At 38.8% G+C, this 72,089-nt stretch overlaps 1 long non-coding RNA gene across 1 annotated transcript; it reads left to right on the forward strand.

The window, feature by feature from the left end:
* Nucleotides 1-4,503: 4,503 nt before the first annotated feature.
* On the forward strand, nucleotides 4,504-37,813 carry LOC129643257 (uncharacterized). The gene is made up of 3 exons (XR_008710198.1): nucleotides 4,504-4,640; nucleotides 33,433-33,540; nucleotides 36,949-37,813. It is a non-coding gene; the product is annotated as an uncharacterized LOC129643257 (long non-coding RNA).
* The last annotated feature ends 34,276 nt before the right edge of the window (nucleotides 37,814-72,089 follow it).

Consider the following 72,089-nt stretch of genomic DNA (forward strand, 5'->3'; position numbering starts at 1 on the left):
ACAGACAGACAAGGTTTCCCAGACCTTCATACTTCTATGAGTTGCCTCTATCATTACCAGGATAGATGCTAAGACCTTTCATTTGCTGGCTGGGATCCTCATGGGTAGGCAACTGCAAGGATGTGTCTATATGCACTGTCTCCTGGGGAACACAGGAAATCCTGTGAAGAGACTTCCAGGGACAAACCCTGATCCATCACACACTAAAAAGGCAGGCCATCTAAGGGGAAGTTAGTATTTCTACATCCATGATTTGCTTAGCAAATCACATTTATTTTTTATTGAGTTGTCAAGGGGATTTTTTTTTCTTTGCCAATTTATAACTCTTCAGCCCATAGCTTTAGTGCTTCTGGAGCACCTATATAATTCTTCTCTGGGGATTTTAAGTCCTTAACAAGGTACGCAAAGGGGAAGCATTCTTCCTAAATGACACATTTTATAAACTTGAATTGGTAGGACAGTGAGGTCTCATTAAAGAAGTTCCAAGGAGCAGTAGCAGGTAGTAACTGATGGTAGAATTCCCTCAGGTGTCAGAATCTGCACTAACACAGAGGCCAGGGGTCACTGTTTTGATTCTGGCTTTCAGCTGGCCAGTCCTGCTTGACGGGCAGAGTGCCAGGAATGCAGTGGAAGTTCCTACGGGCACAAACAGCTCCTCCTGGGGGCAATGCTTCCTCAGTCTCCAGTTGACTGTCTGAAGCAAATACCGATAGGGCTTTGAAAATGTCAAGAAAATTGTTCTGCTTCCTTTAAGAAATAGATAAACAAAGGCTCTGGTGTCCAGTTAGCACTCATTGCAGACGAAACAGCAAATCCAGTGTAGACATTTCTAAGCTGTCAAAATGCAAATGGCATATTAAATACTCTGTGCTCTACTGAATTCTAAATGGGCCCCTGGTAAGTTTTCTGCTGAGCTCATAGTGAAAATAAGCCACCAGAAGTTGCATATATGTAACTTAAACTGCACATTCCCTTTAGCCTTTTATATCTGGTGAGGTTCCTCTCTGTCTAGAATTAAGTTGCTTCAGTACTTCTTGCAGAGTAGATGACAAAGCTGTATTGTCTTTTAGTTTTATTTGTTTAGCTAACACATCAGAAGAAGACATCTGAGTTAAAAGGATAGGTACTCTGCAGCCTATAGCATTTGCATCCGTGCGTTGCCTGGACCCCTGCGCCACTGGACTAGGAAGCTGGCTTTCTGGACCAGTGGTGGTAACTGATAGAATCAAACCAGTCCCATTGTGTGGTCAGGCCACTTTGGAAACCAGAAAAAGCCAATGTTTGAAACAAGGGAATTGGCTTGGATTTGCCATCTGGGGCACAGAAGAAAACTCTTGGTCCTGAAATAATTGGTCCTGAAAGAAATCAACCCCTTGAGCGTGCCTTCAGCTTGCACAGCCACTGGGCTTAGGGAACAACCTATGAGTATGAAAATCAGATAATCGTATTTAGGTATTTGCCTAAGTGCAAGGAAATAAGTCTCTTCTACAGTGGTGTTAAGATGACCTTAAATGTTCTTTGGCAAAATTAATCTGTCTATATGTAGGGTGGAATTTAGACCCCAGTACTCAAGTGGATAAATACCAGAATCAAAATCCCCATTATGGAAAAAAAGAATAAGAGAAAATTGTTTCACTGAACTGGTTAAAACTGACTAATTGTGACAACTTTATGGAAATAATGTACAGTGTATACTCTCCCCTCCCCCCACACATCAACCTCTTTGAAACACATTTTTTCTTTTCCTTTTTTTTTTTTTAACATTTTTGAATTTAGCTGCAATTTCCTTAAACCATATCTACCATGCCCTAGTTTGGGGGAAAGAAAGGGCCCTCAGCGCTGTAGGGAGGCTGCGGGTTTGTCTTTAGTCTTGGACACCTTTGTTCCAGGCTGAGGAGACGTCATCCATCCCATTGAACAAAACCTCCTTCTGCATATGTGGGAAGCCTTCTACTTAGGAATAACACTTCAACAAATAAACTTGATTTAGAATCCCTGTGACTTTAACCCACTCTGTGTATCTCTTGCCACATGTGTCTCTTGCTAAAACTTCTTTGATGAATGAAAAAGAAAACATGCAGGCATGGACAAGTATTAAAAATAACTAATGCTTCTCATGCATTTTGCAATTTATTGGTTGAAATCCTCCTGCTTTATCCTGCACTAGTTTTAGCTTTGGGAAAGCTATAAAAGGGATATTTCACTGTTGTCATTCTCTCCAAATATAAGTAGAATAAAAGAGATGCTTCCATCTTAATACTTATAATCTTAACGTGATTTTGCCCACATTGTCTGTAAAGCCAGAAGTGCTGAATGATGCTTTGTGATTTAAAAATTATCCTTGTTACTACCATGAGATCAAGGGAAACAGAGGCATGAAAGAATCAAGCTGGTATTGCTTCCCAGGTTTTCACCAGTGAGTTACTTTTAGGATATTGTTAAAACCTGAGACTTAAGTGGCATAAAACATTAGCTTGATTCTAAGCACCTTTATTCAGTTATTTTTGGGGTTGTATTTATTTTTGGAGGCCCTGCACCTTGGTAAGATCCAAGAAATCTCATATAACATGTTGATATTGTAAATGCAAATCCAAGGTAATGGATCTATTATCTGGGATTTATCATCATAATGGATGATAATGGAATTATCCAGATAACTTTAAGCCATGTGGATCTCAAAGGAAGCAGAGCAGCTTTTGAGGACATCAAGCATCTCTCCAGTGTATGTTTTGGGTACTAAACAGGTTCCCATTGTTATTGAAGATGTTGGCATTGTGGTCTTGATGTTGAGTTTTTGAATAATCTTTTGCAAAGTGTGTGGGCATACTGATCACCTGAGGTCTTCTTTAAATGCAAGTTTCAAGGCTTCTCCCCTCAAGTGATTCTCAATAGTAGTTCTGAGTGGTGTCAGAGATCTGTCTGTGCATCTATCTATCTATATATCTATCCCAACTTTCCTTTCCGTTAGAGGCCTCAAAACCTAATAACCTCTTCACAGAGTATTCATAGGCTAATTAGCCCACCCTGATTTCATATTGAAACTACATAATATGCTACATAATGAAACTGCAATTATTTCAGAAGATTTCTTCTTTATCTTTAGTGTCTCCATTATCAGAGTTCATCATTCTATGCTGTTTAATCCTTTTTTTTTTTTTTAATGATTTTACAACTAAGCTGAGATTCAAGTTCCTTGTCTGTAGTGTTTATATTATGGGATGACTTCAAGGGATTATTGTAGTCTTTCATATAAAAATACTGTGAGAATAAATTAGTTTACATTTTTTCCTTTTACTCTTTAGTATACTCTGATAAGGTTAGTGTTGTAGAAGAAGGAGCTAAGTGTTAGATTAAAATTGGAATTATTCAGGAAGTGTTCTCTAATGAATTAAAAACCTTTGAAATTAATTGTGAATTCTAAGCAGTTCTTTTCCAGATGCCTGGTGACTCTCTATGCCTTTCTTCACAGAAACTTACTTATGTTTCCTCTTGTTGTTAATAGGAAATGCCTTTATTAATCTTTTAAAAGTGAATAATTGTCAACGTGGAGTTTATATCATGCAGAATATGGGGTGGGCTCTCACCATTCCTGTTCCTATAAAATTCTGCACCCTTGACCTGCTTCTGGTCTTTAAAACCCCAGAACTCTCTGAGTGAATTTTCACTTCCTTTTTCTATCAGTAAATAGAAAATCAACATTAGAGACCTTTGACTTTTATGCAGATGGATAATCTTTAGAAATACAGAAAGTTAAACACAGCTCGTTCTGACGAACATGGGTTCTCCTGGGCTTAAGAATATTCACTTTTCTTTCAAAGAATGAACCACAGACTGTGTTCAAAGGCTGTCAATAGCTTCTGTCTCCCGTTTCAGACTTTTTGTGTGTGGTTAGGAAAGTGATGTACTTTGATGTGTAATACAGCTGTGGATAGTTAAGACTTGCAGGGTGTGATTGACACTTCATACATAATAGAGGAGGAACCCTGACAACATAAGAAGGGTCACATTTTTACAAGAAATTAACAAAATGGAGCAGATACTTCCCTTCCTACACTGGAAATGTAAATTTTTCTAGCATCAATCTTGCCTTTCTTGTTCTGTCTCATTCTTGTTCTCCTTTCTTTACAAAATATGATTATTGTGAACAACTTAAAACCAGCCATTAGAGTTTTCCTTTGTTTATGGCTCTAGAAATGAGGTTGCTGGGCATCTGCGGACTACCTGCTCAATATATATGCACTGTTTTATATGGAAACAATATAACATTTTCAAAATGTAAATCCTTATACTTTAAAAAATTGTGGAGATAATATCAAGGGAAAGTCAAGTGATAAAAATCATCTCAGTATTAGGTAGAATTATGTTTATTTATTATGCTTATTATAATTATGTTTATTTATATATTTAAGCATCTGGGAGGAGCTGCTATCATTGGAGGGAAATATATGCATGTGCTGTCAATCACTTCAGTCATGTCTAAATCTGCAACCCCATGAACTCCTTCCCAGGAGCATGCCAGACCCTTCTGTCTTTGGGATGTTCCAGGCAAGAATGCTAGAGTGGGTTTCCATGTCCTCCTGCAGGGGATCTTCTCGACCCAGGGATCGAACCCACATCTTTTACATCTCCTGCATTGGCAGGTGGGTTCTTTACCACTAGCAGCCCTGGGAAGCCCAGGTGGATGTATGTTTCTAGTCAGTTACCATACTTAGCAATGAAGTCCTGGGGCCAGAGAAGAGACTCGGGCTGTCTAGACTGTCAGTAGGATTATGGTCATCCTTCCGCTCACTTGAAGAGTTAGGGCAGGCGCCCACTCGAATCACTCAGTTCAGTGTCACTGGAGTTGACAAGTGCCTGGTGTTTACCTACCCTCTTGAACAAAGAAGACTTTGAATGAGTGATGCCCCTCATGAAGCTTACGCTCTTCAAAACAAAATGAAAACTGAAGCGATTTGACTTTGATGAGTGATTATACAAACTGTGTCAGAGATATTGAGGGTCATGCAGATGTGGGAGGGGGATTCCTGTGAGAGCTGGGATCTTCATACCACCTCGCAAGGAATGGAGGAGAGGGAACAGGGACAGAACGAGAGAGAAAGGTGCGTGAGGACTGGCCCGAGGACAGGCAGCAGGGTGCCGAGGACAAGGTGCAGATAAACCCATGCATACTGAGGCTTAGTAGACTCCTCCAAAATTCTTCTGTGGGTCCTGAGAGCCAGACAAGGCATGTACACTGCTGCTCTGAGACTGGTTCCTGAAATACAAAGATGCATGTCTATTTCAGGCCTCGCTCTTCTTTTCCTCACATGCCCAGTGGGTCAGACCTTACCTGACTTGGCCTGGGAATCTTACAGCCATCAGACTATCCTGCTGCTCCCGTGCACATTCACAGTTTCATCTGTGAATAACCACTGTTCTCCCATACCTGATTCTGTTTTGTGTGTGTGTGAGTCAAACTAATGTGTCAAAACTGTTCTGTGAAAAGACTCATAGGGGAGAGATGACCTGTGCAAGGTATCAGTCACGATTTTTTTCAGGTGAGTTTGAGTGAACTCCGAGAGTAGGTGATGGACAGGGAGGCCTGGCGTGCTGCAGTCCATGGGGTTGCAAAGAGTCCCACACGACTGAGTGACCGAACTGAACAGATGCATGATTTATTTATTCACATATCTAAGCTAGAACATGTCGGAATAATTAGCTTTGAAATCCTATACCCAGGTTATTACTTTGCCAAGCTTATTCGATTCATCCATGTTTCTTCCTCATAATTATTTCTCTTTGTATACAAAGTAAGGTATCTGGGATGTTTGTAATTTTTTCCTCTTCTAGTCATAATAATTTAATGATATTAGAGCGTGTTTAGATATGTCAACCTACAATTGTCATTTTGATCTTCATGGCTATTTTCTCTCTGCTTTTTAATTTGAAAGAATTTTATAAGAGGATTACAGAACAAAAAGGAAGTAATCAGTCTCTTTCTTTAACCACTGCAATTACACAATTACCTTCCCATTGTTCTCTAGTGGCAACAAAACATGTAGATGCAACAAGGCATCCAGGTGTTTAGAAAATAAGAGGTCTTCTGACCCAAAAGTACCAAAACTGTAGCCATGCCAAACTGGGAGGTATGGTTTATAGCTCCTGGCAAATGTGTTTTTTCTTTCAGTTTTATGGCGGATGGACAATAAGCAACCTTTTTTAAAAATATATATTTATTTCAATTGGAGGCTAATTACTTTACAATATGGTAGTGGTTTTTGCCATACATTGACATGAATAAGCGACCTTTTAAAAAAGAGTGGGTATAAAACTGTGAAGTGTTATGTGAAGTGATGGTGGGTTTTCTTACTTTTGTATGTAATACCAAAACTCTGTGAGAAGGGAAAAAGTTTCATAAATGAGAGATCTTGTGTCATTTATTGAAGTCTTAAAATCAGAAAAAAACATATTTGGGCCACATTTTTATGCCTTTTAGTGAGAGTTCATTCTTTGTCCAAGTTTAGGAGAGACTGAAGTCAAAGTTGAAGATGTTCATAGCAAGATCGCATCATGCAGTCCTCAGGCCCACACGTTTATCCAGTTCTGCACACCGCAGGGAGCAGTTAAGAGCCGGAGAGCTGTGTCATGAAGGGCAGCTGGAGGGGCGTCTTCCTCTCAACACTATCAGCTAGTTATTGCTGTTTAGCATTGCTACCACAAACTCAGCAGCTTGAACAGCACACAGGATTATGGTTTCTGTGGGTTGGGGTCTGTGCACAGTTTAGCTGGGTCACATGCCCTCTGCACATGGTCTGACAAGACTGAATCTAGGCGTTGCCCGGGTACTGTAGTCTCTTCTGAAGTTCAGCTTGGGAAGGACCCAGTCCGGAGACAACTTAGGCGCCTGGCAGAATTCTGTTACTTGGGATTGTAGGACTGAGAGCTTAATTTTACCACTAGCCATTGGCCAGACTATATTTTCAGTTCCTTGAGAGGCCACCCATGGCTCCTTCCCACCTGGGGCTTCCCAACATGGCTCAAAGCCAGGAAAGGAGAGAGACATCCTGGCAAGCAGGGTGCCATGGTGTTATACATTATTGGGTGATCATGGGCACACAGACATATGCAGCACATCACTGTTACATTATTCCATGGGTTAGAAATGAGACCTGGGTTCTGCCCACCTCAAGGGGCAGAGAACTATACAACACAAACACCAGAAGTCAGGGATTGTGGAGACACCCTGAGAGTCTCCCCACCATGGTGTCTAGAAATATGCCAGCATAGAAAGAGCAACATGCAGTCAATAAGTAAGTGGCCCAGGACTTGATTAAAAATGGGCAACAAATACAAATATTTTACAGAAAGAACAAGCATAAATAATAAATGTAGGAAGATGATCCCTACACTTACTATTGATCAATTCTTTTCCCCAATGCATTTGTAACACTATAACTGATATGTCACGTGTTAGCAAATGCATAGAGAAATCATTTCTTTACATTTTGGTTGAATATCTAGAAAAATTCAGGGAGGAGATACCTTGGCTCTACCAATCACAATTCTAAATTATCAGATATTTCACCCCAGAAATGTGATACATCCAGAAACAATAGATGCTTATTCATTTTAGCCTTCTCATAGTGAAAAATTAGAACTTAAACATCCATCATCTTAAAATACCTAAATAAATTGTTGTATAGGACACTGTTGCCTTTATGAAAGTGTGTCCATGATAAAAAGATTCCGTTGAAAATTCAAAATAATATGCGTTCTATCCCCATTTTCATGTAAAGGAAAAGTCAAGTTGCTTCTCTACACACGTAAAAATATTTGAAAAAATGCACACAGTATAGCATTGACATTTAAGTGCCCTTTGACTTTTTTTTGGTAACTGTGTCAAACTTCTCTAAATAAAATAAGAGTTCTTGAATTGAAAAAAAAAAAAAGCCTGGGAGAAAACAAGTAGCTTTTATCAGATCATGCTGATGAGCAGAGATAGATTATATGATTTTTGAACTTGAAGTAACCTTCAGGTTCATAAATCCACTCACTTTTCCTTGTGTCCAGAGGACTTGTAACTTACAAAATTCACAGCAAAAACTAAGTCAGAACTCAGCCTAAGCACACGTTCTTCCCATGGGAGCCCACATGCCTCTTGCTGACTGACTTTCCATCTCAGCCCAGAGGAGGTCTAACTGGCCATCTGCACCCACTTAGCTCCCTGTCCCCTGGGGTGAGAACAGTGACAGCACTGAGTGTAGTCTCCTGACATGGTCACCTGGGAAGACAGTATAGCTAGGAATATTCTAGGCTTAAATTAAAAACCTGCTATTATCCTGGCAGCTAGAGAAGCACATTCAAGTTTCATACTTGTGAGATGGTTCAGAACCACTGGGGGCGCTGTAGAACCCTCAGGATGGAAATGTGTTAAAAGATTTTGCTAGTTTGTTAAATGCTTGCTGCTGCTGCTGCTAAGTCGCTTCACTCTGTGCGACCGACCCCACAGACGGCAGCCCACCAGGCTCCCCCGTCCCTGGGATTCTCCAGGCAAGAACACTGGAGTGGGTTGCCATGTCCTTCTCCAATGCATGAAAGTGAAAAGTGAAAGTGAAGTTGCCCCGTCGTGTCAGACTCTTAGTGACCCCATGGACTGCCGCCTACCTACCAGGCTCCTCCATCCATGGGATTCTCTAGGCAAGAGTACTGGAGTGGGGTGCCATGCTTAACTGCTGATAATTTTTTAGGTCAATAAAAACAGCGCTGCAGTGTTACCTAGCTGTGCCTCCTTTGTGTTAATAACTAATATATTTTCTATCAATGCCCATTTGAAGGGCGTCTTTGCCATTGCAGGATATTCAATTCTGAAGAACTCAACACTTGAAGTTCTGCCCTGTGAAATGTTCTCCTTGTTGGGACTGCTCCAATTAGTAGAGTGAGACAGTTGCCTTTTTGCATTTCTTAGTGATCAAAAGCACTTGAATTATGAAATCACTCCATAAAAGTGAGAATCAGTTTATTTATTTATTTTTTTGATTGACCATGAGTTTCAGAGAATAGAGATACTTTCCTTAAGTTTTTGTGTCCTCAGGGACATTTTGGAGAGGATACATGGCAATGCTGTGCTTTATGTGTCTGACAGCATCCTCCAGGCTGCAAAACAGTCAAGTTTGGTTTCCATATCTACCTCCAGTAGCGTGTGCCTTAAAGGACATAAAACACTATCATACACTGTTTCCTCATTTTTCCAAAATAATATTGAAGTGAAAGTCGGTCAGCCGTGTCCGACTGATTGTGACCCCATGGACTATACAGTCTGTGGAAATCTCCAGGCCAGAAAACTGGAGTGGGTAGCCTATCCCTTCTCCAGAGGATCTTCCTGACCCAGGAATCGAACTAGGGTCTCCTGCATTGCAGGCAGATTCTTTACCAACTGAGCTATCAGGGAAGCACAAAAGAATATTAACTGGACTCAATATTCCATGAATTTCATAAATGAGCACAGGTAAAAAGGCTTAGAAAGGTGCCTGGCAGTTACTTATGTTAAGTAAATGTTACAACGGTTTTATTATGACAACTAAAATATTAGACTGTTAATTCTAGTTATGGCTACAGAAGTAACATTGGGGAAAGACTTGTTCTTCTGGAGAGAAATTATTTGTAAGTGGAGATTAATAATTTAATAATTGTATCTGGATGCAAATGAGTGTCTTGTATTTTAGAAGAATCATCCTGATACTAATTTCTTTAGTTCTTTGGGATGTTCAAAGAATTCTTTTTTTTTTTTTAATTTAATTTTATTTTTTTAACTTTACAATATTGTGTAGGTTTTGCCATATATCAACATGAAACCGCCCCAGGTATACATGTGTTCCCCATCATGAACCCTCCTCCCTCCTCCCTCAAAGTACTTTTACGTTCCCTACTTCATTGACAGATTTAAGAAAAAATATATAAATTTCTAAGTGAGGTCAAGTGATAACTGGATCCATGTCATGGTTTGGCCTCCTGCATTACATTTGTGTTACTGCTGCTGCTGCTAAATTGCTTCAGTCGTGTCTGACTCTGTGCAACCCCATAGACGGCAGCCCACTAGGCTCCCCCGTCCCTGGGATTCTCCAGGCAAGAACAGTGGAGTGGGATGCCATTCCCTTCTCCAATGCACGAAAGTGAAAAATGAAAGTGAACTTGCTCAGTCGTGTCTGACTCTCACCGACCCCATGGACTGCAGCCTACCAGGCTCCTCTGTCCATGGGATTTTCCAGGTGAGAGAACTGGAGTGGGGTGCCATCGCCTTCTCTGTACATTTGTGTTAAATAGCATTAAATGCTCAGTACAGTCACTCTGATGAGATGTGTTTTACGGTCATTTATGATCAGGAAGCCTTGAGCATATTAAGTGACCATTAGAGACACAATGCAGAGAAGGCAATGGCCCCACTCTGGTACTCTTGCCTGGAAAACCCCATGGATGGAGGAGCCTGGTGGGCTGCAGTCCATGGGGTCACAAAGAGTCAGACACAACTGAGCGACTTCACTTTCCCTTTTCCCTTTCATGCATTAGAGAAGGAAATGGCAACCCAACTCCAGTGTTCTTGCCTGGAGAATCCCAGGGACGGGGGAGCCTGGTGCACTGCTGTCTATGGGGTCGCACAGAGTTGGACACGACTGAAGCGACTTAGCAGCAGCAGCAGCAGCAGCAGCAGAGACACAATGAAAAGAGAAGAGTAGAAAACTTTCCCAAACAGGGTAGTCTGAAGGGTCATGGGCTGTGAGGATTCTTGACACTATGCCATTCTTTTGTGTTCTGAAAGAGTTTATGCATTTTTCTAACTGCTTAGCTTTTTCCTTCCCCCAAGTAAAGTATCTGAGGCTTGTTTTACAGAGAACATCTGAAATGGTGTGCCTTGCCAAGTGAGCCTTGTGCAGAGCCAGGGAGAAGAGGTCTTTGCCAGGTGGTGTCAGGAACCTTACCTTTCTGGACATGAAAAGCTGTCAGTGAAATCGGGCACTCTGGGTGACTGGAGTCTGTAAGAGGGTTAGGGCCCTATTCACTGACTTAGACTTGAAACCCCTCTCTAGAGATGGAGCCAGGCCATCAATAGTGCCAGGATGGTCAGGATGCCCTGGCCCTTTCCTTGTGGTCCAGACTTCCCAGTTTAGAGTCTCATCACTCAAGTACAGTTGACCATCAGATTAAAGGCTGCTCAGACCTCCTATTCCAGCTGTATGTCTGAATACTGGTGTTGGATGTTCAAAGGCAGAGTCTGTCAACAAAAATAATTAATAAGCAATCAATAATAAGAGTGAAAGTGAAAGTCACTCAGTCGTGTCCAGCTCTTTGCGACCTCATGGACTATATGTATCCTGCCAGGCTCCTCTGTCCATGGGATTCTCCAGGCCAGAATACTGGAGTGGGTTGCCATGCCCTCCTCCAGGGGATGTCCTCAAGCCAGGGTTTGAACCCAGGTCTCCTGCATTGGAGGAAGATTCTTTACTGTCTGAGCCATCAGGGAAGCAAGAATAGAAAAGAGTTTTATTGGAGCCAAACTGAGAACTATAGCTTAGAAGTCAACTTCCCAGAGCACTCTGAGAAACTGCCCGGGAGTAGCAGGGTGTTCAGCACAATTTCATGTCTTGTCAGAACAAAGACCATGAAACTAGTCAAGGATACATTCCTTCAAGGTTTCAAAAAAAAAAAAAAAAAAGGCAAGGATGAACACAGCAAGTCAGTGTGGCCTTGGCGCCTGGAAGAGAGTCTTATCATCAAAGGAGTCTCAGCATTGGTGTCCCAGAAAGAGGCATTTAATCTTTATTTTTAACATGGATGTTCTTTGCTTTTGGTCAGTGTGACCATTTCTTTAATAAATAAAGCAGGTGTACAATGTAGAGCTGATGGGCCACAAACAGGCCGTCCTAGTTAGCGTGAAATTCAAAGTAGCTCATCTCTAAGCCAGGATGACTTCCCCAGACCCCGACATCTGAGCACTTCCCTTGTGAAGTCGCATGTGTGGAAGCCCCAGTTAGCGTGACACAGATGCATCCTGCACGGTGGTCTGTCGAGGGTCACGTGATCAGACTTTCAGAGCCGGCTGCCCAGGACCCTCATGGCCATCAGCCAAACACAAACCCTTCAAAGTCAGGTGAGCCTACTTGGTCTTCCAAGGGAAAGTCTCTCTCTCCAGCACGGCCACATGCAGTCAGCACTGCCAACTCAGCCACTTAGCAGAGCCTGCAGAAGAGGAGGGAGACCTTGGGGCTGGGGAGTTGGTAAGCGTGGGCACAGCTGGCGGGTTAGCTCCTGGGTGGTGCTCAGCTCGGCCCACAGGCCAGCCCTGTGCCTGCAGCCAGGCTCCTGCCTCAGGGCCCCCGCGTCCATGCCCACTGCATCTTCTCCAATGAAAGCTGACCCAGCAGAGAATCTGTGGTTCTGTCACATAGTTTAGAGTCAGACCCTCATCAAGCGTGACCCCAGACCCAGGTCTGGCCTTCACACGGGACGATAGCCTTTTGAGGATGTCTGTCAGCAGAGTGAGCTCAGTGAGATCCACTGGACATGGTCTTAAATGAGGTGCTTGCTGTCTGGGGGGGTCTTCTGGGGACCTCTGGGAATTTCAGCATTCATGCCACTTTAATGGCCCAGACAAGGAAAGTCATTGTTCCCCAGTGTGTAGGAGACCAAGGTTACGTGCTCTCTGCTCACACACACTGGTCTCCTCTTGCTTTAAATCCTTTGGGCTCGGCCACAGGAATAGCTGCTAAGTGAGCTTATGCTGTGTGATGCTGTGGTGAAGCTTCTTGCCTTGTTTCAGAGTGGAGGTCTAAGGACCCATTTGACTTTTAAAGAATAACTCATATTCCATTTGGCTATTCCTGAAGGAGTGTCCCAGGTGGCTCCATGAGTAAAGAATCCGCCCACAAGGCAGGAGATGTGGGTTCGATTCCTGGGTCAGGAAGATCCCCTGGACAGGAGGGCATGGCAACCTGCTCCAGTATTCTTGCCTGGAAAACCCTGGCGGGCTCTAGTCTGTAAGATCCCAAAAAGTCAGACAAGACTGAAGTGACTGAGCACGCACGTGCAAAGGAGCTGTGTCATCAGTTAGCTTTTTCAGAGACAGAAGCAGTTAACAAAAGTATAAAACTAATGATCAACATTATATAGGAAGATTACGAACCAGTGGTGATGAACCCATAGTCCATCTAAAGAGCACCGACATGAGTGTTGGTGGTAAAGTTCGGATAAAAACGAGCACTTCGCAGGCACTCAGCATGGCCAGTTCTCGCGCGTTCGGGACACATCTGACAGGTTTCACTACCTGAAGCAAAGGCAACAGAAGAAGCCCCGATTCCACCGCTTCAGAAAACACTTGATTCCCCTCTAGGTTTTCTTTGCTAATCGCTGACGAGCGATGCATCTTGGCATTTCCTTAACACTGTTGCAGTAAAGTGGCACTTACTTTAATAAATATTTGATAAAGAAGGAGGCCCATGGAAGGAATAGATGTGTAATATACCTACCATATCCAGTTTGTTTCTAAAATGACACATTTCCAACAAGTCTGTGCTGGGCTGGGCATGGGGGTTAGGTTAATCAACAGATAGTTCTGAGGCAAAATACCGTCTTAGCTGGTGTAGGATGGAGGCAGCCAGTCATAGATCAATGTCAACACATGCTGCATTTATTTTAAAGCTCTTTTTGTTTGAAGTACAGTTGACTTACAATGCTGTGTTAATTTCTGCTGTGAAATTTGCAAGGCAAACTGATTGTTTTATATATGTTATATATATATATATATATATGTTATTTTTAAAGTATTCCTTTCCATTATGGTTTATCATAGGATAATGAATACAGTATTCTGTGTAAAGCTATTTTTAGATTATTGGATTCTTTTGGACAAGGTAAAAATATCAGTTAAAGAAATTTAGACATATTGAACTCTATATAGGCAAAGCTAAAAAACAAGGTGCCATACTAGAGGGGCAACATAAAAGCAGTCTGTGTATTTTTAATAAAATCACATTCAAGAACACATTGCTGTTTTCATTTTGTTAAGATGCCTTCACTAATTTAGTGCAGTAGGTAAGTAGAAGAATGCTTATTTTAAGACACTTGAAAGTATCAGTAAGACAAAGAATAACTGACTTTTGAAGTTATTACCCCATATGCTCGTATATAGATTGTTAGAGAAAAAACATGATTTGCAATAGCTCCATAATAATTATAAACCAATTATTGACCTTTATTTCTAGAATGCCATTACCTGCAGATGAACAGAAGCTCCATTCCAATCCAGAAAGGGCTACCTGTCCACTGTATAAGGCTTCTTTTTTCAATCAGATTTTCTCCTAATAAATAAAATTGCTTTATTTGGAGGTAGCAACCTAGGAAACAGTATTGATCCTTCCTGATCAGCTTATCCCACACCCTTATGGGCTATAGAAGCAGTGTCCATTTTTCTTTCTTCCCTTATTATTACTGCCAATAGTGTATACACAGTGGTAACTGTCCCACTTGTTGCGGCCTTTGCTTTTCCCAACACTCTGGTGTGGTCTGTGCGCACAGGACTTCAGGGGGCCTGAGGAGCTCATGGTGGGCAGATGACAAGTGATCCCTTCAGACCAATGCCTGTTTTCTTCAGAGGCTGTGTCTGTACCTGGCACATGCAGGATGGGGGCTCTGGTCCACGACCTCTTACATTCTAACTTGGGGACTTCCTGGGCTTCAGTTTCTTCATCCAGAAAACACGTAGGCTGGTCCTTTCCCTTTCTGCCCTGACATGCTTGACTTCTATTCCAAGTATAGTAGTAATCAATACATAATTAGAGGGCAAGAGCAGAGCCTACTACATTCAATAAGACCACTTGCTGCTAGGAGGTAGAAGGAATTCATGGTGTGTGTATGTGTGTGTGTGTTTGATTTTTACTTTTCCTTTCTTATGTCTAATGCATTGACCTGGGTCATCTGTGGTTCCCTCAAATGACATAGAGCAGATATTTCCTTTAATCAGTATAAGATAAAATTAATTACTCTCTGAGCCTATTTCTCCTGGTGTTTTCAGAACCCCTTTGAAAAATAGGAGTCACCTTGTTGTATTAAAAGCACCAGATCCTTGGTATCATTTTAATGCACTGGGAGCGCTAGGCCCACTGCTTATCTTTATCACGGGGATCTCACCCTTCTGGGAAGAAACTGTTTATTGCAGCTTTGGGGTAGAAGCTTCCTTTCCCAGATTTATCACCAACTGTGAATGCCTTCCAGTAGCGCTGAAGGAAAACACATCCATTTTCCCAAAGTGTTTGCCCTTTGTCAGTTTCGGAGTGAAATCTATTAATACTGTCTGATAACTTTCTCTTTTTCTAACCCATGTATCAGCATTAATGATCGGCTATTATTTATGTGGGTGCTTCTGTAGTTGCAAACTTCTTATAATACTTAATAGCTTACAGTATCTGCGGAAGACAGCTCAGTACTGTCCTTGATCACCTCCTATTTTGTGACAGGTTATCTGAGGCTGCTTCCAGTCACATGAGAAAGACCACAGACCTTCTACCTCCAATCTTTGTCCTAATCGTAGGTCTAACCATTGTTTCTCCTTACCTTCCAACAGCCCCATCCTGCTACCATATAAAGAGTGAAAGAAAATCTATGTTGCCATTTGTGATACTACGGAACTCTAAAATATTGACTAGGGTGTTTTCCTGAAGAATCATACCTAGCAGATTGCCTTTCTAGTGATTTTTCTTGAAATCACTCTCCTGTGGTGATCATTCTCCTTCAGCACCTAATCATGAAGACCCTGTATTTGTAAGATTCTGCTGAAGTTTTGTCAGACATTTTAAATGTGTCCAGAATCCAGATATGCAGATTGGCAATAATCAAGGGACCCCTTTTTGTACTCAGCCACATATTAATTGCTGATCACTGAGGCTCTGCTCTGGGAAATAAAACCCTGCCCAGACAGGACGATCTGGAATTTTCTCCTGGCAGCATACTACTTTATTTTAAATCACTTTCCTTTTGAAAATCTACTTTCTCTTTTATTTTTGGAAACAGGCAGACTTTGGAGGAAAGGGGTTTCAGCTGGGTTGATTGTGTTGGATTTTTTAAGGAAGGAGCATTATGGGGCAGGTACAGAAGTGATGTTATTTGTGGGTAGGGTGGACTTAATAGAATTTGAAGATCTGTGAAGATACAAAATTAGACTTTGTCAACCTTAAGGATTTTTCTTATTAAGTATAGTTGATTTACAAGGCTATGTTAGTTTCAGGTGTGCAGCGTAGGTTCAATATTTTTATAGATGATAGTCCATTTAAAGTTATTATACAATATTGGCTACACTCCATGTAGTGTATATCCTGGAGCATGTTGATTTTACACTTGGTCGTCTGTGCCCCCAGTGCTCTGTCCCTGCCCCACCTCTCCACGCTGCCCACTCCCCTCTGGCACCACTGCTTTGCTCTCTGTACCTGTGAGTCTGTTTCTATTCTGTTACATTCACTCATTTTGTAGATTCCACATGGAAGTGAAAGTATACAGTATTTGTCTTTGTCTGACTTTTTTCACTAACCATAATATCCTTTAGGTCCATGCACGTTGTTGCAAATGGCAAATTTTCGTTCTTTCTACAGCTGAGTAATATTCCATTGTATGTACCAAGCTGTCTTTATTCATTCATTGGTTGATGGACATATGTATTGCTTCCATATCTTGGCTCTTGTAAATAATGCTGCATTATTTACAAGTGAACATTGGAATCCATATATCTTTTTAACATTAGTATTTTGGATTTGTTCCTATATATGCAGGAGTGGAATTGCTGGATTTTATGGTGAGGAATTCTATTTTTAGTTCTTTTGAGGAAGCCTCATACTGTTTTCCGTAGTGCTTGCATTAATTCCTCTAAGGAAAAAGAAACAGAAGCACAAATAAACAAATGGGACATAATTAAATTTAAAAGCTTGTGCACAGTATAGGAAACCATCTGCAAAATAAGAAGATAATCTACTGAATGGGAGAATATATTTGCAAATGGTATGCTAGATAACTGATTACTATTTAAAATATATAAACAGCTCATAAAACTCAATGTTAAAAAAAAAACAAAACACAAAAGACCTGATTGAAAAATGAGCAGAAGACATAAATATGCATTTTTCCAAAGAAAACGTAGAGATGGGCAGTAGGCACAGAAAAGATACTCAACATCGCTACTCATCAGAAATCAAAACTAAAATGAGGTATCACCTCGTATCTGTCAGGACAGATATTATCAAAAAGATAGCATCTCGCAAATGTCAGTCTTATGTTTAATCACAGGGACTGTTTTCTCACTACACTGGGCAGGAATAAACTCTGCAGGGTTTAGAGGAAGTCAACAATGTTTCTGTTTTTATGTTGGTTTGTAAAGTTACACATTATCATTTAAGTGCTAAAGAAGTTCTGAAGACCACACTGGGAGAAGGCGTGCTTCAGTACAAGCAGATCTTATTTTCAGTGCAAGTAACTTTCACTTATATTATTGACATTGATGCAAATATTTATTCAATTAACTTTATTGAACACCCCTGCAAGACAAGTCCTGTGCTAGTTGCCATGGATCCAAGGTAAATGAAATGAAGTCCTTGCTCTAAAGCATTGTACATTCCAGTAAAGATGATTTTCCTTAATAATGTGATCAGGTTACTAAAAAAACAAAAGACACTACAAAATTATGAAACATGCTGCAAGATATTGGATCTTCAAAAAATGATCCATGCTTCTCAATATACTATTACATTTAATAAACATAATACAGTCTGAGTTTCTATTGATTACCCAAGAATTTTGAATCATTTAGATTTTATGTGCTGTTTTTCCTACTCTGTGATATCCTTAAAAGGATGAAACTTGTGAAATAATAGAATCAAATTCCACAGAAAGTCTAATGATGTTTTAAAAATCGATATAGTATTAGTGTACAATATTGTGTTAGTTTCATGTATATAGCAGTGTGATTCAGTTATACACAATTATCTATTCTTTGGCAGATTCTTTTTCCTTAAAAGTTGTTAGGAAATGCTACACAAAAGGTCCTTGTTAATTGTCTGTTTTATATATACTACTGTGTATATGTTAATACCAAATTAACGTAGCAGATTATTTTCAATTTGTAAAAAATGACAGCTGAACCACACAATATTTATAAAACTATTCTCCCAAAATAAGTGTCAGTCCTTTCACTCATCCAATGCAAACATTCTTGTGAGTTCATTTCGTTTCAGACATTAGGAAGAAAAATTCAGGAGGTAAAGTGATTACGAAGACAACATAAAACTCCTGACTTCCTGGTGCCTATAATTTAGACTTTGTAAATCTCAATTTTTTTTAATTGAGGTATAGTTGGTTTAAATATTATATTAGTTTCAGGTGTATAGCATAGTGATACTTTATAGATTATAGCCCATTTAAAGTTCTTATAAATATTGACTATATTCCCTTCCCTGGGCAGTATATCCTTATTGCTTTCAACTTATTTATCATCGCCAGAAAATGTGTTTGTACTCATGTAGTCTCAAGGATGAATTCCCTACTTAAACACAGAACTTCTTTCTTTGAGATCCTTGAAAAAAAGACAACGATTTCTCTTTGAGTATCATGTAACGTCCTATTCCAGAGCTGTATGATTCCCATAGCAGGAAAAATGTGTATCTCTATATACTGAACCCAAGTCTCCATTTCTATAACTTCTCCATGCGTAGTCTTATTTCTGCCTACCAGAGCAGCATGTAATAATCTCACTCCTTTTTTCACCAGACAGATCCAAAAATACAGGGAAACGGATTTTTATACTTCTTACCTTCCTCTCCTCAGTTTTGTTTTGTTTTTTTTTCTCCCTTACATTCCCCCCACCCCCTTTAAGTCCCTTGAGACTTCTGTTTTTGGCTGTTGCTTTTGAGATAAATACCAATCCATAATAACTATTTATTACACTTAAAATGTAAGATGTCTGTTCCCAGTGAATAGCTTTTATGGAAAATATCTTATAAATAATCAAGTACTATTAAATAGTGTGCCTGAGATAACAGAGATTGAAAGGCTTTTTCCCCTCTTAGAAATTATTTGGTCAAATCAATTTATCTTTGAATTCTGTGTTTTTCAGGTATTATAATGGAGTTTTATTCATTTTCAAAGACATGTAACTTGCAAAAGTTGATAACATTTGTACAAGGAAGGTGAGAATGGAAAATAATTTATTTCAAAAATACCTTTCTACTGTTTATGTGCAAAGAAATAAGAAAAAAAAACTATACATATTTGTGCATGCCTTTGCAATTAGAAATTACTAGTTTGAATGTGCAATAAGCATAGCCTACTGTTAAACACATCTCTGACTTTAAACTCTAGAAATTAGGTCAGATAAAAATAACTCTTCCTCATTTTCCTTCTTTACTTTCATAGTAATTATAACAAATAGCACCTGTGTTCCAGCTTTCACCCCCTCCAAAAAAAAAAAAAGACTAGAATTAAAGAAATTTGAATTATTATAATGTTAGAAGAATGTCTTCTAAATATCCCTTTACAAAATGGTATCTATTTTGCCATAGTGACTGTTATGTAGTATCAGAGTTAATTCATGTTTCAGGAATAGATGTGGAGGAAATTCATACTGAAATCATTTTTAAGAGTTTTTACATAAAAATTGGTTTTAAGCACGTTATCAACTTTTAATATAGATATTCGATAGCATTAAATCTCATTTTTCAAAGATGCCATCTTTATGTCACTTGGTTTTTGCTCTCAAAAACTAGAGATTATAAGAATTGGAAGAGACCTTAGGTTTCATTTTTTTCAGCCTTCATTTGGTGTGTGAAAGAAATACTATTCAGGTGGGAAAATATAGAAAGTGAAGAGTAAGTGAAGACTGAAGCCTAGATCTGTCACTTCTTACTGAGCGCAACCTGATGCTCCCCTCCTTGAAATCACAAAGTTTATGAAGTCTGTTCTGAACATACAGATGCCACAGGCGAACACAGGATTTAAAGGAAATCCAATCTTTGTTGCATAATCATGCATTTTGTCACTTTCCTTTTCAGTGAAATGTTGAAATAACTTTCTGAAATGTATCATACTTTTTTTTTTGGTGATTTAAACTGGGAAGTTATCTTGGTTTTTGAGCTTCCATAGATGGTAAATTCTTTTCTTTGGTTTTATAAAAAAACAAAGAGTGACATTTGTTTTATTACAAAGTCCAAGTTGTAAATTAAAATGGCATTTGCCAGGCTATTTATTCATAAGGTTTTATTTAAATCTTTTTATTATATATTTAAATGACACAGTCACAAACACTTTCTGTTATTTCAAGGAGTAGATATATTTCCAGTAACAAAATCAAAATGGTTAGTGTTTAGTCGTTTGTGTCTTATGGTGCCCAAAGTTATCAAGATGAATCTTAACATTTTAAAAATACCTTTTTTATTACATGAGAAGAGAATTATAGTGGAGGTCATAGATGACTTGCTACATTTTATCCAAATAGAGTATTTTTCAAGAATTTTGTAAAGTTGGTGAAGATAAAAGCCATGATAACACTAGCAAGAAGAACCGATATCACTTTTTGCATCTTTTGTTCTGGGTTCTTGAATACATAGTTCTTTGCATAGTTTGGTTATCCTCATCTTACAGACCAGGGCACTGAGGGTCAGAAAGAGAAGAAGAAGTTATTCTTTTCCCAAAGTGGCTCAGTGGCAGAATCAGGAATAAGTTTCAGATCTGAAGTCTATACTGCTTCAAATAATAAATCAGACATGTCCTTTTCAACTTTGACAGCATTTTTACAAGGGATTGCTTTCTATATTAGCTTTATGTGAAAATGAACAATAACTTATTTTATATTCTATTATTGAAAATTAACTTGATTTTAGATTTTTAGGTCTTGAAGGAGTAATTAATGTACAGACCATGTGAAACAATAAATATTTAAAACATGCAAATGTGCATTTCAATCCAGTTTTGAGCATAATATAGTTAAAATTAACCCTCAATTGAATGGCTGTTTCAGCCATCTCTCTTTTGGCTCATATGGAGTCTAACACAATGTCCTACTTATTTAAGAGAGATAAAAATTGACTACTATCTGAAAGCTATTTTTTAATTAGAGTACATTAAAACTTTAGACAGAAGCCTCACTTTCTTCTGCTCTACTCAGAAATTAAAGTAGTGCATTGTACATGTACATCATGTAAGAGAATGACCCACTGTAGACTGTAATCTCCCCCATGAGTCCCAGTGTTAGAGGCACTCCTATAGGTTCAGGTTAGAAAGTGTGACCAATAGTATAATCCTTTGAATAGTTTAATAAAGGCTAGCTTTTTGAGATGATAGTTGAACTGGGCTGTTGTGAGATAAAAAGAGCACCATTTTCTAGAGGTTTGCTTTCTCTCTGTCTGGGTACAGAGGTAGATAGATGGCTAGAGAGATATGTGATTGATAAATAGATAAATTAATACATAGGTAATTGGCAGAAGAGATTTGCTTTCCTTCTGCCTCACTGGAAGCATAGAGAGATAGATGGATACATAGGTGGATAAAACTCATTCTATGAGGCCACCATCACCCTAATACCAAAATCTGACAAAGATCCCACAGAAAAAGAAAACTACAGGCCAATATCACTGATGAACATAGATGCAAAAATCCTTAACAAAATTCTAGCAATCAGAATCCAACAACACATTAAAAAGATCATACACCATGACCAAGTGGGCTTTATCCCAGGGATGCAAGGATTCTTCAATATCTGCAAATCAATCAATGTAATACACCACATTAACAAATTGAAAAATAAAAACCATATGATTATCTCAATAGATGCAGAGAAAGCCTTTGACAAAATTCAACATCCATTTATGATCAAAACTCTCCAGAAAGCAGGAATAGAAGGAACATACCTCAACATAATAAAAGCTATATATGACAAACCCACAGCAAACATTATCCTCAATGGTGAAAAATTGAAAGCATTTCCTCTAAAGTCAGGAACAAGACAAGGGTGCCCACTTTCACCATTACTATTCAACATAGTTTTGGAAGTTTTGGCCACAGCAATCAGAGCAGAAAAAGAAATAAAAGGAATCCAAATTGGAAAAGAAGAAGTCAAGCTCTCACTATTTGCAGATGACATGATCCTCTACATAGAAAACCCTAAAGACTCCACCAGAAAATTACTAGAACTAATCAATGACTATAGTAAAGTTGCAGGATATAAAATCAACACACAGAAATCCCTTGCATTCCTATACACTAATAATGAGAAATCAGAAAGAGAAATTCAGGAAACAATTCCATTCACCATTGCAATGGAAAGAATAAAATACTTAGGAATATATCTACCTAAAGAAACTAAAGACCTATATATAGAAAACTATAAAACACTGGTGAAAGAAATCAAAGAGGACACTAATAGATGGAGAAATATACCATGTTCATGGATTGGAAGAATCAATACAGTGAAAATGAGTATACTACCCAAGGCAATTTATAGATTCAATGCAATCCCTATCAAGCTACCAACAGTATTCTTCACAGAGCTAGAACAAATAATTTCACAATTTGTATGGAAATACAAAAAACCTCGAATAGCCAAAGCGATCTTGAGAAAGAAGAATGGAACTGGAGGAATCAACCTACCTGACTTCAGGCTCTACTACAAAGCCACAGTTATCAAGACAGTATGGTACTGGCACAAAGACAGAAATATAGATCAATGGAACAAAATAGAAAGCCCAGAGATAAATCCACGCACATACGGACACCTTATCTTTGACAAAGGAGGCAAGAATATACAATGGATTAAAGACAATCTCTTTAACAAGTGGTGCTGGGAAATCTGGTCAACCACTTGTAAAAGAATGAAACTAGAACACTTTCTAACACCATACACAAAAATAAACTCAAAATGGATTAAAGATCTAAATGTAAGATCAGAAACTATAAAACTCCTAGAGGAGAACATAGGCAAAACACTCTCTGACATACATCACAGCAGAATCCTCTATGACCCACCTCCCAGAATATTGGAAATAAAAGCAAAAATAAACAAATGGGACCTAATTAACCTTAAAAGCTTCTGCACATCAAAGGAAACTATTAGCAAGGTGAAAAGACAGCCTTCAGAATGGGAGAAAATAATAGCAAATGAAGCAACTGGCAAACAACTAATCTCAAAAATATACAAGCAACTCCTACAGCTCAACTCCAGAAAAATAAATGACCCAATCAAAAAATGGGCCAAAGAACTAAATAGACATTTCTCCAAAGAAGACATCCAGATGGCTAACAAACACATGAAAAGATGCTCAACATCACTCATTATCAGAGAAATGCAAATCAAAACCACTATGAGGTACCATTTCACACCAGTCAGAATGGCTGTGATCCAAAAGTCTACAAATAATAAATGCTGGAGAGGGTGTGGAGAAAAGGGAGCCCTCTTACACTGTTGGTGGGAATGCAAACTAGTACAGCCACTATGGAGAACAGTGTGGAGATTCCTTAAAAAACTGGAAATAGAACTGCCTTATGATCCAGCAATCCCACTGCTGGGCATACACACTGAGGAAACCAGAAGGGAAAGAGACACGTGTACCCCAATGTTCATCGCAGCACTGTTTATAATAGCCAGGACATGGAAGCAACCTAGATGTCCATCAGCAGATGAATGGATAAGAAAGCTGTGGTACATATACACAATGGAGTATTACTCAGCCATTAAAAAGAATACATTTGAATCAGTTCTAATGAGGTGGATGAAACTGGAGCCTATTATACAGAGTGAAGTAAGCCAGAAAGAAAAACACCAATACAGTATACTAACACATATATATGGAATTTAGAAAGATGGTAACAATAACCCTGTGTACAAGATAGCAAAAGAGACACTGATGTATAGAACAGTCTTATGGACTCTGTGGGAGAGGGAGAGGGTGGGAAGATTTGGGAGAATGGCATTGAAACATGTGAAATATCATGTATGAAACGAGTTGCCAGTCCAGGTTCGATGCACGATACTGGATGCTTGGGGCTAGTGCACTGGGATAACCCAGAGGGATGGTATGGGGAGGGAGGAGGGAGGAGGGTTCAGGATGGGGAACACATGTATACCTGTGGCGGATTCATTTTGATATTTGGCAAAACTAATACAATTATGTAAAGTTTAAAAATAAAATAAAATTTAAAAAAAGTCAAAATTCCAAATATGCTGCTGCTAAGTCACTTCAGTCGTGTCCGACTCTGTGCGACCCCATAGACGGCAGCCCACCAGGCTCCCCCGTCCCTGGGATTCTCCAGGCAAGAACACTGGAGTTGGGTTGCCATTTCCTTCTCCAATGCATGAAAGTGAAAAGTGAAAGTGAAGTCACTCAGTCGTGTCTGACTCTTAGTGACCCCATGGACTGCAGCCTACTAGGCTCCTCCATCCATGGGATTTTCCAGGCAAGAGTACTGGGGTGGGGTGCCATTGCCTTCTCCAGCTTCCAAATATAGCATGTGCTAAACTACTCCCATTGGATCTGGTGTGGTCATCCCCAGTTTCATCTTATTTGGGGTACAGTGAAGAAGGAAGATGTTATATAAAGAACAATATTCTGATATTTAGTAATTCCTTATGTAAAATATTTCACTAGTGAATTGAAAATTCCTAAGTATCTTCTATAGAACAATAGCTTTCGATCATTATGTTTTTTTGCACAAGCCACTGGTATAGGTATGACATTAAAAGACCAACCGGAGAAGGCAATGGCACTCCACTCCAGTACACTTGCCTGGAAAATCCCATGGACAGAGGAGCCTGGTAGGCTGCAGTCCATGCGGTCGCTGAGGGTCAGACACGACTGAGCGACTTCACTTTCACTTTTCACTTTCATGCATTGGAGAAGGAAATGGCAACCCACTCCAGTGTTCTTGCCTGGAGAATCCCAGGGATGGGGGAGCCTGGTGGGCTGCCGTCTATGGGGTCGCACAGAGTCGGACACGACTGAAGTGACTCAGCAGCAGGAGCAGCAGAAAGACCAACACAAACACAAAATCACATAATGAAGGATATAATAGGGGATGGACAAGAAACCTTCGAATAGGAGCTAGAAGGTCACTGAGTTGAACTAAACTTTACATACATAGTGATATTAAGGATGAATTTTAAAGAATAAATAATGGTTTCCCAGGAGAAATGTTATCCTTGGTTTCAGGGGGAAAAAAACCAACACTTTGTAAAATGCCCAGAAGCACAAGGGTTCTTGGAGTGATGGGGATTCTGTCAAGGTGCTTGGACTGAGCGGGGGAGCAGGAGGTAGTTTTAAAACAGGCCCCCAAATACCTGCTGCACCAGCATTGGTGAGTGAGTGCAAGCCAAGCCGTCTAATGCCTTCTGCCCAATTGCTGAGAAAACGTTTGAAATCAACCTGGAGAGAGGTGGTGAAGTGAGTTTGATTAAGGAGGGGCAACGTGGGTTCAGGCAGAGGAGATTATGCTTCACTAGCCTTCAAAAATCTCTGCAACTATTTCTGGCATGATAGATAACAGAAATTCAGGTGATGTCGTTTACTCACAAGCTTTTGATAAGATACCACATCAAAGATTAATGGGCCGGGGAAAGACTTGTAGAGGCAAGAAAGAAAACGGACTTCTGGCGAAAATAAACAGTAAAGTTAATCGTTTATCCTTATTATAAAGAATTGGGTCAATTTGGACCACATTCATATTAATCATTTTATAGGAGTCCTTGTGAAAGTTAATTTTTGAATTTTGTAGTTCTCTGTCACATTCTATGCAATACAGAAATTTGCACTTATGTAATCTTATTTCAGAAGTATGACATTTGTATTTTCCTGCCTTATAAGAATCACTTTTCCTTTTTCATATGTGAATAGAAATTCATCATGAAACAAATTATATTTCTCAGCTAAGCTAGGAACTCTAATTTGGCTGGCTTGGTTTATTTGTCAGATTCAATTACAAAAAACTAAGCTATTTTGAAGCTCTGGTCATGTTTTAGCTCCCTATGATCTTTGTGTGAGAAAAAAATGCAACGTTTTCCATTATTTTGGAAAGTTGAGTGTTCCACTTTCACATCTGCAGTGAAGTGCTGAAGGCGTACGGTGTCTTCTGAGGTGTGCTATTGTTATTTCAGTAGCTAGATCTTCCTTTTATACTTTCAGCCTGGCTACTTTCTTACTTATTCTGACACTTCTTTAGCTATGTGAATCCTATAACAGAAGCCTCATTGTTCATGGAGTAATGAAATACCGACGACGGTATTAACATTTGAGTAAGAAAACCATCCAAGATTTGTACTCAGTGAAAACGGGAGAATAAAATAAGAGGTTTGTATATAGATCTGAAGTATAGATACTATAATATATTAGGCTCTGTCAAAATTAGAAATATTTAATAGAATTTTCAAAATTGCTATCGGAAAAAACATTGTCTTAAGATTTAGATATTGTGATGGAATCATAATTTCATGAGACTGTATATATAAAGTACCTAGTGTATTTCCTGGCATGATATAGGCATACATTTAGACATAAAATAATAAAATGTTAGTAGAATTTATTTGTCAATATGTGCTATAGCTGCAGCAGCTTTATCATGATTGGGATTATTATTTTGGTCTCAGAATAGTTGAATGAACTTATGAAAACTTGTTCAGTGGAGGAAAATTTAAAAATAATTGAAAAGGCTAAAGAAAACAGAATTGATATAAACTCAATCTAAGTATATTTTAGCCTTGATTTTTCCCCCTTCCTGCTGTGCAGTCTTGTTGCAAACAAATGAGAAAGAACAGCTCTTGGTCTTTAAAATTATTTCCTGAATACAAGGAGTCTGTTTCTTTGATTGACTTCTGGAATTTTTTTGAAGACAAGTTTATCTGCTCAATCATTTCCAATCAATGACTAATTGAACTAGCAATTACTCTCTGTAGAACACGGTGATGTCTGGTCAGCTTCTCTCCAGGTAATAACATCACAAGTGCAAAATGAATAAAATAAAACAGTGATTTGTAGAAGGCAACAATTCTCAAAGGAATTTGCAACATTAGATTGCCAATGCTGTCATTTGGGTTGGTATTTTTAACTGTGCTTGTGAATAAGGAAGAGGAAGATGCTTTTATATAATCAGCTTCAGTCATCTGAAGGGTATGTTGACAGTGTAACATAAATTCTTTGGATTTTTTGGAGTTTAAGTATATCTGAGTTATTTATAATCAAGGCGCATGTTAAATCCAATGCTTTAGCTCTGTTCAGCTTTGTTTCCCATATAGACCTCATTAGAAGGAAAATTTGTGGGATTTTAATAATAAATTTTTTGCTCAGAATATATTTGCTTTTCCACAGTTCATATGTTTCTGCAAGGTGAATATAAGATTACATTTTTTAATTGCAAATGTAATTAACACATCAAGTTGGCACCTACATATCACCTAGTCTAGGGTGGACAATGAGAGTTGGGGTCAGATGTCCCTAGTCCCCATGGGAGCCTTGGGGCAGGTCTCCTTGAGGTCTGGAAATGAGACATAAATGTCATTAGTTTAATAGTTGAACTTGGTCCAAATACCAGAAACATAGTTTGGAAGTCTTCAATCCTAATTTTTGTAAAAATCATCATTCTCCAGTAAAAAATATTTAAATTATCATGAAGGGTACTTTAGTCCTATTTGCATTCCAGATATAATGATCATGACAAGTTATATTCACTAGTGCTTAGGGATCATTGTCAAATTACATGTTGATCTGCTTCAAAATCCCTTGAGGAATCTACTGGGCTACAGTACTTAGGGTCGCACAGGGTTGGACACGATTGAAGTGACTTAAAATACACACATAAGCATATATATGTTTATTTCCTCTTTTAATGTTTTTGTCCTATAAATGAGATAATACCTATATTTTGTCCTAAATGTCCATGAAATTCCATAAACATACATGCAAATCCAGGCATTTTTTTTCTTTCCTAAAATGCATTATTATTTCACTATTAAAATTAAACAGTGAATTCACTTCTTGTGTATTGTTTGAGCACCCAAACAACCTTATGGGAGAATTTACGGTCTGTGTTTTCATTCCATTTGTACAGATACAGGATTGGAAATTTACTAAACTGGAGGGATTAAACCCAATTTTCTCATTTATAAAGGATAAACAAGCAAACAAAACAGTCTCTAGCAATTAAATGGTTGGGAAAGCCCATACATGTGAGCCCTGCTTTTTCCTTCAAACGGGTCATCTCTATGATTGCTGACATTAAATAATTGAGTGAATGACCAAAATGATGAGATAGGTGGGCCACATTTGAATATCTTTAGACAAGGAGATTTGTTTTGATGGAAGTAGTATGTGTAAAGCATTTGTAGCTTTGCCTGACATGTAAGTGCAGTAAATGTCAGCTAATTATTATCAATGGTGGCATCATTTAAGTTGAAGGAGTTTAGAAATCCTTAATTCATAGACCCTTTATATGTTTGGACATATGACTTATATGTCCTAAGTCACTTTCATAACTCATAATTTCCTATGTGTTATAGAAAAATTTGCTTGTACCTCAAGGCAGGGATATATATTTACATGATTATCTAGTTGCTTAAACACTTGATATTTTGGAGGCCATTGAAATATATTGGATTGCTTTCTATAAAGTGAAGAAAACTGCATATTGTGGGAGACAGTTTTTGAGTTCAAATATTCCAAAGCAAAGTGACTCAGTAGATAACAAATGGCATAGTGTAGAGAGGGACACAGATTATTTTGTCAAGGACTAATGTGCTGAAAATTCTTGGTTCCCAAATTCTATTCCATAACAATAATATACGGTTGGGGCTATCAAGTCAGACCACACTGGTGTTAAATTAAAGTTGGTGGTGTAAGGACATGATAAAGAACAATTTCATGCACTGAAAGCTTTCTTGTCTGATCAAAGGACAGAGACATTTTCATTTGTTTTAACCTTGGCTTAGGGACCACGATGGAATTTCTAGAACCCAGAGGATGAAGTATCTCTTAGAAGATTTTATTTTTTTTTTAATTTATTTTTTTTTTAGAAGATTTTAAAGCATCAGGAAGACCTGTTTCTGGAAAATCCTACAGACATTGGAGCAATTGATATTTGAATGCTGGTCCTCTGGGTTCTGCCATTTGCTCTGTTGATTGATTTTGTTCTGAATTTATTTTTCCCATTTCTTGAATCTGCACCTTGGCTCTCAACTCTTTGGAAGGAACGAGAAGACAGGAGAAGACTATTCCAATTGAGGAAGTGAAGAACAAAACTAAATAACAAACCCAGAAACCAAGAGATGGGTTGTCAGATACACCTAGATGTGCACGTAATAATCCCATGCTCTTCCTATATGCTGGGATTGGGTAACTAATAAATTATAAAACATTCAATGTGCACTCACTCATCCTTTTGTTCTAGAGTTTAGAGTATAAGCCACTTAGTAGGAATTTAAATGTTGAGATATATCTGTAGTCTTCTGATAGGTAGGTCTACTTGGTGACCACTCCTGTGATTAGTGGCAAATTCAGTCAGTAGATCACTTATCATTTGGTGATTGTCCTGCAAATCATGGTGTTTTTTGCTTAGCCAAAGAAGTTTAGATGGGGGCTAAAATTGTGTGGTCAAAGAATTGTTTTAGATACGACCACAAAAAGCAGTTTTAACACAAATACACAGTATGTCTGTTAATGCCTTCCCTATTCCCTTAAATTACAGTAAATAAATGTATAAACTCAGAAGGACAAATAGAATAGGTTAGATAAAACAGACAATAAGGAAAGTAGACATACTTCTGGGGGATGGTAAGTAAAGGAAGGGAATGCAGATGATTTAGGAAGACATGTACAGGGTGATGGAGCCCTGCAGGAGGGGACAGCAAGGGAACCAGCCTGAGCCCTTCAGAGGCTGGGGAGGCTTGGTAGCTGGGACCCGGGTGGATGCTGGTGATTGCAGGGGTGAGGTAGGAGGCTGGAGACGGTGTATGGTTGGACATCTGTATATGGAGTAGCTAGACGCTCAGGACAAATGTCCTGCCTTGCATCCCTCAGCCTGCCCTGCATCCCTGGAAAGTGAAGTTTTGTTTTCTAGAGGAATTACATGGCAGTGCCTCTGGATTTAGGGACACTGAGAATCGTGAATGACTAAGAACTGAGACGATCAAGTGAAGTTTTGTTTATGTTGAATAGAGAATCCTCAGTCCTTTTTGTCTGCTCTGCCTCAAGAATACTGGCAGCTAGACTCTCATCTCTCACTATTATGCACCACTCATCATTTTCCCTCCTGGCCCTGTACCCCTCTTCCAGCCCCCCACCCCCAGGCATGAGATTGAAGGACTCCTCTCTGGATAAACTGGAATGATAGGAGCAAAATGATGTACAAATCCTGGCATTTGGGGGCAGCTTTGTCAAAAGCCCATCTCTTGATCTGCACTAAACATTAGAATCAGACTCAACTGTCAGTAAGCTGAAAAAGAACGCAACGTTTTTTATTGTTTTGTGTTTCACTGGATATTTTTAAAGTCTGTAACACAAAAGACAAAAACTAAAACACACATAACTAAGGAAAAAAATATAATGGAGTAAACAGAAGATAGCCCTCCAAAAATTCTGATTAAATAAGAAGAGATAAGAGAACTCTTATAGCCATCAAATGATAAATATGAATGATGCAATAAAATGCATGCTCAGAGACAAGAAATGGCTATTGGCAATTAAAATACTGTAGCTATGGCGCCCCACCCCAGTACTCTTGCCTGGAAAATCCCATGGATGGAGGAGCCTGGTGGGCTGCAGTCCCTGGGGGCGCTAAGAGTCAGACATGACTGAACGAGTTCACTTTCACACATTGGAGAAGGAAATGGCAACCCACTCCAGTGTTCTTGCCTGGAGAATCCCAGGGACGGGGGAGCCTGGTGGGCTGCCGTCTATGGGGTCACACAGAGTCGGACACGACTGAAGTGACTTAGCAGCAGCAGCTAAACAAAGTATCAATAGATAGATTGGAAAACAAAAGTCAAAGAAATCTCCCAGATGGTAAATAGGTAGTGGCAATTTTTAATGAAATAAAGAGATGGACAATAGGAAATGACAAGAAATGATTAGTTTAGTAGTATTTATCAAATAAATAATACAGGAAAATTCTAAGAAATCATGACCTAAGTTACCAGATGGAAAATGTTATCTAAGAAAAAAATATCCCAGCCAGAGGTTTTTCCAGTAGTCATGTATGAATGTGAGAGTTGGACCATAAAGAAGGCTGAACACCAGAGAATTGATGCTTTTGAGCCATGGTGCTAGTGAAGACTCTTGAGAGTCCCTTGGACTGCAAGGAGATCAAACCAGTCAATCCTAAAAAAAATCAACCCTGAATATTCATTGGAAGAAATGAAGCTGAAGCTCTAATACTTTGGCCACCTGATGAGAAGAGCCAACTCATTGGAAAAGACCCTGGTGCTGGGAAAGATTGAAGGCAGGAGGTGAAAGGGGTGACAGAGGATGAGATGGCTGGATGGCATCACCGACTCGATGGACATGAATTTGAGCAAACTCCAAGAGACAGTGAAGGACAGAGAAGTCTGGCATGCTGCAGTCCATGAGGTTGCAAAGAGTTGGTCACTACTGAGCAACTAAACAACAACAGTAATAAAAAAAAGAAAAAAATGAGAAAGATTCCGTATACAATTTTTGTTGTTGATGTTTTAAATAAGGCAGACTAAGTTATGGGAAATCAAAGTGGGACTAATTTGTTCGCAGCAAATGTGCACACTAGACAACTATTAGCAAAGTCTTCAAAACTGTAGGGTGGTGACATTCCAGTCAGCTACACTGGCTGCCCATCCTGAGGCCAAATATATTTACCGGGAAATAATGTTCCTTGTGTTGAGGGGATAAACTGGAAGAAGATATTTCAAGAAACTGAAGAACCTTTGAGAATGATGAGGTGCCAACGTACTTTCTGCAGAACACCTAGAGAGCAATCAATCAAGGTTGGAAGAATCTTTCAGTCTTTGAGAGTGATGTCTTCAGCAGAAAAATAGATCTGATTAATGACTAGAGGCATTTGATGACATAACAATTAAAATTTTAAAGATCTTACAGAACTGCAGAGTTGTTTAGGGGAAAATTGTCCCTCTGTACACAGAAGAATGTGTGCTCAAAATGCAAGACATTTGTTAATTCAGGAGATTTAAAATTTTGTGCAAGGAAGTAATCAAAGAAAGCTTCTTGGCTTTTATAGTCACATTAATATGGTTGACATTGAATATAGTTTTACTGAAAGTGTTGCTACTATTTTGGATGATGAGAATTGGGGAAAACATCTATAGGAGAGTGAAACCTTTATCTGTTGTTTTAGGAAGTTGGCACATAGATATATAAGGTAGACGAAGTGCATTATCTAATAATGCATGGTTAAATCAGAATAAACAGTCAAATGAGTGATAAACAGTTGTATTTCGGAATTTGAGGTGTCCTTTTTCAATAAGCTTTCTTTATTACATAACATGTAGATTGATGTGAATATATTCATTTGATAAGATGATTTTATCATTTTGCGATGGATGATCACCCATTCTTGTTTGTATATGAGAAGCTTGTGTACACTGAGACAAATAAGGAAACCTACCATTTTATTTTTAGGAAACTGGGGGTCTAAGCCAATCGAGCAGTAAGTTACATGTGCAAACAACAAACCAACTTCTAACAAACCAATCCTTAGCTGTTCACACTCCTGTCTTGTTCCCTGAAGAACTGTAAATAGGAAGTTTAGCTAGGATCGGCTCTTCTGTTTATCCCCAGCACATGCCAGTTGAAAGCAGTTTTCAACAGTGGAAAGCAAAGAGTGGATTAGATAGCCTGCTAGCTCCCTTAAATTTACATTTCCACAGTGAGATCACTTTATTCTGTGCTAAGTAAAATGCCAATAAGTTAGGGATGTACAGAACCAAGTCAGTGTTCTGCTCAAGCTCATCCATCCTTTGGTGCCCTTCATGTATGCTAAGTCGCTTCAGTCGTGTCTGACTGTGTGCAACCCCATAGACGGCAGCCCACCAGGCTCCACTGTCCCTGGGATTCTCCAGGCAAGAACACTGGAGTGGGTTGCCATTTCCTTCTCCAAAGCGTGAAAGTGAAAAGTGAAAGTGAAGTCGCTCAGTCGTGTCCGACTCTTAGCGACCCAGTGGACTGCAGCCTACCAGGCTCCTTGGTCCATGGGATTTGCCAGGCAAGAGTTCTGGAGTGGGCTGCCATTGCCTTCTCCGCCCTTCATGAGTAGTGGTTGATATTCTATTCTTTGAGTGTGCTACATCCAGATTTCCCAAGCGAGACAGTGATCTGTAGAAAAAAATGAAATAGAGTTTTGGGGACTTAATAAATTTTAGAAATACTGAATAAATATATCCCTTCTAAAAATATATCCATTATTCAGCAGATATTTTTAGAGACCCAACTGTGGCCAGGCACCATTTTGGATAATTCGGCTGGATACATCTGCCTACTTAAACTCGCATTCCAGTGGGGAGACAGAAGCAATAAACTGGTAACGTGGCGCATGACACAAGTATGCCTTAGTATTTTAAAGGATAAGGAGAGTTATTTTTTAAGGGGAAACTGTAAAGTGGGATGAGGGAAAGGTTGTTGAAATTCTAATAAGGAAGGTGATCACTTTGAGAAATTGGTGTTTTTTTTTTTTAATTTATTATTATTATTATTATTTTTACTTTACAATATTGTATTGGTTTTGCCATACATCAACATGCATCTGCCATGGGTGTACACGTGTTCCCCATCCTGAACCCCCCTCCCACCTCCCTCCCCATACCATCCCTCTGGGTCATCCCAGTGTTTAAAAGAGACTTAAAAGATTAGGTATTTAGCTCTGTGGATATCTGAAAAAAAAAAAAAAAAAAAAGCATCCTAGGTAGAAGTAAGCTAAAACCAAGGCTACGTGCAGATGTCTGGTGCAAGTTAGGATTCTGACGGTTGGCACATTGAGAAGCCATTGTAGGGTTTTGAACAAAGGTGGGCAAGATGGCTGTGGAGTTGAGAACAGATCGTAACTAATGAGACAAGGATGGAGGCAGGGAAGCCAGCCAGAAGCCTATTGTTGCCCTTCGGTGGGCGATTACAGTGGCTTGGACCAGGGTGGTCAGGGCAGGGAAGGTGAACATTGGTTAAATCTTGAATATGTGAAGATAAGACAAAAAGGGAATCCTGAGGTCATTGCATCAATGTGTATATTGACTAAGAGGATCCTAAGAAGTCCTGCAGTCAACAATCATATTTAACTTAGCTTTTCCAAGCATGTGACCTCAGAGTCCTGTTTAAAGATGCATGACAGCCATTATTTTGTGACACTGATGTTGCACAGGACATGCTTGGAAATGCCGTCATAGAAACCAAGACAATTTGTAAAACTGAGTGAAGCCCGAACTGTTCTCCTCCAGACATAAACATGTTCCATTTGACTGGGTGTATGCCATATAATATAACTTGAGAGTCTCACCTACAACATGCAATTAGGTTTTTGCAACTTTCTTATTTTTAACTATGTAATTCTCACAAGACCTATGGAAGCAGAGGGCAGCTCTTTATTTTATTTTTTTTCTAAAAATGTTCCTTTCTCTTTATCAAATGAACAAGAAGTCAATAAATTATCTACTTTCTTTGACTAAAGGACATGCATTTTTCAGACACTTGTCAAGAGCATAGGATATATTTTCTGCATGAAAGCTCTGCTTTTTCTCACTCCTAGTTTAAAACAGGGGAAAATTACTGGTGGCTTATTAAAAAAAGTTTCATTTATTTATTGAGTCACTAAATCTAATTAGGTCTATTATTCTTAAAAACTCCATGGTAACTCACAAAACCAGAAAGACTGATTCACATATATTCCATGCTTGAATAGCTTATTATTATTGCAGAATTCAGAGCACTGCCTTGCTTAAGAGCTGTCAGAATTTCTATTCATTTCTGGAGTTTATAAATTAACTATGGGAATATTTCTGGCTTGGTTCTGAAGCCTTGGTATCTTCAATTTCTATTGCATTTTTATCTTTTAACTTTTAACCTTCATATACCTTTGTAATAGATTCACATTTAAAAAATTGTCCACTGGTCACAAAATTTATTTCTTGTGATTTAAAATAAGTGGACAAGGACCATCCAGCTAACCTTTAAATTGATACTGACAATTGGAAGCATTTCAAAACATTAAACATTAGTATCTATGCATCACATATGTGGACTTTTGTTGAACCCTGTTTTCTAATCTCATATTGAATGTATTGGCTATTTATGGACAAGATGAAGAGCGTGCTATGGAAACAGAGTATGTTAAGCACAGTTGATCAAAAAATAATTTTGTTTTTTAGAAATGTAGATTCTAAGGCCACAGAAGATCTCAGAATCCCAGAGATAAATTTTATGGGTTGAGAAATAAAAAGTACTCATTGCTCCATAATATCAAACGAATGCTAAGATTTTTTTCTCTCCTACTTCGTGACTTGTACCATCTGTTGACATCACACAATTATGAAAAAATAACATCTTACTAAGGAGAGAGAAGCAGAAGCAGTACTTCAAGTAAATGACTAAAATACTTCTTACAGACACCAGCTCCATCCATTTACACTTCCATACTTCAAGCGTTGGCACAGTTGTCTGCATGTATCTTCTAATTGTATGATCTATTCGTTTAGCATACGTATATCCTATTCAGTTTGCTTATAAGTTTTAAATTAAACATAATGAACCCTTGTAAAGAAGAGTAAGGGGAGGAAACCTGGTAAGTAAAGAAATAAAATCCCAAAAAAGAAATTACTTTTCCTGTTTTTTTTTTTTTTAAATTTCATCTCTAGAATGTTAAACATAATTCTTCTCTTTAGTGCACTTTTTTTCCTTCACATGAGGATTTTTGACAAGATTATATTTACTGTTTTATAAAGACACCAGCGTCACAACAATTTTCTCATATAAAACAGGAGAAAGGTTGACAAAAATAGTGATCTCTACTCTGAAATATTTTTCCTCCCTGAAATTATTGAAGGAACTCAGAGAAAAAAAAAAAAAAGGAGAAGGTGTCTATTTAATGAGATTCCTGACCATGGTGACCATGGATTTGTATATAATTACTTTTGAAATGTTAATTTAATTTTTAATAGCCTCCAGTTTTACCCTTTGCTCCCAGTGGTATTTTTCTTGTTTAAGACTAGAGCCTTTGAGCCTAGTTTAGGTGGGAATTTCAAGCCTGACCCCAGATGCCTGCAGGAAGCCATAATGGGCAGAATGTCTTGCTCCTGCTTGAGGCTGACAGGTTGGCATTCCCAGGCATCATGAAGAGGGCTTTTATGTGATTACCAGAGGTATGGGTCTTCATGATTTATTCCAGTTTCAAATTCGTGTTTCTAGTTCATTTGGCAATAGTCCTAACTTAATATATGTTGCTTCTCATCTGAATTAGGGGAGTTCTCCCACTGTGCTTCCAATCAAACTCCCAGTTAGACCTGGGAATCTACTTTGGCCAAGTCAAGATGAGGAACATTCTTGATAAGGCAGCCTGAGCGGCCATGTTCATCCCTGGAGTGAAACGTGCTGGGGTGTGGAGCAAAGTGAGGGCCCTGTGTCGTGTTAGGGAATGCTGTCCTGACTGGAGAGAACACTGGTAATCCTTGGTGGCCTCCATACGGTGCTGACTGATGCAGAGGAACCAGAGGGAAGAATATTTGGGGAAGGGTCTGTATACCTGTCAAGTCTCCCACACCCCAAACGTGTTAAAAGTGAAAGTGAAGTCACTCAGTCATGTCCTTCTCTTTGCAACCCCATGGGCTGTAGCCCCCCAGGCTTCTCTGTCCATGGGATTCTCCAGGCAAGAATACTGGAGTGGGTTGCCATTTCCTTCTCCATGGGGATTGTCCCTGACCCAGAAATCAAATCCATTTTTTTGCAGGTGAATTCTTCACTGTCTGAGCCACCAGGGAAGTCCAGTATGTTACTCCTAGTGTTTACATGATCTTTTTGGGACTTTGGACTCATTATATTGTAGGTAACCGAATACACACTTACCAGTTTGTTTTGTTCAGGTCTCATTGTCACTCCTGTAATTTTCTGCATGCATTCTATAACTGAGTTAATGTATACATATTTTATGTTTTTGGATCTTATGATAAGCAACTGCACATTTATACTTGAATTTAATTAGATTTAGATTTTTTTTTTATTATTAGTCTTCCTTTAAATTAAGAAAAGGGCATTTTATTAGAGGTAATGAGGGCTGTAATTGTTGAGCAACTTAATGAAATAGCTCTAGGAAACATGTTCTTCATGATGTAGGGAGAAATAGCTGTTTTTGGGCTCATAAACATACCACTCTCTGCAGGGAAGAAGTCAGCCCAGGGTTTGTATCCCTCCATGACAGGGCACAGAGCAAGCAGTGTGTGAACACGCGGTCATAGTCTGGAGCCCTTTGTGTTCAGCAAAGGGATGGGGGGGAAATAGAAAAGGAGACAGGATCATTCTTAACCTTAGGATTTTGAAAGACAAGGAGAATCCATGTTTCACGGATCATTTCAGTCAGGTATTTTGAAATATTTTCTGTATTTACAATGTGATTGGTTAATGTGTACAAGCTTGTCAATACCAAAAGCAAACATAAAATATAATTTTCTCCCTAACATCAAATATGAAAATATAGTATTCTGTCTAGCAGTAATTATTATTGTTGTTACCCACTTGCTTCTATTTCTACTTCCATAATGTTTGTAGAGTTCATTATAATGTATAAAGAACACTCATATACATTAATTCATGAGTACAAATTGTTTGTGTGTCACAGGATTTTGTTCTATAATGTATCCTTTTAAAGGTATAAAACTTCTAAATAGATAAAATGTGCTTATCATTTTGAAAAAGATGATTTTTTATAAAAAGTAAGAGCAACTGTGGCTAAATTGAGGATTATTTTATAATTTTTTGTTTCAAGAGGTGATTGAATGTAATTATTCAGATAATCAAGTCATATCAGCTAGCCAAATTGCTTACAATGAATGAAGTGATAACCTAGAATCCAACAGCTTCAGTCAGAAAAAAATAATAGTCGTAACCTTTAGTTCCAGATGGAAAATCACTCTTTAGGGAATCTTCCCAACCTGGGGATTGAACCCCAGTCTCCTGCATTACAGGCATATTTTTTACCATCTGAGCCACCAGATGGTTTTTCTTTATTTAAAACCTGTTATTAGTACTTCTATTAATACATTTATTACACTATGTTATAATTGGTAATTGTTGTTAAAAAACAGTCCCTTAAGCCATGGACTCCTTGAGGTTAGGGAACACTTAATGTGTTTTCTGTTTATTTAATTTTCTAATACAAAATAATAGAGTCTTAAATGATGTTTTTTTGAACTGATGCATGCAAGAGTACATGGAGGAAAAAATTTATGAAATTAGCAAAAGAAACAGAAAACCTTGATGCTGCAATTATTTTTGGTTGAGGGGCTGGAAGGATCAAGTCTGTCTTTATGCCATACACCTCTCAGTCTTGGCAGTGAGTTTTAAGTGTACTTTACATTCAGCAGGGGAGCTCCTTAAATATCAAAATTCTTGGTCCTTGTCCCTGGGCAGCTTAATTGCATTAAGCTTAGGGATGAGTCCTGGAGTCTGAATTTTAATAAGAATCCCAGATCATTCTTCCTGATTCAGATCATTCATAAACCACACTTTGGGAATATTATTGAACATAGAAATACAATGATAGACCAGCAGCAAACAGGTATTGATTTCCATACAGACCTGGATATTGATATTGACAAATTTAGCATCCTGTGAAAAATGTATGTTGGTAATTCTTTTTTTCAAAGAGATTAATTCTATGTATTTCTATGAGTATTACCATTTTTCTTTACTATATTTTATGACTAGTTATCAATTATTTGTCACTGCTGCTGCTGCTGCTAAGTTGCTTCAGTCGTGTCCGACTCTGTGCGACCCCATAGACGGCAGCCCACCAGGCTCCACCATCCCTGGGATTCTCCAGGCAAGAACACTGGAGTGGGTTGCTATTTCCTTCTCCAATGCAGGAAAGTGAAAAGGGAAAGTGAAGTCGCTCAGGCGTGTCCGACTCTTAGCGACCCCATGGATTGTGGCCTACCAGGCTCCTCCATCCATGGGATTTTCCAGGCAAGAGTATTGGAGTGGGGTGCCATCGCCTTCTCCATTTGTCACTAGTCACCCATAAACGGAGATAAAGCTTTAAAAGGCCACACTTCAATTACATAACTTATCACTATGAATAAATTGGGGTCTTCAAGTACTGTTCATTGTAAGATAATCATTTTATATTTAAAGTAATAGTATTAATCGTAAAATTTTCATTTGTCATCATATTGATGACGCAGACATTTTCACCAAAGGTGCTTCATGATTTAGCAGTTGTGATGGGATTCCTATAGCAAGTTCAGTTTTCAGTAGGTGTTGTATTGTCTGAAAGATGGATTTAGTCAGGCTATTTAGAAATATATGTTCAAAACATAGGACTGGAAATTATTCAGCAAAACTCACTATGAAATAAAAGATTTTCCTCTAACTGTGCTGTCTTATTCCTGGAGAGTATTGGTATCAGGAATTGTATCAGAGCAATTCGAGTTGATACTCTTTTTCAATTCTGTTTGAATGGCTCTTTCTTTTAGGGAATATAATTTTTGTAGCCCTAACAGATGCCTACATATTAATGGTTACTTATTTTACTTGTGGGAAACTTAAAAATAAGTATGAGTATAGATGTGGAGTGAAAAGCCCCTCTAGTCTTGCATTAGAGATTATAATGTCTGATAGTATATATTAGTGTATTAAGGCTCAGTTCACATTTCACTATTACAATATTTTTTTGTTACAACATCACAACCTGCATCAAACAAGCCTAACAGCTTATACTCAGTTATTAAAAGCATTGATTACTGTAAAGATGTTTTATACTTGATTTAGCATGAAAACTCTGCATTTAAGATAGATGAAATTTCAAAGAGAAACACAGACATCTCTCAATATTTGGTTTGCACACCGTGAGTATTCTTTTGAACTTATCCTCTTGATTTTGCTTCCGATTTTAAATTCACATTCAAACTTCTACTGCAACTCCCATATTTACCATGTTCAAATGTAATTGAATACAAGTCCATAATACAGAATACTTAAAATAAAGATTTCAAAATCATAGTAAAGAAAATACTGAAGAAAAATAGAATTTTCATAATTCAGGGAAAATAATACACTTTTTGATGTTCTTTAATATATCTTCTTTTAGATATAGGTAATTAAAATCCAGGAAGCATGACTCAGTGATAGACTTCTTCTATTTTATAATTATTGGGTATGAAAACACTTGGACATTTGAATCAGTGTTTAAGTTATTCAGCCCTCATGTTTCAATAAGTGGGTTAGCTTTCATTCTTCCAAAGCTTAGCTAGTTAACTTGCTTGGAAAATAAGTGATTATTGCCTCACTATGATTGTTTGCTATAAATTATGTTCCATTTTATTATCTATAATGACTTAATTTTATCTCATATAAAAATACTAATGCTCCACAGAGCACATTTTAATTCATATTTTGATTACCATGTCTATATAGTAAAAGTATATATGCTAAACACAAGATACTATTTCTACAACATATATAATGAAATTAAGACCATCAAAATCTATTTTATTTATTTATTTTTTTAATTTTATTTTATTTAACTTTACAAAATATTTTAGAAATGTTAATATCACAGCTGTATATTTGCCCATGGTATTGTATAATATATCTGTATGTATATATTTTCTATAGATTGTATACAATTAAAATCTTTCAAGATACACAATTTTAATGTGTTTGGGGGCTCTCAGGAAGTGGTCAACTTTTAGGTCTCAGGGGAAATACTTTTTTCCTAAATCTAGAAATAAACAGGACACTAATTATGCTTGTTGAATGTTCAGTGGGCTTCAAAAAGTTTCTTAACTCTGTTGATCATTATCAGTGGTCTGTTAGGATAAGATCTGAAATCCTCTGCACCAGGGGTTGAAAGAAATGGTCAGGGTTTGGGGGAAGAGACTGTAAGAAAACCTCATGAATAAAGGGAGAGGCTGGCACATGACACCATGACCAAGGATTTCTCATTTTTCACTAAAAGTTATAAAACCACAAAAAACACCTCACAACCCCGAAGTTCTTCATGGGCATTCACAGGCATTTTTCAGCAGATTTTTTTTTCCCCAGAACATGTTGAAGGAGAATCACACCTACGGCACTAGCCTGGCTGGAACAATTAGCAATTAAGGGCAGAAATAGCTCAAGTGACAGAAATATGCCTCATGATGTCTGTTCTTCAAAGACTGAACTTAGCAATTTTAGACAGAGACTAAGAGTCCTCATCAGTAATGAGACAGAGAGGACCTCATTCTGGGTTGACACGAACCACTGTGGAAAGCTGTAGACTACCATGAACCAAGATTTGGAATGATGAGTAATGTAGACACAGGGAAATGATAAGAGAAGGGGGACTCACGTCTGAAAGATAGTATTCAAGAGTCATCAAGTAACTCATCATTGTCTCATAGAGACAAAGTGTCCTCTGAAAGTCATTCCAACTGGTTACATCCTTCACCTATTATTTGAGTTTCTTGGAGCTTGATTTGGCCCCATTTTCTATCCCAGCTCCTGTTTTGTCGTGAAGTAAGCTCTTTGGTTGCTTATCAAGAGTGGGTTTGGAATAGGTGTTTGGTTGCTTCCTGGTGCCTCTGATGAGGCCCGTGTAGAGGAAGTCAGGTCTGACTGAACAGTTCCCCGAGGTGCTGTCTGACTGGAGATTGATCCCCTTTATGACTGGTACTGTGTTGTGTGAAAGTGCATGGGACTGGATGGCTAACTTCATAATCATTATGTTTCTGCATTCTATTTCCTGAAGTCTTTAGCCATTTTTTAAAAAAGACAAATGTGACCACAAAAAGTGACACTTTTCCCCCTTAAATCAAATAATGTGTTTTGTAGTAATGGGCGTTTAATTTTAAAAAGGCACATTTTATAAGAAAAACAGTGTATATTTAAGAGAGTCAGGATGATTAACTTCTTAGTCCTACTGTTTAGCTGTTATGTTTTTCATTCAATTTGAGTTCATGTATCTGTAACGATAGAATCATCATACTTATTTCCATAAATCTAACTGGTCTTTAATTCATGCGTTTTGCTTAATTCTTAATAATATTTTTAAAATACAACTGTAAATGTTACACAGTTCAACCATTCACTCACTAGTCAAAATGAATAAAAACAATTGAAATATTTAGTGTAAGCTACCAATTTTTTGTTTTTCATTGACTCAGAAAGCCATAAGCTATCTTTCAGAAGACATTTGTACAAAGGACTGTGATGAACTGTCCTACCCCCAAGTGGCTTGCATTCTAGAGTAGATACATGTGAACACATTTTCACAGTGGTAAGTTTTGGATCTTTATCTCTGTTTTGCTCTCTCATTGCTTTATTCTTCCAGGTAGTTTTGCTTTAGTCAAAGTAGATCTTCATGATAAAGTAAATCAAAAATATTCACTAGTTATTTAAAATAATATTTCAGTGTGAATATAATATATTTATTCTCCAGGCTTCCTAAATTTTGCTTAAAATGCAAGTTTAGGGGATTCTATGCAAAAACTTCATTGGAAGCTCTAGCTAAATGGGCATATCATTAGAAGACCATAACATTCCAAAACAAGGTAATAAAAATCTTCTAACATTAATTGATGCAGGGTTTCTCAACTTTGGCAGTGCATATTGGGTCAGATACTTGCTTGTTGGTGGAAAAGGAGTGACTGCCTGGGCATTTTTAGATGTTTATCAGCATAGCTAGAAACCAATTGTAACATGTAAGAACCTAAAATGTCTCTAGACATTATCATGTGTCCTGTGGAGGCAAAACTGTCTCAGGTTGAGAAACATTAAAAGTAAAATAAAATTAAAAAAAAAATAAATTAATTAAAAAAAAAAGAAAAAAAAAACAAATTAAAGGAATCAGTGGTTGAATATTTTCTTACAAAGATAATGCTGTACTCAATAGTTTTCCAGGTAAATTTCACTAAACATTAATGTACAGTTTTATTCAAACACTTATAAAGAACTGAAAAAGAGAAATAACAATTGTTGAAGCTAATTTTGATACCAAAATAAATAGGGATACTGTGGGAAAGGAAAAATCTCAGATCATTATCTCTTATGAAGGTAGGTGCAAAAATCCTGGACAAAATTATTTACAAATCAAATGCAGTGGGTTATAAAGTGAGATTAAGACAAAATTGAGTTTATTCCTCCAGTACAAGTGAGGTTTAATATCAGACACTGTTACCATTTACCACATTGACAGATTGCATCAGCACAGAGAAGTCATGTGATTATCCCAATATAAGAAGCAGGAGAGGTAGTTGGTAAATTTTTTTACTCATTTATGATGAAGACATCTGGCAAAGTAGGAACAGAAAGAAGCTTCCTTAAAGTGATAAGTTAACCAAGCTTGCTATTTAAAGTATATCTAAAAGTATATCTACCAAAAATCAAATACAAAAGTGTGATATTTTCTTTAAAATCTGAATTAAAAATCTCCACCATCACCCTTTTCTAAGCAAACTTATACTTAAGCTCTCTCCTAGGGCACAAAGGAGAAATAAAATACATTTAACAGTTTCAGGAACAAGAAGGAGGAAATAAAATTTTTATTATCATTAAATGATGCAATTGCCCATATAGAAAATCCACAATATGCACTAATTATCAAAATACAAGAGAGTTTAGCAGTGTAGCAACAAGTACATATATATTTGTAATTCTGTACTTTAGCAGTAATTTTTAAAATGTAATTTGAAAAGGGCCCTTTAGAATGAAGCTGAAATTGCTAGGAATGAATCTTATAATAGATTTACAAGACTATTCAAAATGTCAAAGAACTTTAGTGGGAAAGAAGTTTAAAAATCTAAATACATGGAAATGTCAACAATGGTCTTATGTATGAACACCCAGTATCAAAAATATATCAATGAAAGGATGTGAAAGTGAAAGTTGTTCCGTCATGTCTGACTCTTTGTGACCCCATGGACTGTAGCCTACCAGGTTCCTCTGTCCATGGAATTCTTTGGGCAAGAATACTGCAGTGGGTAGCTGTTCCCTTCTCCAGGGGATCTTCTCAACCCAAGGATAGAACCTAGGTCTCCCACATTGCAGTCAGATTCTTTTACCATCTGAGCCACCAGGGAAGCCCAAAATATATCAAGTACTCCCCCCAGAATCTCTAAATTTAGTGCCTATCTCACCAAAATACCAACTGGAGATTTTATTCGACTTGACAAGCGTACTAAAAATTATTTGTGAAAGAGTCATGTGTCAGAATTATAATAATTAAGAGAGCAACTTACTGAAGCCTGTGTAGTTGATGAGATCAATGGACATGTTAGAGGTCACATGGAGTAATGAAAGCAGGAGGGATCCTTTAATAAATGGTGCTGGGATGACTGGTTTTTCATAATTTTTTATGTTTAGATTTCCATTTCAAAAAATTGAAAATTATGATTCCAGCTAAATTAAAGACTTAAATATGAAAAGGAAAATGTAACTTCCAGAATAAAATAAATGATATGCATGCTTCCTTCACATAAGATGTTCTTAAAACACAGTCGTCAAGGGTACTAATCATAGCAGAAAAATATAGTCAATAAATAAAAGCTAAGAAGTTCTGTTCATCGAAAGATAACAAAGAAATATAAAGCCAGAACTAACCAGAAGTAGATAGGAGTAGATATTCCCAAGGAACGTAACTGACAAGTGATTGGTACAAAAAATATAAATAATCATTCCATGAAAAGCAAGCACAAGAAAGCTCAAAGGGAAAATGTGCAAATGTTGTGAGTTCACATATCAAAAAAGAGGATCCCAAACATAGGTGGTTAGTATATCAGAAATCATAGAAGTATTCAACCTCACTAGTGATCAGGACAATGCATCTTAAAATCTTAGATAGTGCTGGATGCCTGCTAGATTGGAATCCCCTATACCCTGCAGTTGTTGCTGGCATTGGACTATGTGCTGTTTGGTGCAAAATCCTATACCATGACAATGGAAGGATGCACTGATACTACTATTTGGAAAACAACTTCATCTTTGAAAAAGTTCAATGTCCTTGTAATTCTGCTAGTAGTGAATACATATATTCCTAGAGGACTCCTATCACTTCATGGGAAATAGATGGGGAAACAGTGGAAACAATGTCATACTTTATTTTTTGGGGCTCCAAAATCACTGCAGATGGTGATTGCAGCCATGAAATTAAAAGACACTTACTCCTTGGAAGGAAAGTTATGACCAACCTAGATAGAATATTCAAAAGCAGAGACATTACTTTGCCAACAAAGGTCCATCTAGTCAAGGTTTTTCCAGCGGTCATATATGGATGCGAGAGTTGGACTGTGAAGAAAGCTGAGCACCGAAGAATTGATGCCTTTGAACTGTGGTGTTGGAGAAGACTCTTGAGAGTCCCTTGGACTGCAAGGGGATCCAACCAGTCCATTCTAAAGGAGATCAGCCCTGGGATTTCTTTGGAAGGAATGATGCTAAAGCTGAAACTCCAGTACTTTGGCCACCTCATGTGAAGAGTTGACTCATTGGTAAAGACTCTGATGTTGGGAGGGATTGGGGGCAGGAGGAAAAGGGGATGACAGAGGATGAGATGGCTGGACGGCATCACTGAGTGGATGGACGTGAGTTTGAGTGAACTCCGGGAGATGGTGATGGACAGGGAGGCCTGGCGTACTGCGATTCATGGGGTCGCAAAGAGTCGGACACAACTGAGCGACTTAACTGAACTGAACTGAACTGAGAGGACTCTAACGTATGTAATGGCAGAAGACACATACAAGAAAGTTCAGAGTAGCATATTGCTAAACAAATAAACAATGATAATCTTATTAAAAATCTGACCCCAAAACAGGCACATAAACTGGGATATGTTTATAAAATGACATGTACATAACAATAAATATTAATGCCATACAGCTTCATGCATCAACATGAATGCACATTAGAAGTATATCATTGATTAAAGAAAAAAGCAAATCTAGGTAGGATACTAATAAAGAACAAAGTAAAACTTACCCACATATTTTAGATGAAATGTATTTATAATAATGAAAAGAAATTTAAAACCTAAAGATGATAAACCCATAATTTGGAATAGTGGTTATAAACCATTGAAGGAAGCAGAAGGGTGGCATAATTTTAACACAGCAGAAGGGGAAAATCTATAAAATTTATTTTTTGCAGATTAATTTGCATTCAGAGAGTTGTCATGTCACCTATTTGACCTTGTGTAATTGATATTGTTAGTGTAGCCTTTTTATTCTCCCAGTGTCTGTGGTGGATAGATGCAGAGTCAACACTGTTCTACTTTAGTTGTCTATATGGAAATAATTGTTAACTTTAAGTGTATTCCATTATTTCTAGGTAATTTCCCATTAAATAACATTGAAAGTTGCTTTTATACTTGTACACTAACTGGAAATAGAAGAGATCTCTGTCCAAATTACTATTGTCTTACAGATTTTTTAAAATAAAATCTTACAAAAATGACTAGTATAATTTAAAGCATTTTATTGTTTGAATTGTATATTGTCACCTTGCCTGTTTAACTTATATGCAGAGTACATCATGCAAAATGCCAGACTGGATGAAGCACAAGCCGGAATCAAGATTGCAGAAAGAAATATCAAAACCTGAGGTATGCAGATGACACCACACTTATGGCAGAAAGCAAAGAGGAACTAAAGAATCTCTTGATGAAAGTGAAAGAGGAGAGTTAAAAAAAAAAAAACTGGCTTAAAGCTCAACATTCAAAATAAGAAGATCATAGCATCCAGTCCCATCACTTCATGGCAAATAGTTGGGGAAACAATGGAAACAGTGAGAGGCTTTATTTTCTTGGGCTCCAAAATCACTGCTGATGGTGATTGCAGCCATGACATTCAAAGACACTTTCTCCTTGAAATAAAAGCTATGACAAAGCAAGACAGCATATTAAAAAGCAGAGACATTACTGACAAAAGTCCATCTAGTCAAAGCTATGGTTTTTCCAGTAGTCATGTGTGGATGTGAGAGTTGGACCATAAAGAAAGCTGAGTGCTGAAGAATTGATGCTTTTGAAATGTGGTGTTGGGGAAGACTCTTGAGAGTCCCGTGGACTGCAAGGAGATCAAACCAGTCAATCCTAAAGGAGATCAGTCCTGAATATTCATTGGAAGGACTGAAGCTGAAGCTCCAATATTTTGGCCACTTGATGTGAAGAACTGTCTCATTGGAAAAGACCATGATGCTGGGAAAGATTGAAGGTGGGAGGAGAAGGGGATGACAGAGAATGAGATGGTTGGATGGCATCCCGATATGATGAACATGAATTTGAGCAAACTCCAGGAGTTTATGATTGAAGGCAGGAGGAGAAGGGGATGACAGAGAATGAGATGGTTGGATGGCATCCCGATATGATGAACATGAATTTGAGCAAACTCCAGGAGTTTATGATGGACAGGGAAGCCTAGTGTGCTGCAGTCCATGGGGTCACAAAGACTGAGTGACTGAACTGAACTGAACTGATTGTTTGAATGTAAAACAAACAAAACAAAAATGTAGATACATTCAGTGAATTTATTCTGTTGAAGTATTTTCTCGTATTTTATTTTGTTCTACATTTATATATGAAATAGAGGTGTATGCAAAATATGTCCAAATGGCCACAGATCACTATAGTTACATGACTAAAATGTCCTGTGACAAATGTTATAAGGTTCACAGAAATACTGTTGGTAGAGCAGAGCTCTTCTTTGCTGATTACAGAGGCACTGCTGACTTGCTTTGGAGAAGGCAGTGGCACCCCACTCCAGTATTCTTGCCTGGAAATTCCTATGGACAGAGGAGCCTGGTAGGCTGCAATCCATGGGGTTGCTAAGAGTCGGACACGACTGAGCGACTTCACTTTCACTTTTCACTTTCATGCATTGGAGGAGGAAATGGCAACCCACTCCAGTGTTCTTGCCTGGAGAATCCCGGGGATGGGGGAGCCTAGTGGGCTGCCATCTATGGGGTCTCACAGAGTTGGACACGACTGAAGTGACTTAGCAGTAGCAGCTGACTTGCTTCTCAGCCTAATTTATAACATATGAAGAAAGTAAAATATTAATAGTGATGTGTATAGGATCTGTGTTCTTTAAAGAAGCAGTTATACTACCTGATTACTGAATAACCATGGCTTTAGTTTAAAATGTTATGTCAAAGTAAATGTGTAATTGGAGGCATGTTTTCTTTAAATAGGACCATTCTCTAATTAATAGCTAACAATTAACACAATAATATTGGTATGATAATTACTGAGTATACCAATGTCAAATTGTAATCCCCCTATGCACATTTCACCACTGGGGAGAGGGAGTGATTAGCTACTGCCTGTGGGAATCAGAATCTAAACATGGAATGAATTTTGCACACCATTCCTTAGACATCTGTCTAAAATGTAATATTATATCCAGTGATACAGATTTAGTCTTCTCATAAGGACAGACGTTGTTCCTACCCAAGAAAAGCTCAGGACATGTCTGCCATATTGCTTCTGGACAGGACAGAGTCAATGGAGAGCCAGTGGAGAAGTCCAACCTGTTAGACCACCCACCAGCCACAGCCATCCTGAGAAACAGTGTCTGATGATCTATCTGTGCTTTTGTCATTGTGAAGATATTTTAAAAAATGGTGACCACAGTTTCCCCAGAATCTGTTCCAAGGTTTGGGCAGGTTATGTTATCTGAGGGAGGCTAGCAATGTGGGGGAGACGTTTCATCAGCTCATTGGGCACGCCTTAGAGGAAGCAGTCCCTGAGGGACTGCTGAATCCCAAGATGGGATTCAGTCTGGACATGGACTCCATTGACCAAGACCAACAGAAACAGCTGCCCAGTGCTGTGTACCAACTGCTACTGCTGCTAAGTCACTTCAGTTGTGTCCAACCAAAGCAGCTGGTTTTGCCTTTCACTCAATCTGACTCAGAGTTTCCTTGCGAAAGCTGGATGTCCTAGTGTGTATACACTGCCAGAAGCTGTGGGCAAGGATTATGGCAGACAGGAAAAGCCTGATTTGACAGGAATCCATTTGGGCTTTTCACAAAGTTCTACTCATGAAAAAGCTGGCTTAAAACTCAACATTCAAAATACTAAGATCATCCAATCCCATCACTTCATGGCAAATAGATGGGTTAAAAATGAGAACAATGACAGATTTTATTTTCTTGGGCTCCAAAATCACTGAGAATGGTGACTGCAGCCACAAAATTAAAAGATGCTTGCTCCCTGGAAGAAAAGCTATGTCAAACCTAGACAGCATATTAAAAAGCAGAGACATCATTTTGCGAACAAAGGTCCATATAGTCAAAGTTATGGTTTTCCCAGTAGTCATGTATGGATGTGAGAGCTAGACCATAATGAAATCTGAGCACCACAGAACTGATGCCTTTGAATTGTGGTGCTGGAGAAAACTCTTGAGAGTCCTTTGGACAGCAAGGGCTCAGAAGGTAAAGAATCTGCCTGCAATGCAGGAGACCCTTGTTCAATCCCTGATTTGGGAAGATTCCCTGGAGAACGGAATGGCTACTAACTCCAGTATTCTTGCCTGGAGAATTCCATGGCCTGGTGGGCTACAGACCATGGGGTCACAAAGAATTGGACACACCTGAACGACTACCACTGGATAGCATGGAGATCAAACCAGTCAGTCCTTAAGGAAATCAGCCCTGAATATTCATTGGAAGGACTGGTTGTGAAGCTGAAGCTCCGGAACTTTGTCCACATGATGTGAAGAGCTGGCTCATTGGAAAAGACCCTGATGCTGGGAGAGATTGCGGAAAGGAGGAGAAGAGGGTGACAGAGGATGAAATGGTTGGATGGCATCACAGATTCAATGGATATGAGTTTGAGCTAACTCCAGGAGATAGTAAAGGATAGGAAAGCCTGGCGTGCTGCAGTCAAAGGGGTCAGACACAGCTATTGAATGGCAGGAACTCCATCTCCAGGTCCTTGTATTTCTGTTCCTTTCCTTGTCTTGCACATCCCTTCAAGGAGATTTTCCTAACATTGTATTCTTTGTAGAACATACTCTTTTCTTAGGATCCTGTAGGATTCCCTGCCAAATATTGTTTCCTTTTTGTGTTTAAGTATCTGATCTTAAAATCTTCCAAATTGGGTTCAGCTGTCTGTCAAACCTCATATATCACCACTCTGCAGTACTCCCCTTGTACCCCAGATAACATCATCCATAACTTGTAATTAGTTTCCTCCCTGTGTTTTGGTTAATACCAGTTTACCTTGAACAATCCTCATTCTTCAAAATTGTTTCAAATTTCACATTGTGCCAATTTGCATTGATCACATAGAATTTCTTTCCTAGAAGTTTGTTATGGTTATCGTAGTCTTCATTTCCAATTACATTTTACTCAGTATAATGTATTTTTTTTTTCTGTGCATCTCCCTTCACCATTTATTTTGCCTTTTTTTAATGACATTGGCAATTTTTTTAAAAAAGGTTTTGCTTAAATATACATACTATGAGATTTGCAGTCTTTGCTGCTGCTGCTGCTAAGTCACTTCAGTCATGTCCGACTCTGTGCAATCCCATAGACGGCAGCCCACCAAGCTGCCCCATCCCTGGGATTCTCCAGGCAAGAACACTGGAGTGGGTTGCCATTTCCTTCTCCAATGCATGAAAGTGAAAAGTGAAAGTGAAGTCAGTCAGTGGTTTTCTACTCTTCGCGACCCAATGGACTGCAGCCTACCAGGCTCCTCCGCCCATGAGATTCTCTGGGCAAGAGTACTGGAGTGGGTTGCCATTGCCTTTTCCATTGCAGTCTTTACCATTTTTAAAAAATCAATTTATTTATTTATTTTTTCCATTTATGTATAATGTTTTCCATTTTTAAAGGCACAATTGAGTTGTGTTAAGTACACTCAGGTAGCAGCACAACGATTACCAGTGTCCATCTCCAGAACTTTATCTTTAAAGATAGAAACTCCTTATACATTAATCACCTCCCTCATTTCCCCCCTCCCTCTAGACTCTGGCAACCATCTTTCTACTTTCTGTCTCTCAGAATTTACCTGTTGTAGGTACTTCGTGTAAGAGAAATCATATAATAGTTTTCTTTCTATGACTGACGTATACCACCAGCATAGCATCCTTAAGGGTCATCCATGCTGTAACATGCGTCAGAATTCCCTGCCTCTTTTAAGATGCGTAACGGTCCATATTTCTGTTGTATGTAAGTACCACATTTAGCTTTTCCATTCATCCATCAGGGGACATTTGGGTTGCTCCACCTCTTGATAATTGTGAATAATGCTTCGTGAATGTGGGCATACAGACATCTCTGAGATTCTCCATCTGATTCTTTTGTGTAAATACCCAAAATTGGAATTCCTGGATCTTGTGATAATTCTATTTTAATTTTTTGAGAAACTGCCATACTATTTTCCATAGCAGCTGCACCGTTTGATGTTCCCGAGGATGCACAAATGTTCCAATGTCTTCACACCCTCACCAACACTTATTTCCTGTTTATTTTGAATATCCACACTCACAGGTGTGAGGTGGTACCTCGCTGTGGTTTTGATTGGCATTTCTCCAGTGACTGGTGATGTTAAACAGCTTTTTGTATGCTTGTTGGCCAGTATCACATACAGTTTAAAATTAATCTGTTTATTTCTTGTATGCTAGTTTTGTCTTCTCGAGTGGATTGTGAACTCCTTTACAGTAACTGCCTCTGTTCTCCTCTAGGAGTTTTATAGTTTCTAGTCTTACGTTTAGATCTTTAATCCATTTTGAGTTTCTTTTTGTATATGGTGTTAGAAAGTGTTCAAGTTTCATTCTTTTACAAGTGGTTGACCAGTTTTCCCAGCACCACTTGTTAAAGAGATTATCTTTTCTCCATTGTATATTCTTGCCTCCTTTGTCAAAGATAAGTTGTCCATAGGTGCGTGGATTTATCTTTGGGCTTTCTATTTTGTTCCATTGATCTATATTTCTGTCTTTGTGCCAGTACCATAGGCAAAACACTCTCCGACATAAATCACAGCAGGATGCTCTATGACCCACCTCCCAGAATATTGGAAATAAAAGCAAAAATAAACAAATGGGACCTAATTAAAATTAACAGCTTCTGCACAGCAAAGAAAACTATAAGCAAGGTGAAAAGACAGCCTTCAGAATGGGAGAAAGTAATAGCAAATGAAGCAACTGACAAGCAACTCCTGTAGCTCAATTCCAGAAAAATAAACGACCCAATCAAAAAATGGGCCAAAGAATTAAACAGACATTTCTCCAAAGAAGACATACAGATGGCTAACAAACACATGAAAAGATGCTCAACATCACTCATTATCAGAGAAATGCAAATCAAAACCACAATGAGATATCATTTCACGCCAGTCAGAATGGCTGCTATCCAAAAGTCTACAGGCAATAAATGCTGGAGAGGGTGTGGAGAAAAGGGAAACTTCTTACACTGTTGGTGGGAATGCAAGCTAGTACAGTCACTATGGAGAACAGTGTGGAGATTCCTTAAAAAACTGGAAATAGAACTGCCATATGACAGCAATCCCACTGCTGGGCATTCACACTGAGGAAACTGGAATTGAAAGAGACACATGTACCCCAATGTTCATCGCAGCACTGTTTATAATAGCCAGGACATGGAAGCAACCTCGATGTCCATCAGCAGACGAATGGATAGGAAAGCTGTGGTACATATGCACAATGCAATATTACTCAGCCATTAAAAAGAATACATTTGAATCAGTTCTAATGAGGTGGATGAAACTGGAGCCTATTATACAGAGTGAAGTAAGCCAGAAAGAAAAACACCAATACAGTATACTAATGCATATATATGGAATATAGAAAGATGGTAACAATAACCCTGTATGCGAGGCTGCAAAAGAGACACAGATGTATAGAACAGTCTTTTGGACTCTGTGGGAGAGGGCGAGGGTGGGATGATTTGGGAGAATGGCATTGAAACATGTATACTATCATATGTGAAATGAATCGCCAGTCCAGGTTTGATGCATGATACTGGATGCTTGGGGCCGGTGCACTGGGATGACCCAGAGGGATGGGATGGGGAGGGAGGTGGGAGGCGGGAGGCGGCTTCAGGATGGGGAACACATGTACACCCATGGTGGATTCATGTCAATGTATGGCAAAACCAATACAATATTGTAAAGTAATTAGCCTCCAATTAAAATAAATAAATTTATATAAAAAATAAAGTAACTGCCTCTAATGCTGAATCTCTTATATATTCTTTACATTTTCACAAGCTCTATGAGGTATTCAGTTAGTGATTGAGGATGCCAATTAACAGTGGAATTATATTTCATAGATTTGAATAAGAGAATTTGGTAACTATCTAATTAGAGTGTTAGACGATTTTGGAAACCTTTCTATTTACTTTATATTTAAGTTGCAGACACCCAGCTTTTTCTTGATCTCCTTTGCCAACTTTGCATTTACCTCTAAAATCTTCACAGCACTGAATCTTCAAAGCTCTGTTAGGACCCCCCCCCTTTTTTTTTCCTAAATCTCTTGGTCTTTAAAATATTCTATCTTTAAAATATTGGTCTTTAAAATATTCTATCACAGCTTCAAAAGTATGTTCCTAGACTTACCTCTTTGATGAGACTTCTTAGTACTTAGGCACCTACAATACAACAGAATTAAAAGTAGAATCTATGTCCCCTTCAACTCCAAACTTCCTCGTGACTGTCACACCTTCATTTCTGACTAGTGAAGATTTTTTACTTTATCTTTGACTCCTAATTCTTCTTCACTTTCTAAATAAAATAGCTAACTTTCTTCAATATTCCTTAATGCATTCTCTCTATTTCAACAATCAATATCTCAGCTCAGTCCTCCATAATCTCAATTACATGCACCTTTAAGAGTCTATGATTCTTTCATCTCTTTCTGGTATAACTTGCCGTCAGTTTGCTCCAAATGCTGCTGATGCTAAATTTCTCTTGGGAAGGGATGTAATTTTCTTGAAGAACAACTTACAGAAGTTATTTTATTTTCTTCTTGTGCCAATGTAGATATCTTCAAATGTTTTAAGGGATGATATAGGGACAAGATATGAGACAGTCTTCAAAGTTCTAAACAGGATAACTTGGATAACATTGAAGAAATCAGTAAGCCAATTTTGACTTGCTATGTGGAATATATATTAGTAATTTTTATAGGTGTTTATAAGTTAAATTGGTTACAGAAAAATGATGCTTTTCAAATGAAGGTGGTAATTGGTCTTGCAAAACAGGTACCTAATAAAGAGTTTACTAACTGGGTAGAAGTGGAATTAACCTCCAGATTTCCTCCAGATTATGATGGAGTTGTGTAAGGGCAACACTTACACTGAGCACTTAATCTTGTGTATTATAATGTCTTGATTTGGTCTTGCTCAAGGAAAGTCAATCTCTTCAGAATCCCAAAAACACTTTACTTCTTCTGGAATTGCCTTCACCAGGCTGTCCTCATCCTGAATCGACCCCCATCTTTGACGTTGTTTTCACAGTAAGACCTTTCCAAGGAGCTTTCATAGAATATGTGTGTGTGTGCTCAGTTGTAACTATGTCCAACTCCATGGACTATAGCCCACCAGGCTCCTTTGTCCATGGAACTTTCCAGGCAAGAATTCTGTAATGAGTTGCCATTTCCTACTTCAGGGGGTCTTCCTGACCCAGGGACTGAAGCTTGAGTCTAATTCTTTGACAGGCAGATTCTTTACCACTGCACCACTTAGGAAGTCCTTTCATAGAATTACCTGGACTTAAATGAACTTTTCACTCTCTTGGAATTCTTTAACACATATCAGCACAACTTGATGTCACCGGTTGAAATTACCTATCTGTGTCACATGCTCATGGCGTTCCTTCCTAGTTGTGTTTATTAAGGTCAATAGCAGGAATCTCTGCTGATTTTGTGTCTGTGTATTTTCTGTCCCGATGTGATATGTAGTGACTCAGATGTGCATATTTGATGGATAGATTGCAAAATGTAGCAAAATGCATATTGGAAGATTAGTTCTTGATGACTTACTCATTTCAGTGGAATCACACTTTTAAATATGTGAGAATTGCTAATCTATGAATTACCTAAATTGTCAGAAGAAAACAATGAATATTAAAAATGTAAATTAAAATTTCATAACTTAGTGAGCACTGTCTATTCTGTCCATTTGATAGGGACTGTATAGAGATACATGAATTAATGTAGTATTCCATGATAAGAGTAATGCTAGCTCATACGTAATCAACTGGGAAGGCACAAAGAAAGTTCCAGGTCATTCTATCTGTAGGGTCACTAAAGGGGTAAAAGAGAAGTTATGGTAAACCCTAAAGATGTTGATTTAGGTGGAGAAGAGGTGATTTCAGGGGAAAAAAGAGAGTAAAACCCATAGTTGGTGTGAATGTGTTTGTTTGTGTGTATGTGCTGGATGAAAATAAGTGACTAAAAAAAATAAATGGGCATTAGATTATAATTTACTTGGATTAGAATATTTAGGAAGTTTGTGGTATCAATTGTAAAAGTAGGAAGCAAAGAAAGATTTTTAAAGAAAATGCATGACAGAGTCCTATAAATGTGGAATAATTTTGAGGAGTATAATGATTTTAATCATTTTTTGTTTGATACCTAACAAGGAATAACACATTCATAGACCCACATGCAGAGACACACATACAAGCAGATTATAAACTCTCCTATTTTTCAGAATTAGTGTCACCAAATTTCTTATGGTTTTCATTGACAAAAGAGACGTGAGAAAACTAACAGAAGCTACAGAAAATACAACCTATGTGTGTCAAAAGCCTATTTTTGAAGAAATTGGTATTCTTTGTTTTTGAAATTGGGACAAACTCATTGGACACCATGGCTTGTGATGTAAGATCATCATTGGTATAAATATCAGAAATATCTTAGGGCACAAAAGAAAACACTTTAATTTCCAACATTACATTTTAGGACTCAAAAGTCAAGCATTTATTTTGAATCTTATGCTTTCTGAGAGCCATTGGATTGTCATCAAAAATTTAATTAAAACGACATAAGAGCTGAATGTTTATCAATAAATATTGTATCATTTTAATATTTATTACACAATATAATTTAATAGATTACAATGCTCATTAATCAGAAGCAGAGGTCGAGGACATGCCTTAGTAACCCAGAGCTAAGAGAGTTCACTCTGCTCTCTTTCCCCCTCAACAGCATCTTACGGCTCACGCTGCTTCTGCTGTTTTCCTCCACAGATATGCTCTGAGTGGTGTGGCCAAGATAATTTCCCTAAAAAATGAAATTGATCTGTTAGTATCTTTCTTTAAATGAAAAAAAAAGAGAAAAATCCACAAGGGGAGAGTTGCGAGTTAAGGCACAAATGAGGACTATAGCCCGGGAGACAGAATTTCAGCCATCTCTGAGAAACTGCTCAGAAGAGGTGGGGAAAGGTCAATGTCATACGTGATTTTAGTGCACACATTTTGGCAGAGCCTGGGTTCTAGTCACAAGGGGAAGATAGCACTGTTAATGATTTTAGTGCTTTTCTAGATATGAGGAGATGCAGGACATGGGTTCCTAAAACCCTCTCCTGAAAACATCTGTTTGCAGGCCTGTTGTACCAGTTTTTCTCAGAGCATAGTATACCTCATTCCTGATCTCCACTCTGAATTCCTTTCAGGGATGTTGAAGGTCAGCAGCTGCAGCAGCTCATGATTTAATCCTTGTCAAAGTAAAAGTATTAGTCACTCAGTCATGTCTGAGTCTTTGCAGTCCTATAGACTGTCGCCCACCAGGCTCCTCTGTACATGGAATCCTCCACACAAGAATACTGGAGTGGGTAGCCATTCCCTTCTCCAGGGCATCTTCCTGACCCAGAGATCGAACTTGGGTCTTCCATGTTGCAAGTTCTTTACTGTCTGAGCCATCAGGGAAGCCCCAGACCTTGTCAAGGTGGATGGCAAACGCTCATTTGTAGTTGGCCAAAGGCTTCTATACTGACCCCAGTGCCTGCTGTGCACCCAGTGGGATTCCAGTCTTCCCAGTGGCCAGGACAGCTTGTGGAGGGTTTCTGCCTGCTTCTCCCCCTCCCCTGCCCTCCACCCTCATCCCTCTCTGAGCTGCAGCCACATGGGGCTTTCAGTTTTCCCAAATTGATGCTCTCTATACACCTGCTCTGAGAGTTCCCTAAGTTCCTGCCTCTCCCTGACACTTGTGTTACTCATCTCCTTTCCCACACTTGTATTTCACCCCAAATGCCATGAACAAATCCTCTGAGCCCACCCACCCATCCTTGTTCAGCTCCATGCTGGGAAGCCCCATCCCCATCCCACAGATCACAGGATTAGAGCGGGGAGTTTACATGGATGTCTGTTTGTGTATGTGTTTATGTAAGCATAAAGACTGAGAACCCCATGAGGGCAGGGAATGTTTCAGTCCTTTTCAGCATGGTCCCAGGGCATGCTCACCAAACATCTGTGCGAGGAGTTATTTTCTGAGAAGCCTTAGAAAATGTTCATCTCTTTTACCAGAAGACAACTCAGTCTGCATGCATCATTTGTTCATGGGCAATAGGCATGGTGTGATGTAAGATTTATTACAATTACATGACAGTTGTATTGAGAAACACTGTGGAAGGTTTTTTTTTTTTTTTAACTTCTATTATATGAACCCATCACGTTTAAACTTTCTTTTCCCAATTGCCTAACACTTCAAAGTCCAATGAAAATGGTCTTGAAAATCATTGAAAAGTCTTTTCTGCTCTGCGATTCCCTCCAGAGCTTTGTTAAGTAGCCAAAGGTACACAGTTCTGCCAACTTCGATATTTCTCCAACACTCTGTTAATTAAGTGTTGAGGTTAGTATGCAAATGGGTATTTTTAGAGATTAACCCAAGAAGCTTTGTCACCAGTGAGGGATAAAAGTTTAAGCCTTTGAAAACTCATGCTTTTCTGACCTGCTATTCCTCTGTTTTTCAGTAGCAAAAATTATTTTGTGGGGGATGAGTCACAAATGCCCATGGAACAGCCTTCCAATCACAGTGCAATAAATGGAAACAAAAGTTAGAAAAGTGGGCAGCCGGCGCTGGGGAGAGAGGAGAGGAGAGGAGATGAAGAGGCAGAGGTGGGATTCGTATTTTCTCCCAGCTGTGCATGTGGATTTGTTCTGTGGGTCACATTCTGTATTCTGTAGTGTGTGTGTGTGGTGTGTCCTTCTAGGTCAGATCACACTTATCTTACTCTGCCCAGCCTAAACTGTCAAGACATCATTCACACACCCAAAGAAAGCACTGTTCTATTTTAAATGGGATGAAATAATTCATGCACTTTTATTTTATGTTTCCTTCAGATGCTCTGACACCGCTGAGGTATTTAGAGGACTTTCCTTCCCTTTGTTCTCTATCATGCTGACAGAACAAGAGATTTGGTGCAGTAGGTTGCTAACCATCATTTTTGTCATCATCCTGTGCTTTGTAAATCTCTTTTTATCCAACACATCAGTTCATAGCTTTCTTCAGTATTACTCATCACAGAAAAAAATAAAATTTTTTATGAACATTTCGACCTGTAAATGCACCCTGTGAGAAAGAATTCACTGCATCAAATAGAATATGTATCCTTTTTGCTCTCTTACAAAAATAAAGAGTAGAAAGTCATGTTGATTCATGAGTACATCTAATACAGAAACCAAACTAAGCCATCTGGTTTAGTTTTAATTTTTTTAAAGTGTTTTTCATATATATATATATATATATATATATATATGTTAGTAAAGGGCTTCCCAGGTGGCGCTAGTGGTAAAGAAACTGCCTGCCTATGCAGATGTAAAAGATGCAGGTTCCACCCCTGGGTGTGGAAGATCCCCTGGAGGAGGGCATGGCAACCCACTCCAGTATTCTGACCTGGAGAAGCTCATGGACAGAGAAGCCTGGCGGGCTACAGTCCATACGATCACAAGGAGTCAGACATGACTGAAATGACTTAACACATGTTAGTAAAACTATAAAAGGGGAAGAATAATTTGTATACCAAAAGCAGTAAAAATTCATATTGATTTTGTATTTACTTGGTAGAAATGTTCTTTTGAGAAAGAAATATATATATTTTTTATGTTTGTGTGCTTTTAGGGGCCATACATACAGATGATTGCAACATGGGTTTTATCTAGTTCTATTAACAATGCTGTTAAAGAATTACAATGGAAATTTTAATAGATGATGTTTAATAATGTCAATAACCTGCTCTTGGGTTAAAATACAGCCACTAGGCCTATGAGTAATTTACAGTGTTGACATATATATATGTCAACACTATAAGATATGTGAGGTGTTCCACAGTTAGTTCTACTTAAGCTGCTTAAAATATTCCACCTCCAAATACTTGTTTGGAAAGGCACAGTCTGTAAAGCAGAAGTATAGCTGGAAAAGGGGAGCATGGCTTAAAACTCTTGTAATGATCATGAATTCTGGATAAAATTCCTCCTCCTTTATTTTTTTCTATTTATAACCATTTCATCATATCTTCCATTTTTAAAGATTATATTTCTGCCCACTCTAAAAACCTTGAACAGGCTGATTTATTATCCCAATTTCCCTCTGGCCCTTGTTCATTTATTCACAATGCCGGACACACACTTGAAAACTAAAATTCTAAAGATAAAACAGTGTGTTCTCTGAAGATACACTATATATGGACATATGTTACCTAATCTTCATCATATGGAAATGCAGGGAGTTCCTGCTGCCCAACCCACCATGATTTTTTCAGGATCTGGATGTAGCCAGGAAGATTATGTAGAATAGGACAGAAACCATTTTGATAATAGTAATTACCTGTTCTGCCTGCCTGTGATTATTTCAATTTCCCTCTGCTGTGTCTTTGATTAAGTCTTCATTCCCTAATGCATTGCACTTTGAGTTCCTATTATTCTTGGCTGTTTTGCTGATTCTTCTGTGAAACTGCTGAAAAGGTAGCGTAAGTACTAGCTGTTCTAAGAGACACTGTGACATCCGTGAACATCCTTCTGAAATCGGAAGGTGGGACATGAGTCAGGAGCACTGCTCCCCATTGGGTGACGGTTGACTCTGCACTTGGTACAAAGTGAACCAAGTCCTCGCTCAGCATGCCGTTCCAATTCTGTAGCCTTCTTCTTTATTCCAAATCAAAAAGAACTTCTTGGATTTTTTTTTTCCCATCAAATTACCCTCAGTTTGTTTCTCAACCTTATTTTACCAAGGTAGGAAAACCTGTAGGACTTTCTTCTGAAATTTTAATGGTGATACCAACCAGAGAGTTAGAATCTACATATTTGAATATCAAGGTTAGAAGAGCTTACAGACTTACTGCTTAAAATATTGAAACTAAGAAAAAATTATAACTATGTGTAGTAGTATCCACTTATTCATTCAGACATCCGTCCATCAAACACATATAAAACAGATGCTGCCTAGCACCACGGACTCAGTGTCATATTTCATATTTCTAATAGATAACCATCTCTTTTCAGCTATGAACTGAACCAGCAATTGCAGCAGAGTGATAGGGCTTTAGAATTGCATGAACAGGGGTTGAGTACAAACAGGAGCATCTCTAACTGCAGGATACAGGGCAGTTCCCAGTGAAACCTCTGCCTCCACTCAGTCTTGGAAAAACACTTATGACTTGGGACACTTAAACAAAGGGGAGTGTGGGACAAGAATCTTTCTAGGTCCTCGAAACACATATTGGAAGGCAGAGGAGTGAGGGAGCAGGGCTTATTGAGGGAGGGGGGAGTTCAAATCCTTTTTATGTGACTGCAGCCTGGAAGGCATGGCCTGACATGAGGCATGAACACCTTGCCTCCACACATGTATGCTGATAGCCTTACGTTCTAGATGGATAGATGAGAGATGGATAGACAGTCAGATTATAGATTATAAAGGTATGGTCATCGATGATAAAGGTGATAGATAATAGGTAGGTAGAAGATAATAGATGATAGATGGATAGTAAGCTTGCATAGAGATGATAGATATATGGATAGATAGCTGATAGGTAGGTGGAAAGCTAGCTGATAGGTGGATAGACAGATGAGGGATGGATACATTATATGGACAGACAGACTGACAGACGTATTGACTGCATTGGGAAAGGGGTTTTTTTGTCCCGTCCTGGTCCACAACTAGCAGCTGGTAGAAATTCAAATCAGTTATCCACCAACTCACTCTTGCATCTCTTTCTGGTCTACCTGACTCAGTGGGGAATTTCTGTGAACACAGCAGGTGCCACGTGAAAACATAGACAGTCTTCATAGATTATTTATTTTATTTGATGGTGCCATAAAACTACATTTCACATTAAGACAAATAATTGTAAATTGAAAACACTGGGCTGCAGAGTAACATTTTCATTGATGTGGGTGGCTGTGTATTGGAAGAGCACCCCACAGGGGCACATTTGTTCTTCTCTAGTCTGGGGGTATTTGGATGAAAATGCTGGCCAACTATCGAGTAGGTGCCTAAGGCAGCCTCTTTCCTTTCTTACTTCTGAGGCTTCTGGGTAACTTGCCTTAGATTCCTTCCCAAACATCTTTGCTGAGTCCCCAGCATGTCTCTCCCCAACCTTCCTAGAGCCTGGTTCCTCTCTCCACTCACAGCAGTGTGCACCTGCCCTTTCATCTACTCCTGCATTTATCCTGAAAACAATGTGTAACCAGATAAAAATAAATAACCATGGAGATGAGAGTTGCTGGGGGAAGCAAGGCAGAACTTGAAACACTTCTGGCCCTGATGAAGTTGAAAAACACAGCAAATGAAGCCTCTAAACTAATGCTGCTCTGTCCCAATCACTCTTTCTTTTTTTAAGTTTTTTTAAAAAATGTATATGTTAAAGTGTACAACATGGTGATTTTGTATATGCATACCTATGTGAAATGACTACATCAAGCTAATTATCATCACATCCTCACAGAGTTACTTATCGTGTGTAAGGATACACCTGAAATCTGCTGTCTTAGCATATTTCCAGTATTCAGTACATTACTGTTACTCTTTTATTGAAGTATAGTTGATTTACAATGCTGCGCTAGTTTCAGGTATAGAGCAAATTGATTTGGTTATATATATATGTGTGTGTATGTGTGTGTGTGTGTGTATTCTTTTTTTTTTTCAGTTCTTTTCCTTATAGTTTAGCACAAGTTATTGAATACAGTTCTCTGTACTGTGCAGGAATTCTTTGTTGTGCATCTATTTTACATCTGGTAGTGTGCATCTGTTAATCTCATAGTTCCAATTTGTAGCCACTACCCCGCCTTCCCCTTTGGTAACCATAAGTTTGTTTTCTATGTATGTGACTCTTTTATGAACGTAAGTTCATTTGTACTATTTTTCACATTCTGTATATAAGTAATACCATGCAATACATGTTTTTCTCTGACTTATTTCACTTAGTATGATAATCTATAGGTCCACTCATGTTGCTGCATTGGCATTATTTCATTCATTTTCATGGCCGAGTAATATTCCATTGTGTGTATTTACTGTATCTTCTTTATTCATCTCTTTATGGACATTTAGGTTGTGTCCCTGTCTTGAATGTTGTAAATAGTGCCTCTATGAACATAGGGCTGCATCTATATTTTCAAATTAGAACTTTTGCACTTTCTGATATATGCCCAGCGGTGTGATTGCTGAATCATATGGTAATTCTAGTGTTCGTTTTTTTGAGGAACCTCCGTACTCTTTTCTATAGTGGCTACACCAATTTACATTCCCATCAATGGTGTAGGAGGCTTCCCTTCGCTCCACACCTTCTCCAGCATTTATTGTTTGTGGACTTTTTGGTGATGGCCATTCTGACTGGTGTGAGGTGATATCTCATGGTAGTTTTGATTTGCATTTCTTTAATAATGAGTGATGTTGAGCATCTTTTTATGTGGCTGTTGGCCATCAGTATGTCTTCTATGGAGAAAAGTCTATTTAGGTCTTCTACCTATATATTGTTTGGCTTGTTTGTTTGGGTTTTTTTTGTTGTTGTTAGTACAGTATTATTAACTATGATCTCATGCTGTACGTTCAATTTCTAGCTGCAGTTATCCTATACAACTGTATCTTTTTTGCACATTTGTATCAAATAATTTTTATTTGACCTAAATATGTGGATCCTCAAGGAAATCAACCATGTATATTCACTGGAAGGACTGATGCTGAAGCTGAAGCTCTTTGGCCACCTGATGCAAAGAACTGACTCATTAGAAAAGACCCTGACTCTGGGAAAGATTGAGCGCGGAGGAGAAGGGGATGACAGAGGATGAGATGGTTGGATGGCATCATCGACTCAATGGACATGAGTTTCTGTGAGATGGTGAGGGACAGGGAAACCTGGTGTGCTGCAGTTCACGGGGTCACAGAGTCAGACAGGACTGAGCAACCGAAAAACAACAACAAATATATGGACCTCACTTCTAGGTCACTTTAGAAGACAGAGAGGAGGGTGCATCTGTGAATGTTTGTAGGTTTAGACATCTTTCCATCACTGGCCATCATCTATCACCACTTATCCATCCATCACTGTCCACCCATCCATCCATGCATTTATTTCACACATAGTCTGGGAGGATCTCATGGATGCAGAGCTGAGGCTAGTTGCTGGGGAAATATTCCATTTGCTGAAAAAGCTCCTGTATCATTTCTATCAAAGTGCAGTTTTTGAAAAGTACTCTTTATTTCCGTCTTGAAGTCACAGAGCAACTGCTGGCATTTACTTACCTTCTGCACTAGCAGTTCTCTCCTTGTTGGATTTGAAACTAATTTTCTTTATCTTGACACAAAGACCCAAAATATGACTTTCTTCCCATAGGAACAGACGGTGAGGAGGCAGCAGAACTTACAATTTACCAAAAGGGGGATACTATATTTAAACAGCATATTAATACACGATCGTACAGCTGGACAAATTCTGTTCCTCTGAGAATGTTGCGTTTGCTTTTCTAAAATTCACTAGTGCTCTTGTAACATGCATGGTGGGAAAACATGGATGATAAGGAAGGAAGGAAGGAACAAAGAAAGGAGGGAAAGAAAGTAGAAAGGATAGAAAGAGGGAAGGAAAGAAAGGAAGCAAAACTGATAGAGATAGAGAACAAATCAAGGCAAGGAATAAAATGATTAAATACATCATGCTGCTAAAGAGAGTACTATATGTTACCTGATGCCTTAGAGTGAAAAAGAAAAAAAAAAAAAACTCATGAGCAATCAAATATATTTGCAATCTTTATAAAATACTGTCTTTAATTTGGGCTAGATGCATATAATGTATCTATGATAATGTCCTTCAATATCAGGCAGCAGTTTTGAGCCATAGCAAAATTCATATTCCTATGCTTTGAGGGAAGGAAATGACCTGTAATTGAAAATTTGAGCTATTGAGCATAGAAGGAGGATTAAGAGACCCTGATGAGTGTACAGAATTTTATGTTTAATCAATTTAAATGTGTTGTTTTAAGGGCAGCCCTTAAAATAGCTTTTTTTCTGGGTTAGTCCATCCTGTGCTCTTGGTGTTTCCTGTCTCAGAATCAGTCCTAACCACCGACTTCTTCTAAAAATGCACAAAGACATGTTCATTTGCAAAAGTAGTGGTTCTGTTTGCTCACATTCTGGAATATTAGGTTTCCAAGACAAGACCATGGGTGACAAACTGAGACTTTTATTTTCAATTAGCTTTGAGCTAAATGTTTTCATTTATATTTCATTTTAATTGAAATAGGCTTAATAAGGTAGTAGATTATTTCTGTTTCAGACAAAGTGCCAGAGAGATTTTGTAAGTCTTGAAATCTTCAGCTCCCAGAAGGAACAGATTCAGCATATGGATATTCTAGTCTCTGAAATCAGACATTGGATGTTTTATTTTTTCCTTCTAGAAACATGTCAAGTGTGTGGTTACTTGATACCAAATGTTACTTTTTAAAACAATTTAAGAAAAAGTCACTTTTCTAACAAGAGGCAAGTTATATTTAAAGGTTTCCCAAAACTGAAATGAAGGGAACAAATTCAAAGTTTACAATTTTAATTATAGCAAAGCCTCTCTCTATAGATTTAATGAATCCATCTAGATGGCAGGGGAGATGTGATTGAAAGTTGAAAAATTCTAAGTGAAAATTGCCTTAGTAAATGTAATCATGCTTTTGTTTATATACCAAATGTTGGCAATATGCATTAATAGCTATATTAAATAATTCCTCAAATTTGCAGTAACTTAAAATTTCTCTGGATTTGAATAACTAAAGCACATTGGTTAAGGATTTGCTTTTTAAGTATTCCAGGGTCCAAAGAAAATTTGTAGAACACATATTCTTTTATAATGATCAAGAGACTTAGGACTTCTGAAACATTACGCCCTAAAACTGTGCTGCATTTTAAAACATTTAACAAGCTAAGATATTTACAGATGGTTTTTCTGAGTCTCATCAGGCTTTTGCAGGATAATCATACTCTACAAATTGTTTATATGGTCGGAGTGCATTGCTGCTGCTGCTAAGCCGCTCCAGTCATGTCCGACTTCATGTGACCCCACAGACGGCAGCCCACTAGGCTCCTCTGGCCCTGGGATTCTCCAGGCAAGAATACTGGAGTGGGTTGCCATTTCCTTCTCCAATGCATGAAAGTGAAAAGTGAAAGTGAAGTTGCTCAGTCGTGCCCGACTCTTAGCGACCCCATGGACTTCGGCCCACCAGGCTCCTCCATCTATGGGATTTTCCAGGAGTGCATTGGGGACAACTCAAAAAATGAGATTTGGTTACTTTTCCTTTACATCATCTTTATATATATATATATATCTATAGATATATATAGATATATATATATAATTTCTTTCTTGAGGGGAGGTGGCTCAGAGACCTGTTTATTTGTGGTTTCATGAGAAGGATAGTTTAACGTGTGTCTGCATGGGAGCTGGCAGTCAGCTGTAGTCTGGGCGTTTCTCTTGGGTAGCTCCCTTCACATGAAGGCTCAGCTTTGCATACCTTTATGAGACGCACTTCTGTGACGCTAGTGTAGGAGAAAAACGGGCTGGGAGTCAGGCATGGGCCGCAGAGCGCACCTAGACAGCAAGGAATCATGCCAGTGTCACCCACGTTTTATTGGCTAAAATGGGACATGTGGCTGTTCCAGCCATCAGTGGGACTAGCTGGTTTGTTGCTCGTATGTCGCAAAGAGGGAAAGGAATTGTTTATCTGTGACTAGCAGTAATGGCCACCACAGATATGTTCAAAATTGAAGGGGACACCAACCCATGGGCGGGAAGTAGGCTATTCTTTTATCTATTAAATTTGCCGAATGATTTTATGGAAGACATACATGGAGGTAAAATAATAAAATGAATTATACTAAGCCAATGGAAAATAAAGACTTTGTATAGTTGCCTCAACCCAAAAGTGGATTTCTATGGGCCAATTCCATCAAGGAAATGTAATGGCAGATTTTCTTTTTCTCAAGCCGCCTATTGATAATCCACTTTTCACTGAATGTGTTTTTATTGTCGACTCAAAGTTCAATAAACATGTATACATTTGGGACTTTGCAGGATGCTGAGCCCTGTGCTAGCTGGGGGCGGTGCGTGAAAGGATAAGACACAGAATCTAGGAAACTGGATAAACTTTATTAAGACATTTAAGGTACAGCCTATATATATGATGGTAGCACATCAAAGAAATGGGAATTTTGCAGTTGGAATCTCTCTCTACATCTATATGTATGCTACTGCTGCTGCTGCTAAGTCGCTTCAGTCATGTCCGACTCTGTGTGACCCTATAGATGGCAGCCCACCAGGCTCCCCTCTCCCTGGGATTCTCCAGGCAAGAACACTGGAGCGGGTTGCCATTTCCTTCTCCAGTGCGTGAAAGTGAAAAGTGAAAGTGAAGTCGCTCAGTCATGTCTGACTCTTAGCGACCCCATGGACGGCAGCCTACCAGGCTCCTTCGCCCATGGGATTTTCCAGGCAAGAGTACTGGAGTGGGGTGCCATTGCCTTCTCCGATATATATGTATATATACACATACATATGTATATATACACACACATACACACACACACACATGCCACACTTTCTGGATTCTGTAACTGTCCTGTCTCCAAAACTAGCAATTACCTAGTATTATCCGCAATATAAGTGACCTAAAAATTGGTACCTGGGGTAGGAAATATTAATGTTGCTTGATTTGGCAGGAAATAGTCTTTGGAGAGCCAGGTGATAAAAGTCATTTTATTCTTATCCTTGCCAGTCACAGCAGGGGATGTTAAACTAGAAAGAAAATGTGCCAGGGTACAGAGCTGGCTTGCCCAGCTGTACACTGGGCTCTGTCTTTAACAGTCTTCAGGACAGCTGTGCTGAGTAAACTAATAAATTAACAGTATGCCAAATTTCTCTTTGTTTATTTCTCAAGGTTGTGTGTATACATGGAATGTGTATATACACACACACACACACACACACACACACACACACACACATGCAGATATATAAAATCAAGATTATGGCTCAGTTGATAAAGAATCCACCTGCAATGAGGGATAGCTGGGTTCAATCTGTTGGGTTATGAAGGACCCTTGGAGAAGGGAATGGCTACATACTTCAGTATTCTGGCCTGGAGAATTCCATGCACTGTATAGTCCATGGGGTGGCAAAGAGTAGGATACAACTCAGTTACTTTCATTTTCACTATTGTAGTTCCATCATGAGATTATAGTGGTCAGAATTGGTGTTCTTATTACACATGATAATTTTGCATGAAATCACTCGTTTCAGTATTTGTATGATTAATTAGCACAACACATCAAAGGTTTGAAAGGGCACTAATCACGTGTTGGAACTGGGGTGGATCCTGTTGATCCCTATGTTCTTTATGGCCTGAAGGAGGACCTGAAGCACTCACATGCCGTGGACTCTCCATATCCACAGTTTTCTGAATCCACGGGTTCTGTATCCACAGGCCCCTCAATCCCAGGGGATTGGTTGCAGTCACGGTTATGGAGGGCCGACTGTAAACTGCACAAAAGGTCACAAAAAGGCAGAATCCGAGATAAGACTCAAGATGAGGTCTCCTCTTGGTTAGCCTGGTGGCTTTACCTGCTGCCTTGTTTCTGGGTCCCTTTCTTCATTCTACTTGGTTCTTAGCATTAATGAAATATCAGTATTTCATAACAGTGAGAAATATTAATTTCTTAACAGTGAACTGTGGATTTAGTTAGGAGCTGAAGGAACTCTTTAAGTAACACCTTCATGTCAGTAGCTGGAGAATTTGCTGATGCTGAATGCCTTTGTTTAACTTTCAAACTGCCAAGGGCATCTTCTCGGCAGTGAGGAGTGATGGGACTGTGGGGGTGGCTGGCGTCTGTCTCCTCTGACTTCTTAGGAACCCTCACTTGAGGCGTAACATGATCTCACTCGTGAAGAAGTATCATCTGCAGAGGAAAAACTGAAACAAGACAAAGATCTCTAGGAGATAGGAAGTGATGTGTTGGTTAAGTGAAGGAGATGAAAGATGTGGCAAAGGATTAAGTCATTTGTAGACCGACAGCCTGAACACACTGAAAAGAGGTTTTCCCTCATCTACACACAGGTCGGCATTACCCAGTACTTCTGAAATAACAAAACAGGTTTTTCCTGTAGTATCTGAATGATCTTATTTCACAGGCCTATATAGTTTAGAAATATCTTTGTGAATAAAACTCTTTGATTAAAAATACCTATTTCTTGTAGATCTCTTCTTTGAAGAAGTCCTTTACTCACTGCTTTAGTTTGCTAGGGTTACTATAGCAAAATGCCACAGACGGGGTGGCTTACGCAGCAGAAATACACTCCTCACAATCCTGGAGGCTGTAATTCCAAGATGAAGGTACCTGCCTTCAGGGTTGATTTCTCCTGAGGCCTCTCCTCCCAGCTTGCAGATGGCCGCCTTCCTCCCGTGTCCTCACATGGCCGTTCCTCTGTACTCCTGTCCCTTTGATGTCTCCTCCTCTGATAAGGACACCAGCCCCATCGGAGGAGGGCCAACCCCAATGACCTCATATAAACTTAATCACCTCTGCAAAGTCTTTATGTCCAAAAACTTTCATGTTCTGAAATGCTGGAGGTTGAAGCTTCAACGAACGAATTTTGAGGGACCACAAGTCACTCCAACGAAAACCTTTAGAAGTGATGGTCACTTGCCAAGCCCTTAAACTAGGCTACGTGCCACATCCTTTAAAGTGCTTTTATGAATAGCCTTATGAATGATCACACATGTGTGAAATAGGTATTGTCTTGTCACAGACCAGAAGTTCAGAAGAACTAACACATTGCTTGAGGTCACACATTCATTTAACAAATAGTTCTCTTTTATTGAGATAGATTTAACATATACGCTTGCATAAGTAGGAGGTACAAAGTGTGTTGATTTGGGGTACTTGCACACTGATATGGCCATCCCTGCCCCCATGCTAGCTCACACCTCAAGCAAGTCACATAATTATCATTGCTTCTTTGTGGTAAGAACATTTAGGATCTACTCTCTGCAGCTTGCAGGTAAATGATGCTTGCTACTGTTATAATTGTAATGCCATTTTAACAGTTAATATGCTTGACTATAATCAGGATACCATGCATTAGATCCCAGAACTTTCCGTCTTCGGACTGTAGGTTCTATACCCTTTAACTGACCTCTCCCCTCTTCCCCCCCCCACCCCCACCCCCTCAGTCCCTGCTAATCACCACTCTGCTCTCAGTTCCTACAAGTCTGGTTTTTCAGATTATACATACTGGCATTATCATGTCATATTTGTCTTTCTCTGACATCTCACAGCTGCCCTCAAGTATCTCTGCGCCCCTACTGTGCATGAGAAGTGAGGCTAGCAATAGTAGATGTGCCACTGACAAAGCAGGTCAGGCGTCTGTCAGACTAAATAACTAACTGGATAAATCCATATCAAATGGTGAGAAATACTCTGAAGAAAAAATAAAGAAGCTATGTGTCAATGGAGGGGTCACATTTGTTGAGGGGAGGCCTGCGGGAAAGCAGGAGAGTGAACTGGGATGATTAGCATCTTGCTGAAGATGGGTCCAGGCAGCACCAAGGCACTGGGGGCCCTGGGGCATGCTCAGCACTCTTGGGGAAGTGCGGAGAAGTCAGGGTGACGAAGCAGAGTGAGCCAAGGAGAGAGTCCAGGACAGCAGCTCAGAGACGAACCAGGGCCTGGACTGAGGGACCTCAGAAGTCGGGGGAAAGGAAAGAAAAGGAAAGTGAAGTCACTCAGTGGTGCCCGACTCTTTGCGACCCACGGACTGTAGCCTATCAGGCTCCTCCATCCATGGGATTTTCCAGGCAAGAGTGCTGGAGTGGATTGCCATTTCCTTCTCCAGGGGATCTTCCCGACCCAGGAATCGAACCCGGGTCTCCTGCATTGTGGGCAGATGCCTTACCGTGAGAGGTCAGGGGAGGGGCTCTTATGTTTGCTCACAGACTGGGGATGTGACTGGGAAGCTTTGAGCAGACTTCTCTTTGAGAGGATCACTCCAGATGGGTGATCTTGAGTGGAGAAAACTTAAATACTCCTTTCAGTCCAGTGGAGAGATGGGTGGATTGGACAGGGGTAGGTGAATCTCTGGTGAATCTTGGTCAGATTCTGAGTGGTCAACTTCTGACAACACATTGAAAGACATACTGATGAGTCTCAGAAAGAGAGGAATTGAGTTTGAATCCAGGGTTTTGATTCTAAGCAAATGGACAAGTGTGTTTGTATACACCTGTTAATTTTATCTTCCCAACGTGTCACATCTGACAGTGTCTTGCCATTGTATTCCCATGACCTTGGCTCATAATCTCATCACCACTTACCTGAAAAATGATACAAGTGAAGGTATCTCTGCCTATTGCCCTTCCTGCTCCAGTTCAACTCAATCAGGGTGTTTTCTAGAGCCCATCTCCGTTGTGCTGGTCATTCCATCTGCCCATTCTTGTTGCTCTCTGAGAAAAGGGCTGCAGCCACAAAGATGCTGGGTGGAGCAAGCCCTGGACCAGGGCCCCAACTCTGTAGCCTACTGTACAACTCCCACATTAGGCTCCCTGCCAGTTACTGGGCTTGTCTTTCAGGGATTTAAGTAAAGACTAAATTAAATAAGAGTGCTGGGAAAATAGTAGTTGTTTCTTTGTTGTTTAGTCACTAAGTCCTGTCTGACTTTGCAACCCCATGAACTGCAGCATGCTAAGATTCCCTGTCCTTCACTCTCTCCCCAAGTTTGCTCAAACTCATGTTCATTGAGTCAGTCATGCCATCCACCGTCTCATCCTCTGTCACCTCCTTCTCTTCCTGCTCTCAATCTTTCCCAGCATCAGGGTCTTTTCCAATGAGTCAGCTCTTTGCATCAGGTGGCCACAGTATTGGAGCTTTGGCATCAGTCAGTCCTTCCAACAAATATTCAAAGTTGATTTCCTTTAGGATTGACTGGTTTGATCTCCTTGCTGTCCAAGAGACTCTCAGAAGTCTTCTCCAGTCTTCACATTTCAAAAGCTTAGATATCGTCTAAATAAACGTTCTTGTTCCAACCCAAGGTGGATCTGCCTTAGACTGAACTGCACCCTTTGCAGATTCCTGCTCTGGTGGGTTCTAGTGCAGCATTTCAGGCCCAGGAAATAGTTCAGCATCTCTATCTTATTGCCTCTTGTATCACTCAGCCCTTTCAGCAAAAGGCATGATGAAGAATGTCTTTTAGACACACAGTATCTATTACCCTGTAGCTTCTAAGGAAGAAAACAGCATACCACAGCTGAATGCTTCTTTTTTATTCTTAAACTTGAGTTCAAGCAAACGTATTGCGTTCCCCTAAACAAAAATATCTTTGTTCATTATATCAAAAAACTGGAAACCACTGAAGGACCACTGAGAGTAGACTTTTAAAGTCGGAAATTTATATAAAGAGGAATACCATGGAAACATCCAAAACCAT

Source organism: Bubalus kerabau, chromosome 2 (genome assembly GCF_029407905.1).
Source record: "Bubalus kerabau isolate K-KA32 ecotype Philippines breed swamp buffalo chromosome 2, PCC_UOA_SB_1v2, whole genome shotgun sequence".
NCBI lineage: Eukaryota > Metazoa > Chordata > Mammalia > Artiodactyla > Bovidae > Bubalus > Bubalus kerabau.